Below are 52,252 nucleotides of genomic sequence, written 5' to 3' on the forward strand. Positions count from 1 at the left end.
ACATTTATTTATATCACACTTAAAGGTGTTGAGGCGATATCATATGCGCGTCAGAGCGAGGTAAATACATACGTACTTGTGAACGCCTGAAGCTTTTTGTATAGACAAATACATATATCTATGTAAGTATGTACATACGAGTATTTCGTATGTATATAAAATTTTATGTATGTATATATGTATTTCGTATGTATGTATATATTTCGTATGTATATAAAACTGTCGTTTATATATACATATGTACATTCATAGTCATTATTAAATATGTACGTACATACACTATAATATACATGTGTATAGTACCCCTTGCGTGCCTATTCTTTGCGGCGTACTCCGAATTAAATAAATAACATTGCTAATGCCAAAACTCAAATATGTGTTTTCGCTGGGTAAACTTCCCGACCGCCTATTACTTACGCTGGACCGGTTAATTTATCATTTAAAATTAGTGCTGTGTAATTTTCTTAACAGTCAAACACGTACGCATGCGTATAACGAGAATATTCGTTATATGCGAGAGATAAAGTGATCTTTTGCGCGTATTCATTCGATGATCATCCCACTGTGCAAATATGACGTTCAGTAATTCAATACTGAGGCGTTCGTACTATTACTATAGGCAATCTTAATTATATAAATATATATATATATATATATATATATATATATATATATATATATATATATATATATATATATACATATATGAATATACATATGTATATTCCCCTATTGAGTTCGCTTATAGCCTTCGGAACTATCAGTTAACGCGAACTGTTGATCTTGGTATACTATTTAGGATTGACTTCAAATTTTCAACTCATATTTCTGAAATGTGCTGTAGGGCTACCAAAATGCTTGGATTTGTTTTGTGCAATTCTCACTTCTTCCAAGATCCAAGTATAATGGAGTTACTTTATCGTTCGCTTATCCGAAGCATATTGGGTCTGTAATTTGGAGACCCACTGAAATTAAATTCTCTCTCTTGATAGAAAGAGTTCAAAAAAAATTTCTTAGATGCCCTTATATGAAGAAATATAAATATTACACCTATTTATTTCCCACTACCTTTTTACAAGGTATGCTAGGCTTCGCCTTACTATCTTTGAGAATAATTATTGCCATTTCCAAATATTTCTTTGAAGTATTAAAGGGAAAAGAATTGACAACCCTTCGATTTTATTGGAATTTAAATTTTCGGCGCCTGAATGCGGTAGAGCTTTGCGTCATCATTTACTTTTCCAACCTATTCCTGCGAAAACGTCTGCTTTCAATAACCCGTCTTTTGTAAAGGCTATCCGGTTCCTTAATGATATTGATGAACATTTGGACCTGTTCAATTGTCATGTTGATGAGCTGGTTAGTTTCTTAAGATTCAACACGAGACTATTTTAATAAGATGAATGATTGGAATTTTTATTTTGTTATTTTCTTTATTTTTTTTGTAAGACTGGTGTGACGCTTTGGGGCAACCTGTCAGGTCACACTGGTCATTTTATTATTATTATTATAAAATAATAAATTAAATTAAATAAATATGTATGTAAATATATGTTTATCGGGTCCATAGAGCAATAATTTATTATTGCGATTTTGCTCTTATTTTAATATTGCATAAGACTGAACACCAAAAATGATTTGAAATTGAGTTAATAAATGCTGTTTTTGATGTCCGTATGCATGATGTAAAAGCGAGATAAAGAATCATCCATCATCCATCGAAATTCCAAAATCATACATCGAATTTTCTAAGGCCAAATCACTGATAGAACTTGAAGATTCAAATCGTTAAACTAATTTGTAAGCCTCGTAAATCTAATTTTGGTCATAAACAGTATTTTTATTTTTTATCAAAATTTAAACTATTCCATATATACATACATATATGCAAAATTTTAAAACTATAACTTTCAAAATATGATCGACCACAAATGTAAGACACAGTGCTATATAACAGGTTACATTCTCTCCTGAACAAAATTGCAATTTTGGATCTGCGAACAAGCGGACAAGTTAGTACGAAAGACACACCATCTACTATAATACATCAGCATATTATTACAACAATATGTATTGTATTACGTAAACATACAAGTTACAAATTAATTATTAACAAAATAAAATTATTTTGATTATGTGCCGACTGATTTAATACACACAAATGTATATATATATACGTATGTACTATGTAGACATGACAAGACGTTAGAACGATCTACATAATCAGATAAAACTAAATAGATTATAGTATTTGTATGTATGTATATATGCATACATACACATACAATGTACATAGTTACATCCATTCTCACAAATAATAATAGTTTGTCTGAATTTGATTATATGGGTAGCTTGTTACCAACCCTTCTAAATTCCGTCACACGCGTAGACACGTTGTATTTACGTTGGATATGCGTATGTTTAATATTTTTTCCTCGACACGAAATTTGATGATGTGAGACCTAAAAAATATATGTATGTAAACACGCAACGAGGCCGCATGGGTTTGCGGCTTGCGGCCCTCAAAGCCCTGACTGACTGGCTTTGGGCTTCTTCTACGGTCCGTGAGGTCAGAGCTTTCTATAGTGGAAGACAAAAGCTCGGTCTTGCGGACAAGTAGGATTTATAAGGTTTCAATAATTAATGAAAGGCACCGAAAATTGGCCCAAATAATTTACTACGGGTTAGTTTGCCGTGCGTTCGTACGAACGAAAACCCAAGCGATCTTAACGCTAGTAAATCGTTACAATTTATCAATTATATTCGTTTTCAATTTTTTAACGTTATTATCATATGAATTGCGTCGTTCGTAATTCACGCGAATTCTAGCGTTAATTTTCGTTAATTGGATTACGAATTCCCGAATGGAGCTCTATTGACGCAACTGGTATTTTAAATCCGCTTTAAAATTCCTCCATTTCTGAATGAACGTGCATCTTTTCCAGCATGATAAAATACTCCTTTGATATTTTTTCTTTGTACTCAGGTATGTACAAAGTATTGATATATAAAGTATTATCTCCATGAAAAATTTCAAAAAATAAATGCTATTATAAAATTGCTATTATAAAATTATAATCCTAATACCTGTGTGTATATACATAATATATGAAGTCACTAAGTTAATGAATTAAATAGGAAAACTGCTAATGGAACTCTTAAAAGTACGAATTTCCACGAGTATACAAATTATGTATATTTATTCAATAGTTGGAAATCTTTTTCGAGCAAAATTTCAGATTGATTCAAATTAACTCAAAATTGACAAATTATTTTACTATATTAGCATATTATTTTGATTGCTTTATTCTCATATCATATGCTCATTGGTTTATTAAAGAAATATTACACATACCTACAGAGCCGTAGCGTGGGGTGGCAGGACAAGGGGGCAGATGACCCCAGGCGCAAGATTAAGAGGGGCACCAAAATGCGGTTAATAATATCGGGATTTTTTTTAATTTTGATTTTTATCTGAAATTCCACAGTTAATGTTTATTTAAAATGTAGACAAATACTCCAAGTAGGGGCGTCATTGCTTTACTTATTTACCAAAATGATAACATTCTCCATTCAATTAAATCTGTTATTTTGAATTTTAAATTATTTTGTTGCTCGTATTAAATGAGAAACCCTTAATTTTGATATTTTCCATTGGGACCTAAATTTCAAAATTGTGAATAAATAAATTATAGGAAGGGGGTCACTAGTAGCATAATCATAGCTATGGCTCTGAATACCTGTGTATTTATTTTTATTTTATTTTACAATTTTGTGACATTACAGAGTAGTTCCATGTCGTTACTATTGCTAAACTAAAAATGATACAATAATAAGAAAATCAACTATAATAAATAATAAAATAAAAATAAACAAATAAAATAACATAACACGTTACGATCTCATATTAAACATTCCGTCAACCAGATCAGCATATTTTAAATTAAACAAATCCGAGCTAACATTAATTTGGTTTGATGAGCTTAATTTAACCTATTTTCTCCTCCGAAACTAGACCAATTTTTAAAAAAATTTCATCATCGGTATGAGAAAGACATTTTCTGTTCAACTATGCGCGTATTTTTTTTTAAATCGACCGTTAAATAAGCACGCTGGACTCTTTTCGTGGGTGTAAAAAAGAGGCGATTTTATTGATGTTTGGCGTCTCCTAGCTCCTATAAAAAATAACTAATAAAAAAAATAAAACTATAGATGCAACCCAATAGTGGATATTCATAGCATATTAAAAAATAATTTCTCTATTGCCATAATTGAGGAAGGGAGAAGTCTAATATATTTGTATGGACAAGGCGCTGGTGTCCATTGGTTGACCATCAAATTAGTACGTGCCACAGGAGGAGAAAAAAAAGTACCGCATCTAATGTACATACCTGAGAACATTAAAGCGTAATTCAAGGATTACTCACTAAGCCGACTAGAAACTTAAAGAATATTTATGGACAGTCATAGCTGCATATTACATTTCGAAGAACAACAAAATATTGAAATGATGTATGTAAAAATTCTTAGATCACATTACAAAACCTATAAGTATATTCTGAAAAAAACTTATGTACATACATATATGTACTACTAACTGTCGTAAATAAAATAATAATATCAATTAAAACACTTTTTAAATGATATGGTGGAAAAGCTTAATTTTTCATATCGCGACTATTAGAAAAACATTATTTGTTCACCCACTATACGTGGTTCAAATGCTGAATGTTGATAAACAGATACCATTTTCCAACAACTTCTATCACTCTCGCTTATGATTCATCGACTTTGTTGATATTAATAAGTTTTTCATGTGTGTCAACTCTTATTTTGATAGAAAAATGTAATGTTATCAAAATATTGATTGTAAGAATCTTTCTCCATATATGAACAGCATTGTCGTACGCAAGTTATAATAATAAATTAAAATTATTATATCACGCATGCTTTCTAACTCTCATTTCGAGCGTGTAAAATACGAGTATCCATATATTATGTGTCACACATTACAGTGCTAAAATTGTCTCTTACATATACGAGTATAAATTTTGAAAAGTCATTTCGTGTTATTTGGGACGAATATACGCGTATTTCAATATGTGAAAAGTTTGCGAATAACCGTAGTGTGTATAATATGTTTGTCAACTTTGATGTTTTATTTATTTTCGGTGAAAATTTCCGCGTGCTCGCACCAAAACACCGGTGTGATATGAAAAATTTCCCTCGAATATTTTCAATGTTGAGTTTTAATTATGGCTGCCTCCGTCGTTGATTTTTCGCTCTTTTCAGCGTGCGCGTTCACTCACGCGTGGAAATATTCACTTTTATATTTGTACGCAAACGCAAAACATATACATATGTATGTACATACATATTTATAATATATAAATTTAGAGGATTTTCTGTAAAAAAAAATATTTCGTAATTCTCAGTAAACGTGAAAAACAATTTTTCCGCCTCTAGGAAAGGCGCTTTGTAAGGATTGAGATTAATGTTTTAGTACCAAATTGAACCGTTTCACTTGGGTACGAGACCATCGTCGACGACGAACGGCGACAAGCGGCCAACCGCCAAGATTTTTCTCATGAAAAGAAATGACGTTGATGCATTACTAAAGCCCCTACTATATAATCTTATAAAATAAAACATTTATGGAACGTGTCAAACCCTCACACGTTTACTTCGACAAACAATCAATTTAAAACATCAAAATTTCCATATGAATTTTTTTTATCCATATTTGTAATACATATGTATGTATATATGAATTTTCATTCATATCACTGTTCGACAAATGAGGACTTTTTTTTGTTCAGAGGCGAGATATGACTTTTAGATCTATGCCCAGTGAACACCAATCTGGTAATAAAAAACGTTGATTGGCTCGAGATTCGGAGATATGTATATGTGTTTTTTAAATCGCGCGATTTTTTGATGTTGTTCGGTCGATGTCTCAAAATCTGTCAATTTCCTGTTCAAAATGAATATTTGAATCTATAGTCCGGTATTTTATTTATTTTTTCCCACTGTTAATACTATTGTTGCGTAGGGGTGGGTGGAGGATCCAAGTAAAAAGTCGTTTCACAGCATTTATTGGTGATTAAGGAGATACACACACTGGCAGTGCTCCGTCCATAATGTCTTGATATGGTCTTAGAACCTCCTAATAAAGGGACAGGTCGCTCAGGGCATCCCCCATTTTTTTAGTCACGTACTCGGATATGCAGTCCCACGCTTTGGCGTTGTCAGTTCTAAGAACTCCACGGGAATGCGACCGCTAAGTGCATTCGGGGTTCGGGTTAGCCGACTTGCTCTTAAGCCTGGAGATAATCCTCGAAACCAATTATGGCAGCGGCTCCTTTTAGCCGATGCTACACTATTTTATATTGGGTATTTTCTATTGAAACATGTTTATTGGGATAATGTTCTGGCCTATTATTTTGTATATGCATCTTTGATAACTTCTTATTAAATTTTTCATTCATCGTCAAACACACAATTGTTTCATCTTCATCCGAATCTAAAAGAGTTTCTTCCATTGTGGAATCGTCAATACAAGAAAGGGTATATTCGCTTCATAATAGTTTCACCGTAGGATATACATACATTCGCTTTTATTACAACATTTAAAAAATGTTTTGTTCGGTATAAAATCGGAATTATTTAAAATTTGTGTTAAAAAAATCAGTTTTAGACTTCTTCTTTCTTCGATTTTAATATTTGAGAATATTTTATGATTCTTTGTGTATTTGATTTATTATTTCCCTTCGTGCAGTCGTGAAAATGTTGTATGTTTTCAAAATTTTTTCTAAATCCAATTCCCGGGATTAAAGATAAGAATTCCCGGGACACGGGACAACAAAAATTCCGTGAATTCCCGTTAATGTCTGTCCCGGGTCAGAAACCCTAATTGGAAGCCGTCTTTCACTCTTCTATAAAATATAACCCAGTCCACTCAGTTTAGTAAAATCTCAGAATGTTTTCAATTAAAACCAAAACCATTTATAACTTCAGTTTTAGAATATAATTTGCACATACGAATATTGGGAGTGTGATTGAATCGCTTGTAGAGTTAAATTCGACGTATGTAATTCGAGTGTGAGAGGCTATAATGGCCGTCGCAAATCAAAGAACATTACACAGAGGCCCTCCAATCGGGTACGTGTTTAATCTCCTAAGTGCAGGGATAATTTCTTGTTGACTTGCTAATTAGTTTCCTTTAATCAATCGTAAAACGAGGACCGTTTCGAGTAGCTTTGCAAGCTTTCAAGCGTCTATTTATGTACTGCCAAGCTGTAGACCGCCGCTCTTCTAAACATCCAAACAACTTTATAACAGAAAGAAAAATTTTTAAAGGTCAAAAATAGACTTTCTGAATTCAATATTAATTTTACGGTACACTCTCAATTATCTGGACATGGATAATTGGGAGGAAGGGCATGGATAATTGAAAAACACGGATAGTCTGAATCATCAAATTTCGACTTGGTTTTGAATATAATGTCATATTTACATCTTAATTACAGCTAATACTTCAACAAATTTTTGTGTCGTAATTTTAATACTCATGTATTATGAAAAACACTCATAGTTAGGCAGTTAAGTGGCCGATAGTAGTTAGTACTAGTGTTGTACCATTTTATGACTAATGTAACCACTATTATCTTCTTCACTTGTAGTGTCACTCTCATTTTCTTCCTCTTGAGAAAAAAACGATATCAATACAACATTTTAAATTTTCAAACCATTTTAAATTTTCCAATAATCCACATATTTCAGATATATTATTTGCTTCATTCTCTTCAGAATCCAATAAATCTGTTTCCATGTCAGAAATAATCTTTTTCCATGATCGAACAAGTTTTACTGGCTTTACTTTTGACTAGGATTATGTTATTCGGTGTATAGCATCCAATATCATCATTTTTTTCCAGAAATTGATGTTTCAAAAGACCTACAGAACTATCACAATCTCTAGCGAACGCCTCTAATTTATTTTTCGAATCTCTCTTGCGTTTTAGAATCTCTCAATTAACAAGTTTTATTTGGGTACAATTTTCTTTCGTTTATTTGTTACTCGTTCTTTCTCCATTTTTAAACGGTACAGGTATGTTAATCTGAAATATTTTCGAATTTACAGCAAAGAAAATAATTTCTCACAGCAATTAATTGAAAATAATTAAACATACGTATGTTACGAAAAAATGTGCTCTGAATACACTGAAAGAATTAACGCATAGTAAAAGACATTTAAAAAGGGAACGATAAACTTTTCTGTGTGACATCATTTGTTTCAAAAACAATTCATATTTTTCAAGCACGAATAATCGCAAACCGGATTATCCGCGGCCCCATAATCGAGAGTTTACTGTATTTAAACATACAATCTCCAATATTTGTTACACATTTAACGCTAAATATCTATTTCGTATTTTCTTTTCAATTGCTGTCTTCAAGTTTTATCCGAAACATATCAATTTTTCATTTCATTTATTTTTCTGCTTAGCAACCCTTAGCAATTATTACATTTACGAGAAATTGGATAAGTGTTCTGCTGATGCTACAATTTAAAACTTTCGTATTTCCGCTTAATTTTGTCTACATTTTCTTCGCAAATATTTGTTCGTTCCTTCACATTTTCAATAAAATTATGGCACTTGACTTTTTAGTCTGAATTTTATCAATTAAAGGAATTGTTTCTGCATTTTCTACTTCATCTATGCATGTATGTACATATGTACATACATACGTATTAACAATATGTAGATGAACTTTTGTGTTTCGAAAAATTCAAACTCGAGATTTTAACTGAATCGAACTCAGAATCGATCAATGATCACGTTTTCATGATTTAGAAAAAATGTGTGTGTGTGCCTGTGTGTCAGGGACGTCATTTCAGCTTTTTCTTAGGGGTGGCAGGAAAAAATTGTACATCAGACTGTGTCACTAAAAAACTATCAATTAGCTTAATTTCTACCGACTGTCTTTACTTTATCTATGTACATATTTTCGGAATAACAATAGATTAAGTTTTGAGATCATGCAAAAAATTCAAACTCAGAATCGATTACTAATCACGTTTTCATAATCTAAAAAATTGTGTGTCCAAGTGTTTGTTTGTGTGTGTTTCTGATTGTCTTTTTATTATTTTTATAATTTTATATATGTATGTATGTATAAAATTATTTTTATCTCAGCTGGAAGTAGTACTTTTACGTATTGAACTGATATTTCATATCTAGAATTATAAATTTAATACCAAGTTACGAGTATATATAAAATTTAACCGACAGTGGCAGTTTACCGGATTTTTCTTCCACTATTTTAATCGACCCTTCAAATATCTGTGCTCTTCTGCGTCCTTATAAAGTATAACAATTCGTTCCACAGATCGAACAATTTCTAAGAATTTTACCCAAGGAATACCATTTAACAAAACAAAATATAACCTTTTTTACATAGCTTTATTGCAGCGATTCTATTTCTGGCCTAGTCTATGCTACTCAAAAGTAAAATAACATAACAATCATATTATTTCATTAATCTTTAAATTCTTACTGTTTTCTAAATTCACACTATTCCAAAACTAAGGCATGGCAGCTGCCATGGCATGCCCCCCCCAAATGACGTCACTGCTGTGTGTCTGTGTATTTCGGGGATTGTTTGAACACCTATTGATTGATTGATTGTTTAAATTGACCGGAAATGGTACCTCCCCTTATGGGTGTCCCCTTTTTTTAAGTTTTTGAACCTAATTATCTCCCAAACTCCTAACTGAATCAGGCTGATATTTCGAATTCGAATTTTCGCATGATCACAAAACTTCAACTATTTTACTACGGACATAGTTGAAGTAATAACAAATTTGATTAACCGGAAATGTCCTCTTAGGAAAGGCAAAAATTTGGTGACCTCATGGTTTACTAACTTAGAGTTGATAAGGTTTTGGTTAAAATTTGTAGACCAGAAGTAGTAATTTTTTTTAAAACAATATTTAATTTTTTTTACCCTTTAAATTATTTCTATATTCTTGATATTTTATTATTATAATACTTATGGCGATATTAAGAAATAAAAAAAATTGAACAAAATCCGGCAACTGGAAGTAGTAATTTTGTCTTGTGTGAATTTCCCTATCTTAGCGCTTAAACGGGAAAATGCTCCCATAGCCGGTTTGTGTGTGTCACCATCAACTTTTGTTTTCTATACTTCGTATATTCCTCAAATACATAGATAAAGATATGGGTTGGTTACATCCAAATTTTATCATATACAAATACATATTATATAATAAATTGTGTAAATTTTCTTTCATGGACACTTACACGCGTATTTCTATTCCTGCAATCTCTTTGTGAAATACTTGTGCAAATATTGCTTTACGGGTCACATATGTACATGTTTAATTCATATGTGCTATACACGTTATATGATAAAACTCTTATAATTTAGATAATGTGTAATAGTACACGTGCTTCCGACCTTTTCACTATTTCCAAATTCACTTTGGGGACCAACCCGTCCGCAGAACTAATTAACGTACGAAAATATTCAACTTGAATTACAAAAACCCTTTCAATTTGGGTTTGATTAAATAATTGCGTTGTGAACCTTCTGATTCGCCAACTTGATATTTTAACGCGAAAACGATGTCCCAACGTTAGTATGTCCGACGACATGCAAACACTACCCAAATTATATTTCCATATAAACTGCTCAACGCAACAGTAAACCAATACCAATCAAATAATAGGACATAATCAATACAATGACGATATGTAATTTTAAAATTTTTACAGCGCAAACATTATCTATTTTTATATACTTAAGTAGAAATCTACAAACCGTAGATTTCCTATGGAAATTTTTTTTTCTGACCGTTTTTATCTGATCAAAATAATGACTACAGTTTATTTATGACGATGATCAAGGCATAATCTATTTTTTAAAAGAAAAGGATTACATATTGAACGGACGAACGATTTTGAAAGTACCCACAAACGATATGTTATTCAGCAAGTTTAAGGATATATTGTACTTATTTTTGTCGAACCTTTTAGTCCTTTGTCTTTGTGTTGAGATATTTGACGTAATAAAATTCGGAACCCATAATGGAAAAAGCAAAGGAAAAGTATTATTTTTTGTCGAACGCGAAAGGGATAAACGTAATGCAATCATTTTTTGAAATGAAATTCATGTCCATTACATTAATACATAGTAAATGAAATACATTTATAAAATATATCAGTTAGAACATTTATTTCATAAACGAAATATCTTCTTAAAATATAACTTCGAAAGAGACTTTATATGTAAGGTTTAAAATAAATATGTATGTAAGGCTTGGGTGGTAGAAAACGTGACGTTATCGAAAAAATCTCACTTTCTACGACGTCGATATCGATATCGATTTCGATTCCCCTTTCAATTTCGATTCAGCTTTCGATTTTGATTCCGATTTCGATTCCGATTCCAGTTCCGATTTCGATTCCGATTTCATTTCCGGATCCCAATCCCTTTTTCAGTTCCATTTTCAGATTTTTATTCAGTTCCTGTTTAGGATTCCTTTTTCATTTTTGGTTCCGGATTCCTGTCTCAATTCCGTATCCGGATTCCTTTTTTCAGTTCCGGGTCCCTATTCCTGTTCCCAATGGTTTTAAAAAAAAAACCATTCGTCGTGTATGTGTAAATCATTTCTGATTAGTTAATTTTTCTTTTTCGATTCAAATAAATTAAATAAAAAAATTCGGATGTGACCAACCTATGACTTTATCTATGAATTTGAGGAATATAAGGAGGTCACAAAACAAAATTCGATATTGAACCGTTCAGACACATTCACACATACCGGCAGCATTATGAAATACTAATAGCTATGACAGCATTTTCGATACAAATGGAGAGCAAATGTATGGAAACTTGCACAAGACAAAAGTTCTAATTCCGGTTGTCGGAATTTGTTAAAAAAAAATTATTACTTAAAATCATTATCAGTAATATACACAATAAATATCAAGAAGATTAAAATCATTTACATCATGTCGATAAGAATTTTAGGAACTGATACTAAGTTTCAGTTCGATAGGACTAAAGGTGTTCAAAAAATCCCCAAAATACACAGACACACACACACACATATTATATGATGAAAACGTGATCAGTAATCGATTCTGAGTTCGAGTCAGTCAAAATCTCGAGTTCGAATTTTCGCATGATCACAACACTTCATCTATTGTTACTACGTACATAGATAAAGTAAAAATCAAATGATTGTTTACTATCAAATTAGCCATGCTTAAACGGTTTATATTAAAAATACCAAGCGAAGCCAGGTAAAACCACTAGTTATCTATAAATTCAGAACATACGTTAGTACATACATACATACATATGTAGGCTAAAAATTTAATATTATATGTTCGTATTATCTGATGTGAGACTAGCATTCGATGAGTCGTGAATTGATATCCAGCCAAAACTATTCCCATGCAAAACTTCCACCTATTTCAGGAAATATCCTTGAACACCCACACTGCTTATACATACATACATTTATAAAATATATACATATAACTATATCCTTGACTGTGACAGAATATTGAATCGTTCAGAAGTTCTGCATCAGAACGACGTGAAATTTAAATTTGATTGTGTCGAAAATTCGCTGCATACTAACAGTCCAATTTCATCGTTGAATACCCATCATCACCATTCAATCCCAAATTTTAATGTCATGTATCCCAATCGGAACTTTATTTAGAAAATGCGAGGACAAGTAAAAGTATTTAACGTGGCCTCAATAATAAGTTTTCCTTTGTCGTCGAGATGACAGTATTTATTTTGTTGTAACACAATGGACTCTTCAAACTGGGTTACTCAGACGCTGTAAGACACAATCGGCGAGTAGATACTATTAGCTCGGCGACCTTGCAAAATGTAAAAGGAAACTTGGATAATTCGCTGTTGTATATTTTCAAAAGATCTGGAATCGATCAGCGCAGTTTCCTTTCTTCGATTAACTCTTGAGCCAGCGCGCACAAATTGCAAAACAAACTCTATATTAAGTTTCGCTCCACTTCCATTTCCTCCCCCTCCATTCTCATAAATTTGAGAGTCTACCTACCCTTTGGACTATTGGATTTTGAATTTTCAATTTGTAATATATTCGTATTTGATGCTTGGTGCTCGACGTATGTCCGATAAAAACTTCTCTGTTTGTTTATATTACTCGCAAGATGGGCAAATGCATCGTTAAAAATTGCAACAATGCATTCAAAAAAACACACAATGAACAACATGGGATACATTTTTATAAGGAAATTGATAATTTAAGTAACATATTATTCAATTAACATCGTAGTTTGACAGTTTTTAAAAGTGTCATGGCGATCGCCCGTATTCTGAATAAATTTCAGGGGTGGCACCGGAGAAATGTAAAAAATATTTTTAAATAAATGTTAAAACATTTCTCTTGGTGGGGCCAAATACTCAATTATATTAATAACCAATTATTTAAGTTTAATTAATATAAACAACGTTCATTTTATATTATGCATTTTTTGTTGAAACTATACATTACACGTTAATTTAAGAGTCAAATTAACGTGTAATGTATAATTTTTTGTATTTGTAGCCAAGACAAATACAAAAAAGTGGATAAAAATAATCCGCCAACTGAGAAAAGAAACGGATTGGCCACCAACGCCCAACACCACCATATACTCAAATTGTAAATAAATCTATATCAAAATAAAACTTTAATTTCTGTAGCGAATATGTGATGACCCTGATTATATTCCGTACGTTGTAGCGTAGTTATGGAGACGTACCGCGTATTTTTGACACAATTTATTTATTCGTAAAGGCACTTCTATTATTATAACATTTCTCTGCCGACAAGTTATTACTTGAACATAACTACGAAGTACGAAGACGAAAGACACTTCTCAATCTTGTAACAAATTAAAAAAAATCATATATCTCGGTTGCTAGGGCACCTCATAACTAGTCACCGGAGCCTGAGGGGGCCGTGTATTGTTCAAAGGTTGTAAATGCATTGTTAAAGGTTTGCCGAACAATGGATAACATTGGTGGCGCTGTGGCCGAAGGCCCCGGAGCGACGGACGCGCCGGATAGCACTGTGACTATCATAGCACTGTAACAATGGATAGCACTGTGACTATCCTACCTCTACTCATAACTAGAGGTAGGACCGGAAGCGCGCCGTCTATTGTTCCATTATTGTAAATGCTTTGTACAAAAGGTTCGGCAAACCTTTAACAATGCATTTACAACATGTGAACAATGAACAGCGCGCTCTGGGTCCGCTCTTTACTCATGACCTGGGTTCCGGGCTAGAGCCATGGCTGTCCCCCTGATGTCCTGGCTATGATATACATATATGTGTATGTATATTTTTTTATTTATATTTTCCCATGATGCCATTACGGCTTGCCTCTGAGTGACATATACATATGTTTGGTTTTAAACTAGTGCATATAATATAATTTATTGATTATAAATTTTGAAATCATATTCAAATAGTGGTGACATGGTGAGTAGGATGGTTTTTGCCAATTTGATGAGGAACCGTTTCAACAATGAAATCAGATAATTTCCAACGATCGACCCTAAGTCACGAATATAAAGTCTAATGGGCACCATTACACATAATATTCGCAGTAAATTCTTTTGAATCGAGGTCGAGGCAACCTCGGTGGTTAGCAATAACGCAACCACCAAGCAAGCTATAAATGGAGTATGCATATTTATATTTAAATATTTGAGTACACATATATAAGGATGAAAATGGTTAAGCATCACTTATTATTTTTAATCGATTCAAAATGTAAATATTAATGAATTTTTACAGTGCGAATAGTCCCGGTAGGGCTCGAGCAAAAGCGGGCAAATCACGGTAGACGAGATCTGCTAAATGAAAAATCTCTGCACTCGTTAATTGAGGTGGGATTATTATTTTTCGTAAAATCATGTTTGTTTTTTCTTTCAAAACGCTTAGACACAATTTCCTGGAGCCTCACCCTATTATATTATACTACAGTACGTTTACCATCATTGAGCAGCTATTTTTCCCCGTATATTCAACATTTTGCTAATCATATAAGATTAATTAATTTTTAAATTATATAACGCGGCATTTTATGAACACCCTTCAAACAGTGTAAAAAGATTATCCACAATTTGTTTGCAAAATTAATAAATCGTTAGGTGAGAGCAAAGTATAATTACATATGTAAATGTATTATATATAATATCGCTATTCTGTCTGTCTGTGTGTCTATCTGTCTGTCTGTCCGAGATAACGCTCACCTTAGTGAGCGTTATCTCGGAGTGAGTGTTGGTTATAATAGTCGTTTCGATTCCACATATACATATATGTACCGTAAAAGGTATTTGAAAAAGGTTCGACCACGTGCGGATCGAACCGACATATTTATTTTAATATTTTTTTATTTAATAACTTAATATGCCAACACTCATGCGATGATATTTCATCGGGCACAACACTATGTAGTGTGTCATAAAATACAACATAATATTAACGTGCATGCATTTTTTTTTGTCACAGAAAAATAAAAATAAAATACTATGTAAATCGTTTAGTATTATATTGATAATTTTTTACGATACATATTTTTAATAGTTTTCAGTGTAGTACTTTTGTACGCTATGAAACAATGAACAGAAGTTTTTAATTATGAAAAAAATGTTCATATTTAAGTTTAGTGCATATGTATTTTATGTATATGTATACATATGTATATTGATATAATGACTGATAGGGTGAAGTTTAATACTGCTACGCTAAATAATATGAACTATAAGATCGCCATTAACTGGAGACTGTACATACATACATATATCATGTTAATTTCAATATACCAAACAAATTATTTATTCTGTATGTACACGTTGTCTGTAATATCGGGTAGACACGATACGAGTAATCCCAGACTGATTCGCTCGAACGAGTCATTCGTAGCGTGGCAACATCCGAGTGACCATATTAGTGGTCTTAGTGCACTCGTGTTGTGCCAGCCGGGTATTATTGAATGCACCAGCTATATATAGTAAGCAGCGGCCCCTATTTTGAAATTATGTGTGTATTTTGTATCTACATATTTATCAGTTATAGTAACAAATTTCAAGCTTCACTAATACCCAACAGAATTAACTTCCGAGTTCAACTTCAGAGTCGAGACGGCTTTAGAAATTTCGCTGCACACGCTTCCTGCAATCGAAATGAATTAAGTTGAGACTTGAAACTTTACAAACTTTGGACTTTTTCAATTAAAATTAAATACAAATACGAAAAATTACATTATGAAGCACAATTCTCTCGATATGTGTGCTTTGTGTGCAGATCGATCGTTTTCGGCGACAAAAACCTAAATTTCGTGAAAAGCCTTCTCGTTGCATGCCCAACTACTAGGTATTACTATTGACGTCAAATTTCATAAGCCGGTAATAAATGATTTTTCCTACTACCGGTATACCGGTATTTACCGGTAACTGAAAAACAATCGTGAATTACATAACTACATATATATGTATGTATATGTGGCTACTTTTCCTAAAAACGTTAACCTGAATTGGATCGTAAATATTATAATTAAAAATAAATCCCAGGTGAATCGCGTAATATAAATACATTTACATAAGTAAATTCGTATTAATAAATAAACTTAATTTCTTTTTTTTATTTTTAAATAATCATATTTATTTATTTAAAGTTTAGATCATAATTTAAATAACCGTCTGTCTGATCATATTTATTTCAATTTGGTGTATCTGTGTTGCCAGTGAATTTATCAATTTGAAATTGCCACATTTAATACTAAAATAAACAAATTCCAGACAAACTAATCCACAATAAGTCATTTGCAATGTAATATTGTGCAATAATATGCCTGTATATGTACTTAATTCGCGATAAAATAGTTTTCCGGTAATTACCAATAAATTTTAAAATTTAACAATGTATACTGAAGGTGAATTTTTGACGCTTTACCGGTAAACCGGTATTGCAATCGCTAACAACTGCATAATATAGACAGGAAATCCTTACTTTCATAGATGTAATTTTTATAAACTTTTAGTCTAACTTTCTTAAAAATATTGCTGAATTTAACCTATTCGTATAGGAGGGGAGGGGACCCTGCATGTACATAGATACTCAAAAATAATTTAAAAATACCATATCACTAGGTTTGATAAGATAAGTAAAGGAACTTTTGCTTCATCTAGTATACCTACATATATTTATATACCTTTTGCTTCATCTAGTATAAATCAAGAGGATGAACCACCGCACCCTTCAAGCGTTTGATAATGAAATATACTCATATTCTATACAATATGAAAATCCACACTTTATATAGTCTTGGTTCTGAGTTACGACATAATGAAATATAAACAGTGCGGTGAATAGAAGCAAGCTTCGTGAACGGCTCGAAGTCCGCTCGTGTACGATCCCTACCGCTCAGATTAATTGTGATGAGTTGGCTGTATCCGTTTGGATGGTGCTCGGCTCACCTGAATACATTGTCTTGCTGAACCATCGCACAGACTAGTATTAGACCTTAAAACCGGGCCAAAAATATTGTTTTACCAGAAAATAGCTCTCTGTACTATTATTGACGATTAACAATATTAAAAATTTTTCGAAATTGCTCAAGTTTTGCAGGAGGGCACTTTGTAACAATTACTAGTTTTTTTTTTGCTTAATCTTTTAATTTGAATTTTTGATCCAAAAGCCTTGCGGTGCTTCCTTTTATTATATGATGCAGATGCTTTTAGGATATAAACATGACAGATCATCAGAAACTGGAATATAAATAAAGAAAAAAAACAGGAGCACCAAAATACGCTTTATTATTCTTTTAATGTGAAAAATCGGGCAAACTTTGTTTTAATAGAATGAAAGTAGAAATCCTAAAGTTTCATATGACACAAATTTGATTCGGCTAAAATAAGCACAATACGTTTAAAAACATCAATTTATACAAAAAAGTAAAGAAAACCTGTGTAAATAGTAGGGCTTTTTGACAGGTCAAAATATGTAAAATGAGATCTTAAAAGAAATGAAACTTAGTTTAATCTAGTATATATACCTTGTTCTTCAACGTCCATACTAAGTTTTTCCACCAAAAACACTTTCAACATGAAAATAATAACAAAGAAAATTTGTTCAACAAGAGAATGCCTCGAACAAAAACAAACGTATTAGAGGAATAGTAGGTTTTGACTGCGACTGTAACGTCACAGTCACATACATATGTATATGTATGTATATATATATATATATATATATATATATATATATATATATATATATATATATACATATATATATATATATATATATATATATATATATATATATATATATATATATATATATATATATGTATATACATATATATATATATATATATGTATATATGTATATATATATATATATATATATATATATATATATATATATATATATACTTTGTGAAGTTTTTCATTTTTTATTTATGGCCAGCTTTTCAGGCCAAATACCACTCTGTGCATCGTCTAAATTGAAGGTTTGCTTATTCTGTTACTAAAGACTCAATCCACATCACTCAGCTCGCCGAAGCTCCTATCTACGTCTATCACTATTGGAATTTCCCGCTTTGCGGCGAGAAAACGTCAAAGAGATACTCGAAGGAAGCATCTGCTAAATTGATTTTCATTGAGAATTTATTCCAAAGTTAAAATAAACGGTGGTTGTTGACTTCAAAGGACTCGCAGTTTATTATTTAGTATTTTTTTTCCAGAAAATCGTCAGTGTTTCATATTTCCATGGTTATTTTGCTTATCAAAGTTATTGAGAACTTCCGTGGGTTTCAATATTTATTTTAAAATACGAAAAAATATAATAAATTTATAAAATACTAGTGGTCCCACCCGGCTTCGCTCGGTATTTGTAATATAAACCGCTTAAACATGTCTAATCTAATAGTAAACATTCATTTGTTTTTTTTTTATTAAATTTATTTGAATCAAATTTATTTGAATATTTATCGAAAGACCAACAGAAACGAATTACACACATACAATAAACGGTTTTTGATTTATACATAACTAGTGGCCTTTGTGCACATACTTGTGTACTCCATTTGATCGGCCGACATAAACAAAAAAATAAATTAAAAATGGGATTTTTTTTCAGAAAAATTAATTAAATTTTAAATAAAATTATTATATGCCGCGTACATGACGAACATTCACGCGCAGCATGTGCGCACGCATCAGGCTATTATTATATACGATTATTTTTATTTTTTGCCTTCTAGGGCTTCGCCCTCGGCGCCCCCTGAGCCTTTGCCTTCTAGGGCTTCGCCCTTGGCGCCCCCCTGAGCCTTTGCCCTTTAAAAAATAAATCGATCTATGAACAGAAAATGACGAGAAGGCGCATTGGGGTTTACCTGTTAGGCATTTCTAGTATATACATAAATATATGCAGTGGCGGCTCGTCCATACGCACTGCGGTTCTGCAGCACCCCCAAGGAATTTGAGAACAATTTAATATTATTATATACATAAATGTATGTATATTATATGAAAATATCAATATTATTTAAGCGTGTCTTAAGCTCGCCCACACACCGATACACCCAATAATGATCAGACATCGCGGTAATAATATCAGAAAGTGAGGCATCGTTTATGATTTTGTGCAGTACGGTTTTCGATGGAATATGCCGAGTGGGCGAAGGAGGGGCGCGGGGGCAGCTAGAAGCTTGGTCCGTACTGCACTCCCAACAGTGCTATACACATTTCTTGTTGCGTTCGTGTGCGCGCCGCGCCGCGCGCTCGACACGCTCCTCACTTTTCCTCATTTCTTCTGAACCTTTTGCCTTTCCTTCTACACCTCTTACACTTTCTACATTTCTACACTTCCTTCCACACGTCACTTTAAGTATTTAAGATTGTATTAAAATCATGAGAAGCTGAGCGAATGTTTTCAAGAACTTAAATATTCTTCCGAAAATACTGATGAAACAATAACAGATTCTTCCAATTAACTGAATACAATTTTTTATTTTAGTCAGAACTTTTTCACAAGTTAATGTCGCATGTAGAAATTATTTATAACCAGATGCCATCTAGTAATATCGATGCATTTTCAATTAAAGAAAACTTAAATAGTTTTACTAATGTCATTATACAAATACGAGATTCTTATATATATATATATATATATATATATATATATATATATATATATATATATATATATATATATATATATATATATATATATATATATATATATATATATATATATATATATATATATATATATATATATATATATATATATATATATATATATATATATATATATATATATATATATATATATATATATATTATATGCAGATATTATCACACATATTATAGAATCCAAAAATATGTGCGATGCTATTATATTATTAAGGATATAAAAGCAAGATATACTTTTTCTAATGAATGAAAAGCTGTGATATTATTTAATAGAGAAAATTTTGAAAAGTACTGAAAGAAAATACCAATGGAAGATCTACTACTAACCGTTGAATCATATCCAATGTTAGATAAAGAAAAACTTCAAACTGAATTAGAAGTATTTTACTCAAGGAAAGAAATGCATAGTATTAATGATTTATTAATATTTTTAAAACTTATTATTGCAATCAATTTATCCAAAGTTTGTGTTGTAATAACAAAACTTATTCAAATTCTGCTTACAACTTCAACTACCTCTGAGCCAGAACGGTGTTTTTAATCAATAAATAGAATAAAGACATACGTATGTATATAATAAATACAATGGTTCAAGAAAGATTGACGGCTTTGTCTATGCTGTCAATTGAAAAAAAAATGATTATGAACAGTGAAAAATTTAACGAAAAGGTGATAGAGCTTTTTTCAAGGAAAAAAGACAGAAGAATCAATTTTTAAATGAAATAAAATACATATAATGTTTAATTGTGATAATTTTGATGTTAATAGTAAAATATAATCCAAATCAACATTTTTTTTTATTTTTAATCAACCGCAGCACCCCCAGATATCTTATCCACGAGCCGCCACTGCATATATGTGTAAAATAAATAAATAGGTATATAGAGAGTGTGTTTAATATATGCATATGTAAAAGTTTGTCCATAGGTGTCGCTTTGAGGCAACCTGTCATGGCACCTAAAAACATATGGATAGGACTGTACATACATATCAAAGTGAATTGAAATGTTGGAACCGACCTCATTGGCTACGTTTACACTACCGATATCTAGAATTTTTCCATAACCAGTTCCTAAATAGCAACCACAGGCTGCAATATGGGAACTGGATATGGAAAAATTCTTAAATATCGGGTGTTTCGGGTTTAGATATCGGTAGTGTAAACGTAGCCATTGTATCATATATGAATTTATCAACACCTCCGTAATCTACCCACGGTGAGAAAATTTCCAGTGTTATTCTTGCTATGCCAATATTTTCCAAATGCTATATTGTACGCGTAACCGCAACAAAATTCCTAGACAGATCGCGCGTTCGACCAAGTCGGTAATAAAAATAAAGTGAGGGCGTACATCATAATATTCCTGAAATTTTACTAAAATTGAATATAAGCCCCTCTGAGATATAGCAATCATCAATCATAGGAGTCGGACGAGTCTCGGCCGAAATCTCATCCTGGCGCATTCAGATTACTCCGCGAACTCGTTACTCTTCTGAGATATTCTTCACTCTTCAGATTTATGTTTCGGCAAATGAAAAAACATTTTTCAACACTTAATAAGCCGATAATTGACATATTTATCTACGACTCGAATTTATCTGATTCCAATATATTCAGTGGGCAACCGAAATACGAGCGAGCGCAAAATCACTAAACCCTGTAACGATTTTTGATAAAAAAAATCTTCTTATTCAAAAATCGGCAAAACCACGTTATTTTTTTTTTTTGAAAATGTCATACATTAAACCCACTTTCATTTAATAAATTCACTTATGACACTTTTTTTTAAGAATAACGACGAATGTAAGAGTCTTGGACACAAAGATACAGAACCTAGTGGGGTGCTCACACACCCAGAAACACGTTCACAAAAAATCCGAACATGAAACAAGTGTACACACAAAAATGCGTAGGGGAGAGTGGTGTACCTATGGACGAATGTGCCTGTGGACAATGACTATTTCGGTCGGGGAAAATATTTTTGCTACACAATGTTCTAGGAAATTATGAACATCGAATATTGGCAACATTCAATCCACCTTTTGGTGCCGCGCGCTGCCAGATTCGAGTTTTTTCGAGAATTTCGTTATTTGGGAACCAAAAGTAAATATTTACCAACGCACTGTTTGTTGTAATACTTATTGAAATTAATTATTACAAGAAAATATCGACAAACAGATTTCTTGTGGTCGATGACAAAATTTATAATATTTGTCAAGAGGAAATTTCTGGGAAATTGCCTCCTCCTCGAGTGGTAGGCCAGTCTGGGAGACTCAAATCACAGTTGGAATTTAATGTAGACCTTGAGAATTTCAACATTGGATGAAATAGTTTACTTTGTATAAATTATAATATCTGTCCAAAGGTACAACATACACTGTCCATAGGTTCAACATAGTGTTGAACCTTTGGACAATTTTTTTGTCTCTATTATTTTTGCAAAAAATAAAAAACTGTTATGCTATCATTAATTTTTCTTTTTTAATTTTAATCTTGAATATTCAACCTATCTAATGACATTAAAAAGTTTGCATAAAACAATAAAGTTACTGAGCTATGAGTGAAAAAGCGAAAATTGTCCACAGGTACACCACTCTCCCCTACATATAAAAACCAGAAAAAGACAATTACGTGCATATCTAATATATAATTTCACTACGAACTCCGAAACAACTGAAGTTCAAAACAACATAAATGAAACGAAATATTTCTGCTTATCCATAAAAATTGCATTCCTGCTTCTGACTGTATTTTCGTTTCCGTTTCAAATAAACGCTGCAATAAGTTCTCTTTCGTAAAATACATAAGTTCAATTTCTAAAGCGAAGAATTCTAATGTCAAGTTCCACGAATCCATTGCACTGAGGCGATAAAATATGTCCGATAATATACGACGACTACTACGTCCGAGTCGACGACTAATACACACAATACACTGTTGCGTTACACATTTCGAGTTAAAAATAAAATTGTATTATGTTAAAAAAATTCTAAATTTGTAAAATATTTTATTAAAATTTCATTAAAAAATGTCACGAATATTATTCGAATAATGGCTCAAATATTCGAATAACGAATAGCTCAAAATAGCCCAATTATAGTCGAATATCGAATATTCGAATATTCGGATTGCAAACTCTCGGCTTCGCTCAGTATTTGTAATAACAGCGTAACCATGGCGAATCTAATAGTAAATATTCATTTGTTTTTTTATTAAATTTATTTGAATCGAAAAAAAAAATCGACTCATCGTCATAGAAATTCTGACTTGTGGCGCCCCGGGGGCCTTCGCTCTCGGCGTCCCCCGTCCCCCATCCTCATGTCGTTATAGAAACTTTCCGAACAATTCCCAACCAACATTACATATTTACATACAAAGTCTCTTTCGAAATTATATACTAGATTACTTTATTTTATATTTTTTGGCTACTTGAATTTTAATGAAACATATGAAAGCCATGTAAAAAAAATAAGAGCTTGTGACATCATTGCATACTAGGGTTTCTGACCCGGGACAGACATTCCCGGGAATTCACGGAATTTTTGTTGCCCGCGTCCCGGGAATTCTTATATCGAATCCCGGAAATTGGATTTAAAAAATCTTGAAAATATACAACATTTTCACGACTGCACGAAGGGAAATAATAAATCAAATACACAAAGAATCGTAAAATATTCTCAAAGGTTTGTTGTTACGCAGTAAGTACAGCACATTCCCCGAACGTGGAGATTATATTTTATATTTTTGGAAAATCTCAATACCGATTTGACCTTACCAATGAATTATTCAAATAATTGAAAACTACAATCGAAGAAAGAAGAAGCCTAAAACTGATTTTTTTAACACAAATTTTAAATAATTCTAATTTTATACCGACCAAAACATTCTTTAAATGTTGTAATAAAAGCGAATGTATATTCTTCGGCGAAACTATTATGAAGCGAGTATATCCTTCTTGTATTGACGATTCCACAATGGAAGAAACTCGGATGAAGATTCGGATGAAGTTGAAACAATTGTGTGTTTGACGATGAATGAAGAATTAAATAAGGAGTTATCAAAGACAAATATACAAAATAACGTAAATAAAAATAACCTCGACTTTAAAAAAAAAATTAAAATATACATGCTGACAGGAGAAAAAACCGATAATTTAAAAAATTGTTTTCGTCCCTTTTAACAATAAAGCCAACATCGACCGAAACTGAAAGAGTTTTTTCCATTGCTGGAACTTTTGGACCAAATCTAGAAATAAGCTTTCGGATTCTCATTTAAATATTTTAGTATTCTTAAGAAGCTACTTTAAATAAGTTTACTTTTATAATTACATTTTTTCCAGTGAATAGATATATTATGTATTGTTTACTTTTTTTTTTATTTTGTACATAGATAAATATATTTTTTATTAATAAAAAATAAATTAAATTAAAAAAAATATTTTTTTTACATGTAACCCGGGAACGATCCCGGGCTCCGTCCCGTGTCCCGAGAATTGAAAAAGTCCGGGAAATCAGAAACCCAATTGCATACTCTTGCCGTCTATATTATAGTAGTATTTACCTTAGGATCTGCATACACGTGGTTTTTAATACAGATTTTTAAACAAGTTTCGTGGAATTTCTCCTTGAAATCCACATAATTTATAATTCCACACGCAACAATGAATTAATACTAGAACTCCAATAAAAAAACAATTATGGCAACTTCTATTTTATTTTACAATGGCAACTTTGTACTAAACTTCAAACATCGATTTCGTCGCTTGAAGTGTGTTTGTGTGTCAGCGCGTTATTTTGAGGTTAAATCAGCTATAGTACTACTAAAAATACTTCTACATCAATATTTATATCGTATTTGATTATCTTGTGTGAAATAACCATTATATTATTGTTTTCAGAATGGGCAAAATTAAAAAAGCTAATAAAAAAAATACTAGAAAGTATGAGACTAATAAAACGATAACGGACAACACTAGTATAGCAGATACAATTTTGTCAATACAATCTTCTGTAGCTAACCAGACACACAAAGACAGCGATTTAATGAGTGTGCGTTCCTTTAAATCGATAAAAAACAAATTCGGAATAAAAAAACAAATATCGAAAAGCGACAAATTGAAACTGAAAAAGGAAATATTGAAACAGAAAGTTGACTTTCTAACTGACAGCATAAATTCAAATAAACCGTCACACAAATCTCTCAAAACGAAAAAGAAGCAAGTCATTAGCAAGACAATTGCGTCGGGCGCTAAAATTGAAATTGTCAAAGATAATGAGGAAGAGTATGTCAAACTAGGAAATAAAAATAAAGGTGTAGCAAACCGCAAAAAAAGAAAACAACAAATGTTCAATGATGTTAACCTACTCAAAAATCTTATGTTCAAAGCTAAAAAATAAACAAATTATTTAACACATGCTCGTTTATGTATTCGTACCCTTCCAAAGATTTTCTCAATGTCACTTTTTCAGCTTTTTCTTTTTTACATACCTCTTCTTATTTCGCCTTACGATTACTATTAAGGAATAATTTTGCCTCTTATCCGATCGTTTCCATACTTTGCCATATTACTCATTTTGGTCATCAATATAAGTAAAAGTATCCGCCATTACGATGGTGAAAAAAAATCGTATCAGACACGTTTGAAAATACTCCCACGAAGACCAGTCTGATGTTAATCGCCCAAAATGTTCGGTCGCATTGTTAATTCTTGCTGTATTTTCGCCATCATCTAGGTCAGATTTTAATTGCTTCTTTTTCACTCTAATTTTGTTTGTATTATAATTAATCAAACATTGAATTCCCACTTAAAGCATTCCAGGTTTGATAACACTGAGCAACAAAAAAAAATACCAGAGCGGAGACTAGCCAATCTTTACTAAGTTTGGCCCACTGAATTCGAATATGATATTGATTTTTGTTGGTGGGTGATCGTTTACGAGATATGAGCGTTTAAAAAAATCCGCGATTTTTACAGTTTTTTGGCTTTTGCGGTCTTTAACTCAAAATTTAGGATTGTTACGCTCAATTGAGTATTGGAATCAATAGTCAGATATTTTTCCTATTAATTGTTATATTTCATTGGTTTAAAATACTTCTAATTAATTGTCTATAATCCACCTCACAGAGTACAGCGGTCGGACTACATGCCATCTCGCTTGCCCTAACATATTACGCGATACAACCATATATACAACGAAAGCATTTAAATTGCAATTACCGCTTTAGTTAGTACGTTTAGATAAAAAAAAATATTGAGATAGAAAACCAATCCTTATAAACGTGGTGAAATAAAAAATTTGCCAAATAAATGAAAAATAGCACCGAAAAGAATCCGTAAAAAAAACTATTTTTTTGACTTTTAAAATTTGCTAGACAATTAATTAGAAGTATTTTAAAGCAATGAAATATAAAAATTAATAGAAAAAATATCTGACTATTGATTCCAATACTCACTTTGAGCATAACAATCCTAAATTTTGAGTTAAAGACCGCAAAAGCCAAAAAACTAAAAATCGCGGATTTTTTTAAACGCTCATATCTCGTAAACGATCACCCACCAACAAAAATCAATATCATATTCGAATTCAGTGGGTCAAACTTAGTAAAGATTGGCTAGTCTCCGCACTGGTAACTCAAAAACGTGATTTTTTGTTGCTCAGTGTAATTAATTATTCATACCTTTATATTTATATCTTATAAAAACTGTTTTCAAAGGAGTGGATATATAATATGTATGTAGATATGTATATGTAACTAATCGTCCACACAAAAAATTTTAAGTCATTTTAACCATATTTTCACCAGTCCACACGTTGGTCGAAGACTACTGTTCTACATCAAGAAAAAAGGCAAATCAAAAGTCACAATTGAAATAAATGTATTTATTCCCACAATTCAATACAATATTGGAAATCTGAAAAAGCATTAAAAACTAACATAGTCAATTATCGCTATTATAATTCATTTTATTTTATTATATTATATTCAACTTTCCGAGACATCACAGCAAGCATATGTCACTTGTAGTAGAACAAGAATCACAATGTGTAACGGCAATTATGTACACGTCAGTGAAGCATTACCTATTTGTCTCGTCCAGTTACAAAAGACGAAAATAGTTTGTGACAACTATAAATAATTAATAAAATTCATTTGTGTAATAAAAATGTGGTAGTATATTTTTACCACAAAACTTATGGGCAAAAAAATTTAACTACCTAATTCTTTTTTCAAACACAAATGTGATATTACTTACATGCAAAGATAAAGCCTTACATACTAAATTAAATATTTGATTGGATAGCAAAGTTGTATTCTAATGATACCTTAATAGTCCAAAATACACTAAAAAAAGGTGAATCATTTATAAACCTAAGAAAATTTTAATCTCAAATAGTTTTTATCCATTTTGTGTACAATGCGAACGGATAATTAATTATATGTTTACAAAATACACAATTGTGATAAATATAATAATTAACTTATTTGTAATTTTTCGTAAACAAGAAATGACGATAATTTCAAAGCCAAAAGAAATATTGATGAAATATTTGGTTATCAATGAGAAATTATAATCAGATTGAAATTTATTATTATGGGTTTCAATGAACCGGCATAAATAGATCCAAGTAACAAAAAAAAAACACTAATAAATATTAATTTTTTATATTTTTTTTATTTCAACACTAATTTTCTTATAATCAAATTTGATTGGTAGTTATTCTAAATGCAATTCAAAAAACATGCAGATGATTTTTACATGTAATATTGTTTTAATGTAAGTTTTCAAATTGCAGTTACATAAATGTATGTAAATATTAAAGTTAAGTTGCTAGTTAGACAATGTCGCAAAATCTACTACACACAGTTCATACAAACAAAATTTACCTATGTCTATAAGTGACAACTGATACGATACTAAAATAAAATAAAACAATTTTATAAAAATAAAATACTTCTAAATCTAAAATGTTTAAAATAGGATTTGAAAAATTGTGATGATAAAATACACATTTACTGTGTTTGCATTGAGCCCAAAGATTATATCAGTCTTTTTGGTGCATGTAAAACATGGAACTCAAACATACGGCTGATAAGATAACATGACAACAACAATGTCACTCACTGTGGGCTCAATATTAACTAAACTATAAACGTATATGAACAATCATAAAATTATAGTTAAATTGAAACACCTCATAATCTCCATAGATATAATCAATCTTTAATTTGATTAAGCTCTTGAGCCACGTCTACCCCTATTTCCTCGACCACGTCCACGTCCCCTTACCACACGGGGCTTATCAACTTTTTCCACTTCAGCCACTGGTGGAAAAGTTGACTCGTCAGCAATGTCACTGGTATCCTGTAATGTATTATTTGTCGACATTGCATCTGTTTCATTAGACTCGTCTAGCTGGGAGTCGTTCAATACGCTTTCTTCGCATATGCTGCCCTCATTAACACTATCTGGAATTACATAATGATAATGTTAAAAAAATTTCTAATAAAACATAGCCAAGTAAGTGCATGAAAAATAAAATATTTTCACCATTTCCATTTAGAATTTCCTCATTGTCCGCAGTGTCATCATCTTCTTTCTCAACTTTAAGACGCTTCCAAGAACCACCCTCCTCGTTTGAACCATCAGCAGAATCTCTCTTAGTGCCGGTTTCCTAATAAAAATTTGGAAACTATAAAAAATCAGTAGAAAAATAGATATATGTATGTATATTTAAGTCACTGACTGATGTCACAATATTTAATATTTGGAAAAGTTAGAAATCGATTAAGTTATTTCCAAACAAAACTGCCATGTTAACAAATACTTATCAATCAATTACCCATCAATTATATTAAATGAATGTGACGAAATGTATAACTAATCATCTTATATACTGTATTCAATGTATATAAAGGTATTTCTTTTCTTACCTGATTGGCCTTAAAATTTCCTTTGGAATGAATCAATCGAATGTATGCTTGGAAATGTTTCCAAGTTCTCAGATGAACTTCAGCAGTTTCATCCGTATCAAAATATTTCTTACATAATGTGCACTGTTTGCACGTAAAGTCAGATATATAACTGATGCCAACAGACCGATCAGTTTGATACCGTGGCAGATTTTCTCTCGTCATATTGGTAAGATCATCTCCTTCTTTGTAATCTAGCAATAAAATCTTTTCCTCTTGAGATTCTGCCTCTTCATTTCCTTCCAATTTAGTCTCAGAGTCTTCTTTAACCTGATCTCCATTTTCTTCTTGTGTACCTTCTGCGCCACCTTCTGCGCCACCTTCTGCACCGCCTTCTGCGGCACCGTCTTCGTCTTTCTTCACACCTGCGGCTTTCTTTAATTTCATTTCATGCATTGGACGAACCTGAGCTAGTTCTTCTTGGAGAGTTGTAATCATCACGACTGTAGAAAAAAATCTCACTTAATTTCATTTGAATATAAATGAAGTGAAATAATTCTTAAAATTTTAAGACTTGATTTTATGTACATATGTAGACTTCTGAGGCCTATTGACCATACCCGATATACATACATATATAATATATAAAAATGTATACACCAATATACTAATACTTGCCTTCTGGTTTAGACCTGGCTTGAACATCTTTTTGTTTCTCTTGTAACAAACGCAGATGAGGAGCAGTGAGACGATGTTCATCAAGTTCGATCCTCGTGGGAAACTCCTTGCGACAAGTGTTACATGAAGGATGTAAGTATTTTTTAAGTTTTTGATGCCCAGGCGAACGTCTATGAGCAGCTGCGTAGAATACATACAAACCACACATTGCGCAGAACACCCTCTTTGCTCCAGGAACAAATCCACGTTTGCTTCGCTTCATCTCATGAATTTTCAACTCCTGGCGCATAGCATCAGCCGTCATTTGATAGCTTTGCTTAGTTTTATCCATCATAATGTTATGTACGCGACCTTTGATGTGATTATCAAAAGAGCGACCATCCCACATTCTTTTCTCACAAATATGACATTCAAGATATTTGGATGCAATATCATCAAATTCTGTTTTCACCCCATCTGTTTTCTTATTGGATTGATTTTCCCCTGATTTTTCGTCATTTTCATCATCCTTGACTGCTGTTTCCTGTTCATCACCTTTATCTTGTTTCCACTCTCGTTTTTCTTCTTTTACTGCAGCATCATCTACATTTGCACTGATACGAAGACAGAAAAAGAAGGATATTAAAAATATGTTGATACACTATTTGTTACCGTTGATTACCTTTTTAATCTCATTCAATTACAACATAAAATTAATTTTAAACTTATTATTCTCCAATTGATAAAAAATATTTAGTTTATGAAAATAAAAAAACAATGTGGTAATTAAAATAGTTTTTCAATAGTACAAAATACCTACCATTACTACAAATACCTACCACAATGTACAAATTCTTAAATATTAATAAACAAAATAATGTTTGATTTCATTGTCATGTTGTAAAAAAAAAATGAATACTTAATTGTATACATTTAGCATAACAAATATAATAGTAGAAAAGAGGCGACACTTGCAAATCAGAACTATATCTCTCGAATAAAAGATCATATATTGGAGCAACCACATTTCCAAACAGAAAAAAACTTAATACAATATTACTTTCTGAACATGGAATAATCATGTTATTAACAAAAAATAATTTCCACCCAGCAAGTCAAATTTTTTTGACCAGATAAAGCTCTCATTTGCCATGTTTTGCGTCCAAAGGCTGTTTTAGGGAAAAATAGCCCAAGACATAAATAAAAGCCTATAAAGCCAATTTGACACAGAAAATGCCGTATCGACACAATATATTTTGTAATAAAAGATGCAAATGAAATAGAAGTATGTGGAGATTATTTACATTTAGGTTGATATTGTGTGATACTCGTGAATAAGGAAAAACGCCTTTTGGATATCTGAATGGCTCTATGCATTCACCAATACACACAATACGTTGGTGGCAATTGCATCAGAGGAGGAAAGAATTTTAGAAGATTCTTTAGCTTACCTCTCTGTTACAGTTTCAGCTTTCAACTCTGATGTTTCCTTTGGGATCTCTTGAGTACTTTTCGGCACAGATTTTGCCTTGTTGGTGACGTTGGGTCGCATGGGGCGACGGATTTTATTCATCATGCGATCATTGCGACCACCTGACATAACACGCCTGTTCATTTGTCCCCCCATTTGCATGTTACGACCATAAATCTATGGGAAATTAATGACTCAAATAATATGGGCCAAACTTGGGATTTGAAAGGCCCACGACTTTCAAATTAATTTACTCAACAAATATAAAATGAATAGAAAGTACTCAGTAAAATAAACATGCCTTTAACAGGCAAATATATAAGATGTATAAATTGTTTTTTTTTTTCATTTGAAACACAAAACATGATAAAAAAAAACCACCATGTGTGAATTGCCGGTTTAAGCACACTACATAAGTAGATAAGACAAGAAGTACATATATCTACATTCAAAATGAGAAAACCCCCAGACTAAGCATTGGAGCCTTCGATTTCAAAGAGAAGTACTTTGAAAAATAAATGTATATGTATGTATAGCAGGCCCCGACACAACAAACCAAAAAATTTAATACAAATATCACTCCTGTGTACAAACTGTACAATAAAAGGAAGACAATTTGTTTCATATTCAAGAAGATATGTCAACGACATAAAATTAAGAATCTTGTAACGAAATTAGAATAGAATTATTATTATTCGACAATGTTTCAATTTGTTTTTTGACAAAAATCATGCAATAAACAAATAGTAATGGTAATGGTCAACAGAAACAAACAGGAACATTGTCATAATAAATTAAATGCAGATAAAATTAAAACGTTTCTCCGATTATTTACTTTGTTCGGGCCAAATCTCTCATCCCTCATGTAGTTAGGGCCAAAATCACGGCGCACATTAATATCCAACAACGATGGCATTGGATTTTGTCTGGACTGCAATAAATTATTAATAAGATTGCTAGCCAGAGCAATAGTAGCTTCAGTGCTCGGCGTGGGGCCACCGCCTCCAGAATTCGGCACCACTCCACCTTGCCAAGGGTTCACATTGTACCGAGGACGATCGAAGTTGTCCCGGTCGAAATTGTTGTAGCCCATGGTACGACGCGGTGGTCCCATGTTGTTGCTATTTTTGTTATTGTAACGGTTCGCCATCTTCCTATCTGTAAAACCAACGTCAATAACTCTTTATTTTTACACACTTAATGTATACAAAAATAGAATACACACTAAAATTATATTATTATAATATATAATAAAGAACTGTTCAATTTTACTATTCTACATAATTATGACAAATGAATACAGTTAAAGAAAAAAAATATACAATCGCATTAAATTTCCTTGAAAATTTACAGAAGAGTATACTTCCAATCATACAAAAAAATCAATATTTATTTTAACAGATAAGAATTGTGATATCATAAATTGGGGCTTGGCACTTTGAAATACATTAAGTTGAGAACGGCCGAACAAGGAATCCGTTTACTATATTTTGATTTATTGATGGCAATAAATCAAAACATTAGAAAAGATTAGAAGCACAGTAGAACTTCGATTATCTGGACTAATTGGGGACGAAGGTAGTCTGGATTATCGAAAAAAATTACAATTGAAATGGAAAGATGTGTACATTCAGTATCAATAATTTTTATTCGTCTACATTTACATACATTTATGATAACACGAAGATCAATATTAAATTATTCTTTATTGAGAAATTCAAGTATGGATTTTTACTTAAAGTTAGCTGTTCTTTTTAAAGCTGCCAAATCGCGAATACTTTTCATACAATAATGGACCAGATATTGGCTGTCCAGACGATCGTCTTTGAATGAACCACATAAAAATACACTCTTCGACTTCTTCATTTCCTGATTTGTTCATAATCTTACGCTCTAAGCCTTCATCTTCTGAAATATTTAAATCGCGACCACGTTTTCAAGAAACAAATGTTCTTTGAGTATTGAATTTTGAAGACAACTGACTCATTTTTCCTTCTTATTTTCAAATTTTTAAGTTATACATTTCACTAATATCTAGCCAAAACTTAATAACCTTATTTTTTTTAATTCAGCTTTTAAAATGCTATCACTTGAAAGTTCAATCGAGTTCTCCTTTTCATCCATTGATAATGAAATAGCTGTACGAAAATTTTCATTATCAAAGGGATTTGAAATCTGATTGTTTGCCTCTTCAGGTTTAGGAAAGTAGATAAGAAATTATGTAAGGTTTCAAATACTTTCTGATTTTCTAATCATACTTTCAATTTTATCCGATCGTCATCGAACTGTTCTGAGTTGTCGAATTCAAATTATTTAAACGCGGTAAATTTAAAATCCATGCCGGACCAGAGGAAAACGACATCGACTATGGTCGAGTATTGTATTTTGAAGACAACTGACTCATTTCTCTTTCTTATTTCCGAATTTTTATGCTATGCATTTCAAAGCAGCAAAATCATAAAATTTATGTTTATTTTTAACAATCCGGATAATCGAGGTTCTGCTGTATTCAGAATAATGGTAGGCTGCAATAGTTGTTCAGTGTAGTAGTTAATACTAATAATCTAAGGAATCAGGAACAAAATTTAGAGGGCTCGGATTCGGAAACCACCTCATCTGGGTCACCTTGGCTGAGCGAATCTTACGTCAGACTTTCGTATGCTTCTCAAATGGCACTACTCTTTCGAACTATCTTGTCTATCATCGATCGAGGGGAAAAACTAAAATGCTCAAACGGCAAGCCACGCCTTCCGTGTCAGGAAAACGTTAACTAACTGCATTACGTAGCCTCGAGAGTCGTCAGTTGAGTCGAACCTCGAGCGAAAAGTCAGTCGAGTCGAACGGTCAGCTGAGGAGACGTCGACAAGCCACGATCTACGGAGACCTGCGATCCGCAAAAAAGGGAAGCTAAGAGGCGGAAGCGGAAGCGGAAGCGGCGTGCGGCTATCGGCACCAATCGGCGAGCGGCTACTAGCAGCCAAGAACCAATAACGGCGATATCACTCACCCAAGAGCTGGCTATCAACGCTGCGTAGAGCAGAGTAGAGGTAGCAAAGACGGTCGACTCCACCGACACCGACACCGACACCGACACCTGACAGAAACCGGCGTCGCTTCACACTCCCACTCCCACTCCCACTCCCACTTCCACTTCCACTTGAGGCCGCAAAGCGCACAACATGGACGAACTTCCGGAAAGCCACGGCCTGAAGCTCCACATTTACGTCCATGAACCAACTGTTTTTAATTTACGTCTCTACGGATATTCCTTGACTTACAACGGAGATACATTCTTGTACCACAATCGCAAGTCAAAGTCGAATTTTATATAAAATATCAAAATGCTAAAAGGAAATAATCAATTTTATTCATCTCAAAATGCTTTACATTTCAATGCCGCCAAAGGCATCTATCCTATGCCAAAAAACCATTTAAACTATTGTTGTGTTTTTAACAAGCTGAGTGCATTTGTCCTAATTCTATTCAATTCGAGGGTTTTATGATACCATGTGGTTTTGAGTAAAAAGTTTCAATTTTGAGCAGTGGCGGATCCTGAAAATTTGCAGGGTGGGTGAGTATGTAGATAGAGTACTTATTTTCGAAAATGCATTTTAAACTTTTTGAAAAGTTGATTTTGCGCTGAATAGTCCGTGCATTGGATTATCTGCGCCGAAAAGTCAACACTGAGTTGTCGGGGTACCTGTAACGGCAGTTATCTCGAAAATCAACTTTATACAGTTTAAAGCGGAAATTCCCAGTGTAGGCGAAGGATCGTGGATCAGCGGATCAAAAAAGCGAAAATTTTTTTCCAAAAATCTTCACATGGTCAACAAAAATAGACTATCAAGCTGAGTCACTAAAAAACTATCAATTAACTTAATTTATACCGACAGTCTTTTCACTTAAAAACCAAAATGTACTTGCTTCGAAATAATAAAATCTTTTTTTTTCAAATCACATAGCAGCGATTATTTTATTAGTTACCCAAAAGTAACATACATAAGAAATAAACGTAGCATTCATAGATCCATAATATCTCATTAATCATTAAATTCATAATATTTTCTAGATTCACACTATTCCTTAATTTAGGGGGGTGAGTGCCCCCCTCAAATTACATTCCTGAAAAAAATGTATAATATTTTCAATTAATGTTAATCAAAAATCAGGACTTTGGGGAGGGGGCCCCCTATCCTATATTTCTATATATGTACATGGATGTGTCTAGATTAGCAATAGATTTTATATTCTGAAACTGTTTAAATTTGTGTATTTAAATCTTACTATATCGTCGAAGTATAATCAAATGTTATTTTGAAAGTATGAAGTAAATTTTAATCGCTGGTTGATTATGAATCGTCCCATCAAAATTGTTCTAAGCAATTCAGTTTTTATTATTCACGGAAATTTGTTTATTCCCATTTTTATTACAGTAGGAAGTTGTTACATAGGTATTGGTATATACATAATATTGAGGTTGGAAATGGGCCCGGCAAAAGAGCCCACGCAAATGTTGAAACTTATATTTCAAGCCTAATAAAAAAAGTTAACCGATCCTTGGGTTGTTAAAGCAGGTATTAGTTGTCTGTGTATATCGTAAGAAATTTCTTTTGTTGAAATACCTAAAGTGCAATATCCTATAAATTTTTACACACGTGAAATAGTTAAAAAGTTATTTAATTTTACTGAGGGCCCATATTTTCTAACAGATAGTGGGGCCCACATGCCATCGGGCATGTTCGCTTGTATGGCTAGTCCGGCACTGTGTATATGTATAATATTATGTAGTTCCTTTAGGGTAGTGGCCATTAGCTTCGTGCCACCACGATGGATCCGCCAGTGGTTTTGATCGGCATTTCTATGAACTTGTAAGAAACCTGTCACCATAGATATAGAAAGTAAGTTTTAATTCCTTATTTTTAAAAATAACCGACTTCTAATACAAGACGTTCACCTTTCACATAATTACAATTAATGTGATGTAATAGCTCATGTAATGCTTGACGAACAGGGTTACGTGGGAAAATGGGAAGAGGGCGGGAACTCCGCTCGACTTGGGGTGATTCTTTCTACTAGAACAGGGAGAACTGATCTCGACCGTGTCCGAGGGAAAACTCTTATGAAAAGATTCGCCTGGCTTCTTCTCGCGCGCACGGAAATCAACGTCTGTGAAGTAGGGGTTGGCAGCCTGATACCAACCTAACTATTGAAATTGCTGCCAACTGAAAGAACGACGAGGAAGACGTAGTGTTACAAAATATGTAATTATTTATTGTTCATTCATACTGATATAGGGGTGAAACGAATGAGACGACTGGCAGGTTGATACACGTGTTTTTATTATGGCAGTTGAAGACGGAGTGATGATACCACTCCAAACACAGCCGAGTTGGTCCTATAGGGGATGAACGAATGAGACGACTGGCATGTTAATGCACGTGTTTTATTTATGACAGCTGAAGGCAGAGTGAGGTAGCTAACTCTGAACACAATCGAGTTGGTCCCCACTCGCAGGAAGGTGACCAAACTCGACCATGTCGTATAGCGAGCCGCCACATCACTCCCTCCCCAGCATCAGCGATACAAAAATTACAAAAAAACAAATTTTACAAAAGGAAAAAAATTATTGTTACACAAAGTGAAAAAAATATTGAGTGGGGAGAAAAAAATTTGTTGACGTGGGTCATCCGCTGTGTAGGTGCACCGCCCTGAATGGTCGGTACATTCGAGGGCGGTGACGTCGCGAGCAGGACGGTGGGTCATCCGGTGGTCGCGGTGATGCAATGCTGCGCCGGCGCCGCTCGTCCGAGGCTGATGTCGGTTGGTGGGGTGGCGGGGGCGGCGGGGGCGGCAGGGGCATCGATGTGGTTGATGATACTCCGAGCTGGACCGTGAGTCGTTGTGGCACTGCCGCCCGTCCGGCGTGACGACGCTCGTGGGGACGAACGGGGCCTTGATGATGATGATGGTGCTGAGGTGGTGTATGTCTAGTGGTGCCGGATGACCGTTCTATGTGTACTGGATCGCGCATGACTCCACATCCAGCTGTCAAGATCGTCGTCTCATTCGCTCACCTATTTTTATTAAGCACCTGTCATCGACGTTGTGGCTGGACTCTAGTCGGTAGGTAGGTAGCCGTGTCTGCTCGTTTATTGTCACCCGCGGCGTGCTGTGTCGATGGCGGTGGGTATCTTTCCCGCCTGGCTCGGCGAGGCAGGGATGAGCATGCTGAATTAATCGAGGCTGCGTGGCTCGATGTCGGGGGTCACCAGTTATAGGGGATGAATGAATGAGACGACTGGCATGTTGAATGCACGTGTTTTATTTATGACAGCTGAAGGCAGAGTGAGGTAGCTAACTCCGAACACAATCGAGTTGGTCCCCACTCGCAGGAAGGTGACCAAACTCGACCATGTCGTATAGCGAGCCGCCACAGTATTATTATTGAATACTTTGTATGACCTCAACGCTCCCATTTACTATTAGGATAACAATATGTAACAAAGTAAATCAATTATATTTAATGTAATAAAACATATGGTTTTCAATTAAAAAAAAAAAACATAATTCTACTGACTATGACTTAATCTATTACTCAATCTTTATATTTGAAAAATATCAGGAATGTCAAACAGAGAGAGAGAATTAAATTACTGTGTCTACAAATAAAGTTGGTAGCTCTACGTGTTCGAGATGTTTCCCGAATGTTCAGCTGTCAGAAACAAACAGCTGATGCGCCGGTCGACATGTCGAGTGACGAGGAAGAACCTAAAGTTTGTGCTTTTACACGTTTATTCATTAAATTTAATTATTTATGGCTTATAATATTTACAAAAAATATAGAAATCTAATCCAAAATTTTAATAGCTTGTGCAATTACAACCTTGCGTCAAATAATTCGTTATTTTAGAATGTGCATTCGAGAAGTTCTTCGCCGGATGTGAAATCGAAAGCAGTGGTGAAATACACTTCTGTAAAATGTCCAATAGGTTTCTCAAAGCTACAATGTAATACTGACCTTAAAATGCCTCCTTCCAACTGGCTGAGTAGTGCTACAGATTCATATGGTTTAAGACATTCACTAAGTCACTCTGCCGGATTTTCAAGGTTATTTACAAATATTTATATCACTAAATTAAGTTTTTATATTTTATTTATATCTAATATGACTAATAAATAACTTCTTAACATAATTTTGAAATAATGACAGCTTCAAAATGGCCCACATGTTTCCTGATTGTGTTGGGGAAGTAGATGTTGTATCTGGAGCTGAATGTATTAAAAGTTTACTAAAGCTGCCTTATCATCCCACAGGTGTGGTATGTATCTGAAAATTATTCTAAAATTCTCTTCAAATTTTAATATTTTGGTCAAGTATAAATTTTCGTTTTTATTATATTTTTCATAGATCAGTATGATAGTACACAGAGTGGAAAATACTCTACTTTTAGATGATTTTGACATTTTTCAATATCTTATGAAATCGGAATGGTCTTGGATGAAGAAATTTTTTTATGAAACTTCTATCACTACTGAAGATAGAATAATGTATCTAAAAAACAAAAGTCGATTTGCTCTTCAACAGAAGAGTTTAAATTCAAAATTTTTGTATCACAGTTTGCCATCTTCAAAAGCCAATCATGATTATAAAGAAGATGAAAGCAATGAATTGCAATGTCCAACCCTACCTATAACTGGACCAAGTTTGCCAGAGCCAGATGTTCAGAAAACGGTTCCATATCCTAGTTCTTCTAATCACACATACAATAGAAATGTTATGTGGACATTTGAAGATATCCAAATGTTGATTGGCAGCGATATGCCGATATTTGGTGGTGTTGACCGTCCTTGCGTTAGTTTAAGACTTCGAGATGCCGGCGAACCTATTAATGTTTTAACTGGAATTGACTACTGGCTGGATAATTTAATGTGTAACGTGCCTGAAGTTATTATGTGCTATCATTTGGATGGAATTGTAAGTAAATATGAGCCAATCAAAACGGAAGATCTCCCAAACTTAAAAGATTCAAAATTTTCACCAAAAGTTATAAAAAATGTAGCTCAAAACATATTATCTTTTCTTAAATCAAATGCTACAAAAGCTGGACACACATATTGGCTTTTTAAAGGAACACATGATGACGTTGTCAAATTATATGATCTGACTACTCTCTGCGGAACTGTGGAAAATCCCACTGACCAAAATCCTTTTACTATACCTGTAGCCATGTTGTTGTATAGAGTAGCACGAAATATGAAAGTGCCTTGTCAAACTGGCCATATCAAATTACTCTTAGAAAACTGCATAAAACTTTTACCTAGCGAAAAATATCCACATATCGTTGCATCATCTCATTTTATGCTTGCTAATTTATATGTCCCTGCAAATATTGACCCAGGATCTCCTAATATGAAAAGTTTGTAAAGATTTATATACAATTTTCTCGTATTAATTTACATATTACCAATATTACTCAATTTATCATTACAAAATTCAGATTCAACTGGAGAGTGTGAATGTGGTGATCCTAAAACATGTCGACGTCAAGAAGGCTATGACGATGAAGAAACTTCAGAAAATCCTTTATATAACAATATCAACAGTGAAAAATTATTTGATGATTCAAATTTTACCAATTTCAACTTTGGAAAACCAAAATCAACAGAGTCTAATAATGCTGAAGTAAAAAATAAGAACACCAAGTTTAAAAATGATAATCAACTAACAAGTGGTGGAGTTGCGGTTCATAGTTTAACAGCACCCAGCACTTCATTTTCTGCATCTTCAACACCACCACCAATAATAGATGGTAAAATAGAAGATAGGTGTTTACTTTCTATAAAACACGTAAAAGAAGGATTGCAAGCATTGAAACACTTCATTAGTTTTTCAAAAAAGAATGACTCTCAAGATGAAAATTGTGTAAGTTCACAAACTCATATTTAACAAGATTTAATTACAAAAGTGATTATGACTATAAGACGACCTTGATTAAAAAAACGATCCTTTTTATTGAATCGTTTTTTGGAAAAAAAAAACATTAACCAGCTTATGAGATCGTTATTTAATTATATTTCTTTTTGATTTATTATTTTAATTCTTACAAATTTCTTGATTGAATTGATTTTTAGAACTCTTCGTATTTCACAGTCAGTCATGGAGCCGTGGTATTCTTGGCAAAGTTAATATATTTTTTTTATTTAAGCAACAGTCGGGATCGAAGTATATACATATCATAGGATAAGGCTTTCTTTTAGCCAACTCCATAGTCCTGATATTTCGTATAAGCACTCATCATAATATTTTCGAGAGTGTAAAATTTATATAAAACACCTTTGTATGTATGTACATATTTACATATGTTGAATTTATTGCTGTAGGTGGTAAATTTACAGTTCATTTAAACTTGAATATAACGCGACTCCCTCATTTTCGTGTCAAGTTATTTCTTTATTTTTTAATTCCTCGCCTCATTGTCAGGAAAATACGTTACATATTTTCAATCATTAAATATTAGAATATATTAGTGTATCTTATATAATCCACAAATAATTATATATATATATATATATATATATATATATATATATATATATATATATATATATATATATATATATATATATATATATATTTTTTTACAATTATTTTTTATATATAAAATATTTTTAGAATAAAAATACGTATCAATCTGAAAATTTACCCAACAATGAAGAAAACCCTAAAATGGCGAAATCGTTCGAGCCGATACCCATGGGCTACGAATCTCTACAAGCAAGTAAGGATTGCTGTAAAATGGCCCAACCCAATGTTCCAATACCGATGCCTTACAATAAAGAAGAAATTGAAAAAATTGAGGAGCTTGATAAAGAATCACCGAAATCCGACAAGGGTGGTAGACGACGTAAACGAGACACCAAAAACAAGAAGAAACAAGTTGCAGACAATCAAAATAAATTAGCCGCCCAAGATTTAGAGAGTGTGAGACACAAACTAGATGGTGTGCTACTACGTAAAGATAACACTATGCCCACTTGGCAAGAACCAAAAAGTAATGATGACGCGTCCTGGAAAGTTCATCTAAAAACATTGTTATATGAGAAAGCATGTTTATCATACGCAACGCTAGCAGAACGATATTATCTTGATGCGCAATATGGATGCTCTTATAAATATACAATACTGGCTCAAAAATGTCGCAGCATACTATCAGCAATGTTTAATAATATTAGCAAGGTCGACGAATGCTGTTTATTGGGTAGAGCTGGTGATAACTTGTTTCAATTCGCCAAACATTGGGATGCATTTGAATCAGTATATCTTGAAGAAATTAACTTACTATCGGAAGTTGATAGATTTATTGCAAATGAAATAACTGAAGATGTTGAAATCTTGAAAAAAACAGCTAAAATTTCAAACACCCTCATGATCGGTATGTAAATTGGTCTTTTTAAATATCGAAATATTCCTTATTTGAATTGTATATTATGACTATAATGAAATAGTGCTCTTATTAATGCTTTTTTACTTTAATCATTATAGATTTCAAACCACCAAAAGATTTGGAAAATTCTATAGTTGCCAGTGGAGACTTTTATAGTAAGGCATTAAAAATTGCTCCTGGAGATCGTAAAGAAGAATTGTCTAGAAGGATAGCTTCTGTAAAAAACGAGCTTGGTGTTAAATATATGTACAATGCACAAGGTGTTTTAATTTTTTTTTAATTGTTATATGAATCATACATATCCACATATGTATTTAATTTAAAAATTACTTTGTGTTTATTATAGAACAATATATGGCTTATTGCAACTCTCCAGAAACTGATTTAGATAAATCCAAAGAGCCTTTATACGAAACGCTTGCTAAAAAGTCGATACAATGTTTAACAGAGTCTGCTAAAATATTTGAACACGTGAATGATTTGCCAAATTTAGCACTATTACATTGCAATACCGGTCGATACATGCGTTTTATGGCACATTGCAATCAGGAAAATCACAGGTAAATTTTTAATCGATCGTGTATTTTATATTATTTAAGATTTTATCTAAATAAGTTTGTTATTTTGCATCTAGCTCAGAGCAAAGAAGATTGTATTCATTGGCTATTGATCATTATGGAAAAGCGTTAAGAATGTTGGCAGGAGAAAATTGCAGAAGTGTTCAAGATCTTGTACGGTGGGAATTGAGTAGTGCACTGTTTACACAAGCATGTCTTTTACAAGACTCGCCACCTAATTTGCCAGATGTGTGTCATCACTTTAATGACTGTCCTATGTAATTTTACAACAGTCGTTTGAATTCATTCGAATTTTATTTTCAGGCTGCAACCGAGGCGGCAGACGCACTGCGTTTAGCTTTGAGAAATTGTTCACTCGTTGATGGTCCCAGACAATGTTTGTACCAATTTCGTGCAGGAATATTACATCATAGACTAGCTTCGCTGTACCATAATCAATATAGGTACATTATTAATTAGTTACCAAGTATTGTTGCCCCAGATTTATGTACATTTACGTTATAAATAATATTCATTGTTTAAGAAATCAATCTGGAGATCCATCAAAATGGAAAGCAGCACAGGCACTAAGTAAACTTAACTATGAACAGGCGGTTAAATTATTTCTCCCTCTAGAAGATATAACAATGTTTTTAACTGTCCAAATGGAGCATGTGGCTTTGTTAGAATATCAAGCTAACAGTGAGTATTCAAAAGAATGTTTTTGAATTAAGTTAATTGTGTGATTGAAGATTTAAATAATGTAATATTGTTGCAGATAGCGCTGGTCTAAAATTGAAATCTTTACAAACGGCTTTGGAAATATTGCAACAGTGTGAACCTATACTAAAATTAATAATAGAAAAGGATGTACCGAATGATTCAGATGTATCATCGAACGATAATAAAATGAGCATTAAAAAATCATCAAAAATGAAGGACAATTCATCAAATCAATTAAATGACAACAAAGAAATTATAAATAGCGATATGGAATCTGAATTTAAATTATTAACTTTGTTTGAACAGAGATTGCAACACATACTAAAGAATTTAATCCAGATTTGTTTACAAAAACACAGTTATATGAAAAAAGATTGCGATAAAATGTTGTCTTTTTATAAAAGTGCTTATAGTTTAACACTAAAAAGTGAAAAATTTGAATGCAAAGAAGTAAGACTTTTTGCCAACCGTTTATATAATATTTTATTAAAAATAAAAGACTGTGCCAAAATTAATCAGGTATAGTTTTAAAGTGTGTTAGATTTTTGGGATATTTTTTTTTATAAATCTCAATGAGATTCAAATAAAACAATACATACATATATAAATGTACTCTTTTATTAAATTATAATTAATAAAACATGATTTTGTTTGATTAATAATTTTTAAATTGATTATTTTGACATTCATATACACATTATATGTATACTTGATCACTCATATCATTTTATTTAAAAGGTTAGCCTCATAATCAATACAATACTATTAACATCTTTCAAATACTTTGTAAAGATCAGGTAAATTTGCTATTTGAAGTATGGCACCGTTTTCACTAAATTCTTTTGGAGGCAAAAAATATTGTCTAATAGCAGCAAACACAACATGTTCTTGAGTCCAGTCTCTTGCTTTTACTACATTCTCATCATCACTATGTTGTTGCTGGGAGTAGAAAACTGCAGTCTCACGACAAAAAGTATCAAAACATTCTTTTTCTATCTCCCAATTAACATGGGTTGCCAAACGCAAAACGTACATAGGGAGAGCACCCATAAATGGTGTATAATTATCTAAAAATCAATGTTCCGTATATTTTCAACTTCTAAGTCACTACAATTTTTATGACTCAATTTTAAGAACAAACCTAAAAGTAATGGAAGCGACAAAAGATTTCCTGCTTTATCAATTTCCACAGAAAAATATTCCAATAACATAGAACGTTTACTAGTCAACAATATTTTAACTTGTTCAGCCAATTCAGTTTTCTCACCTGAAATTGAAAGAAATGAACTAATTTGTAATTTCACAATATAAACTACAAAGAAAACGCACCATCGTCTTCAGACCATCCACATTCTGGTAGATCAAGAGCAAGCATTGCCAAGTCGTATATAGATAGGGGTGAAGAAAACTTCAACAACCCAAAATTTTGAAAATCATACAGTAATATTTCGTAAAATAATTCCTCCCTGCAAATAAAATAAATTAAACAAATATATATGTACATACTTATGTAATTACAAAAAGGTCCATTTTCAAATAATATTAGTCACCTAAATTTAATTGCGTTACAAATATACATTTTTGTGGAATGTTGAATCAGTGTTTTCGTCTCATCTATACAACCGATAAAAACCAAATTTGCTAAAATTTCCCTTAAATTTGAACTACATTTTTCTTCTACAGATAATCTGAGATTTTTAATACTGGTCAACCGAGTTTCATTTCTTCGATCACACAATTGTCGTGTTTTAAATGAAAGTTTTGGGTTTATATATGATACATGAGATGGTGTATTTGTAATATTTGCATATGAAACATATGGTTTTGGTGATTTCACATTAGTATTTGAAATATTCGAACTTTCATTTTCAATTGTCCCATCAGTAGTTTCTTCCACAAATGATTCTGTTTCTTCCACAGAACTTTGCATATCGATAACTGTAGCATTAACATCTTCTATCAAACCAAAAAATTTATCAAGTTTTTGATCTGTTGCATCGGTACGAACTAGCATTTTTGGATCGATTGCTTTAGATGTATTTTTATTAGGTTTATCTTCATATTCAACCAAATCTGGAATTGTGGCACCTGGTAATCTGGACTAAAATTGGCATTTTATAAAAATCATCACTGAAATTTTAGAATAAGCTTAAATAAAAAATTACCTGAACATACAAAACACGTGAATTATTACAAGAGAGCAATTTAGCTTCAACGGTTGTTTTGATTTTATCAATAATTTGTTCTTCATAGAGGAAATGTACTTCATGTTTCGTCGGATGGATATTGACATCCACATTTTGGGGATCTATACAATCAAGTTATTTTTAAAATATCTAAATTACTAACATAAATAGTATAAAATAAAAATCATATACCTAATTCTAAACTTAAATACACAAAAGAATGTCCATTTTTTGGCAAATATGTGCTATATACTACATCTAAAGCTTTTTTGATACCTAAAAAAATCGAATAACGATTGTAATACTTACATATACATATATTTGGACGTAAATTAATGATAAAAACATAGTAAATGTCAACGAAAACCAAATACCATTCGATTCTACAAGACGATGATTGATAAATAACAGTAAAATGCCTTTTTTAGTTGAAAAATTTACATTAGTGATATAACCATGTAGTTTTAGTTTTACTGTTTCATCTTTTATTGAAATTTCCATAAGTTCTTTGGCAATGGTATTACCATAAATCTTGAAAAAAATAAAATAAAAAATTATCAAGTATCGAATAAATTATTAAACACAATACAATTACTACTCACAGTTCGTATATTATTAATATGTGTTGATTTTACAGGCGTTCGTAAATCAGTATTTTCACCAAATTTCTTCAACACGAAACCTACATTTGCATTATGTACTGAATAGCTTCCAACAACTTCAAATATTTTTTGGTATTCCTCACTTGGACTTTTTAACGCTTTTTTTCTAGTTATCACATTAAAAAACAAATCTTCTACCGTAATTTGAGTACCTTGATTTCCAGCACAAGGAATTACTGTGCCTTTTAATAAACCATCCTCATAAGTTGCTCTTAAACAAATAATTAATTTCAATACAAATAATATACAAAGTGTAGTTTTTAAATAATGCTAAATAAGGTTTGGAAAAATTACTTAAAAGCACATTTATCAAGAGCTGTTTTTGTTTGAATGGTGAGATGTGCTATATGACTGATGCTAGCAAGTGCTTCACCGCGAAAACCGTAAGTACTAATTTTAGAGAGATCCTCATAATTTTGAAGCTTTGATGTGGTAAAACGTTCACAGACAATTTCAAGATTATCACGACGTATGCCTGTACCATTATCTTGAATCTTAATACATATAATTAATTTGCAAATCAAAAAAAAATGTTATTTAGTAAATATTTTACATTGTATAAGGTTTCCATATTACCTGCATGTATTTTAAACCACCCGCTTTTACAATTATCTGAATGAGTGTCGACTTTGCATCCAAGCTGTAAAAAATACAATAATGTATCATGCATACATACATATAAATTTATGGATGTATTTACAAATTAAATTTATGAAAAACATTACAAATAAATTATTTTGTTTTTCATTTTTCATCAATAGTGAATTTAAGAGTTTTAAACACCATGTTTATTTTGGTTATCTATCATACTATCTGAATGCAAATCTGCGATATGTAGAAATAATGTAAATTCAAAAGTAATAGGAGGTTTTTAAGAAAATTAACCTTCCACGGTTGATCAAACTGTACCTCTATGTATTACTGTACATACGTGTTAAGAATCAACTTTTGTTCAATTGTATGAATGGATAATTTGCTTCAATTTCATAGAAACACATTTAGTATTCATGTAATTAATCTAAATGTATTCAATAGCACAGACCTATGTATATATGTATGTTTATTACCAGATTTATTCTTATATGTATTCACAAGAATCTCTACAAAAAGCTAATTCCTAGAATACCGGAAAAATGTAAAATCGAACTCTCGTCCTCTTAGTATTAAAATATTTGGACCTCATAAGAATTTAGGAGACACCTAATGTATAGCAATGAAATATTACCAATTTTCAATAAGTTCCTTGAGCGCATTGGCAGGGCGTTGAACAACCTCACCAGCTGCAATGCGGTTCACTACCAGCTCTGGAAGTCTTCGTACGCAACCAGCACCTCCATCCTCATTCTCCACCTCCATATCCATATTCAGTCAATAGTCAAGCAACTTGACGTTCCCAGTGACAGTTTGTAAATGTTGCGCCAACACACCCATTTTAGCCAACTGCAAAATTTGCACGACATACCACGTGGATTTGATTTGAAGTTTGTATAATTAGATAAAAATATCAAAACATTAAGCAGTAAAAGTAATACAGTTTGTCATACTTGACTGTGCATTATCGGCGAATATTATTTTTACATAGGCGAATATTATTATAAAAATCAAGGATTGGCTGGAGAATAAGAACGCGGCTTATTTTTTTATATCCTTAAAATATACATAACAAAAATGTGTCTTCAAAAATCTATTTTCACAAACATACTCAGACGTCTCCAAGCAAACATAACCAATGGTTCGGTGACTATTCCGCAAAAAGCGATCTCGCGCTAGTCATTGAAATCTCCATCACGGAACATCTTACTTGTTTTTTTGGGTTCGGTGATTACTGCTCACAAAGCGCTCGCCCAAAAATCACTAAAATCTCTATAATGCAACATCTGGCAGCCGAAAAGTACATCATATTAACGAGAACTTGAGTGCCAAATATTCCGGATTCGCGATTTTCATGGAAAAAATTATCTTTTAGGCGATCGCAATGTGCGTAATAATCCAATTACCACTTTTTTGTGTTTACTTGTTAAACGTATTTCTTAGGCCAAATATGTATATCCTAACCAAAAAAAAGTTAGTCGCCATCTGACGTTTGGTGCGGGGTTTTTGTATTTTATCGATTTTAAATATAATATATAAATTTAATTCAACGACATGTCATCCCTTATAAGAAATTTATCAAAACAGGTAAAATTAATATTTCATGATGTCTTCAGTAGATATTCATTAAATATTTTTTACGCACTTTTACAAATCCGTTATTGTTGCATAAGAACACAATTATTATAGAAAAAAATCATTCGTTGTGTAATCGATTATATCTGAGCAATATTATGTGCTATCGTGTACCCATTTATATTGCACAATATAAAATAAATGTACTTTATGTTTTTAGTTGCTAACTTCACGTAAATTGCAATTATTGACACCATTCAACTTTATCCACACTGGTAAGTAGATTTAATCTCAATATGGTGAACTGTAACAATACAAGTATTTTCCTCGTATGTAAGGATTCGATTTTACAGTTCATTTGCCCGAGAAAGATTCACTTGGCTATATTAAATAGTCTACATATTTAGAAGATTAAATACAATTTGATTTTTTTCTCTCCCAATGGATATTTAGATAATCAAATTTATTAAATATCATTCGTAATGCTACCATTCAGTGTCTGAATGTGTGGGTCTCTTTCAGTCAGCTGAACTATGCTATTTTCATATTATTTAATGTACATTATCTTTATCTCACAATAGCGTATTTTATCTCAAGATTCAAATACGCTATAATAAAATAATAAAAGAGGTGATTTTTCTCCCAAAAAGAATTACATTAATGCGCCCAATTTTCATTGTACATGTATTTGCTTCCTAAACATTTAATACCCACCTAATAGAATCCGTAAAATACGCCTTTGTGAAACGAAAACACTGTACATACGTTGGTAATTTTTTTTTTGCAAAATAAAATAAAAACACTGCTTTTTAATCTCCATTTCAGGTACTCGTTTGCTAGCCCCTCGTGTACAATTACCCGCACCTAATTTTAAAGGACCAGCTGTAATTAATGGAGATTTCAAAGATATTGCTCTAAAAGATTATTTGGGAAAATATGTAGTACTTGTATTTTATCCACTAGATTTGTATGTCAATTTTATATGATACACCAACACTATATATATTTTTTGTTTTTATATATTTTAATAATTGCAGCACCTTTGTTTGCCCAACTGAACTGGTAGCGTTCAGTGATAAAGCTGAAGATTTTAAAAAGATTGGATGTGAAGTTATTGGCGTTTCAACTGATTCTAAGTTTAGTCATTTAGCATGGACTCAAACATCTAGAAAGGTTATTTTTAAAATTATAACTGTTTATCGTTTGTTTGTTTAAATACTTGTCTAAAAGAAATAATTACTAGGATGGTGGTGTTGGTAAATTGAATATACCACTGTTGGCCGATTTTACCAAAGAAATATCCAAGGCCTATGATGTTTTAATTGAAGGAGAGGGCATTGCTTTAAGAGGTATTTACTTAACAAAATAACACATTGAGTCGTCTTATATTTTTTATGAATCCTACAAATTTTATTTTATAGGTCTTTTTATTATCGATAAAGACGGCATTCTTAGACAGATGACTGTAAATGATCTTCCAGTTGGGAGATCAGTTGATGAAACACTTCGTTTAGTTAAAGCGTTCCAATTTGCTGATAAACATGGGGAAGGTAAAATTTTCACTAATTTTTACAATGTTTTGGTCCAAAACTTTCGTGTATTTGGTGTGACCTTACCAAGAATGTTTTATAGACTGTCATCCATTTATAATACAATGTCTGGCAGTCCAAAATGGATCTTTACAAATATAATAAATAAAATAAGCATGTCATACAAATTTTTTCAGTTTGTCCAGCTAATTGGCACCCCGAGAAAAATTCTGCCACAATAAAACCTGATCCAGCGGGAAGCAAAGATTATTTTAAAAAAGCTAATAGTTAAATGATATAAATCTCATTTATCTATGTATAAGCAAATTAAGAATCTCTTGAAAATTTTAATAATGATTATTTCATAGTGGTAAGGGATACAATTATAATTTTATAGTGTGAGTATTTTCGTATACCAAAGGAATAGATAATTTTTTACTATTTTGCAATGCCATTTATTAGCCAATATTGATAATTTTATTGTATGTTGATATTGTATTTATTCATTGTGTTGAAAAGTAAATTAAAATAAATTGTCATTCATAATATTTTACTTTATTTACCTTCTCGTTAACTATTTAAGTAAATTGATTAAAATAAAACGATCACCAGAAAAAAAGGTCTATGAAATACATACATACATAGTTGAAATGTTTAATGGAGAAAATGTCGTTAACTACTTACATGTATATATTTATATGTACATATGTATGTGCGTATTCAAACAATGTACATATATATATAGCAATGCCAACTTCTTCACTGAGATAGATATGATGTTGGTTATTTCCATGAAGCAATAAAAATTGTGCAATGTAGCCTTCAATTAGAAAATACCAGAATTATCTGAATTACTTTATCTTCTTTTTTTCGTTTTTCACTGCAATTACACAAATGTTGCTTATATTTATGATGTAGAATTTGTCCTGCTCAATTGTAGATTTATTTATATTTTAGTTATTATTATTATTATATGGCTTGCATATACATATACAAAATTTATTTTTTCTGGTATTTAATTAAAAAATTCTTTGGGCGAGTATTATGTTCATGCAATGTACAAATTATTAAAACTTCATTTTAAACTGTTTGCAGGCTTTTTTATACTTTTTTAAATGCAAAATATGTATTTTATAGGCCAGTACATCCAAAGATGTCAAAATATTTTAAATATAAATTAACACTCTCTTAGCTATAAACATCATGCGATGGAGCCGTTCAAATTTGTTTGGTTACTCAATTCACAAAAACTGGTCCAAGTTTGTGTCGTTGCATAACTGGCAAACAATTGTGTGGTTGCATTTTTACAGATAGATAATGAGTAGCCATAAACACAGTTTTAAAATAGTTTTATGAATCGAGGTATTTTTATCTGCATACATACTTCAAATACAAATATACACATACATACAGTACATTAGCCTTGTTTACCTGCAGCCCGTGAACCTCTAGTAACTTTAAAAAATACATGTTTAAAAATAAAAATATGAAGCGAAAAGATATTTACAATAATTGATTGACAAATGATTTAAGCTCAAAATTATTACAGGGGATTTATAAACTTATGTATACATAAGTATATAAAGTATGTAAATGTATACTCGTGTGTACATTCGCATATGTCAGTACAAAAATATTTTAATTGCTCCATCTTTATTTTACTTCAGGACGAGTTTTAGGGCTAACCCTAAAATTTATTCTTTGTTACAAATTTTTGATAGAAAATTACATATACATATACCCAGGGCCGCCGAGAGGAATCCTGGGCTCTGGAAAAATAATTCCACATAAAACACAAAAAAAAAATCTTCTAGATATATTTTTAATATGCGAAAAATCTATCAGAACTATTAGGAAAATACCTATATGTTAAATGCTATGTTTTGAAATACTAGCATTTAGGGCCCTCAAGATCCCTAAAATTTATTTTGCGACTTGATGACCCAAAAAGGTTTAACAGACCTGTTAAGTACATAGAGCTATAAAAGTAGAACATAATAGTTTTATATTTGAATGGAAATTCTGAATTAATTATGTTTGAGATATACACTCATGTTCATAAAATATCTCAGGAAAATCACTTGTGATTTATAGTACATTTGTAATTTATATGAAATGCACCTTTTATTAATTTTTTTTTACGATACCATTTTAAGATCTCTGAAAATAAGTATATTATGAAAAGCTTTTATTTAGTTTTATATAATACATATATTATATTATTCCAGCAGTGATTCTTAGCCCTATCAAATCACCCCTTTTATTATTTCTAAATTATCTTATAAATTATAATTATTACTATATTATTAGAAATAATTTATCTATAAATTCTATTACATTATTTATTGCATTATCTTTTTTATTCATATTTATATCAATGAATTTCCTTGAAAGAATTAGGAAAACGATTAAAACATTACATACATATATTGCATTAATACATACATATGTACATTTGTATATCAGATATTTTTTAATACGGATATACAAGTTATTTTTCAATATAATATTATTTCAATAGCAACATGTCATAATAAGAGTTATTTCCCACATTTTCACAAAAAAGGAAATTATGTTCAAAACCCAAAATGTATTGTAATCAAATAAATTAAATTTTAATTTGGTTTCACAGTCACAATTTTATATTATAAGTTCATGC

The 52,252-nt window shown here is 32.0% G+C and overlaps 4 protein-coding genes across 4 annotated transcripts; 2 read left to right on the forward strand and 2 right to left on the reverse strand.

The window, feature by feature from the left end:
- Positions 1-27,139: 27,139 nt before the first annotated feature.
- Pep (Protein on ecdysone puffs) lies at positions 27,140-34,549 on the reverse strand. Its single transcript, XM_077427805.1, has 7 exons — positions 34,333-34,549; positions 32,161-32,483; positions 31,306-31,502; positions 29,876-30,468; positions 29,219-29,700; positions 28,836-28,959; positions 27,140-28,753 (listed from the first exon to the last, which is right to left on the reverse strand). Exons 2-7 carry the CDS (start codon positions 32,473-32,475, stop codon positions 28,518-28,520), a joined length of 1,947 nt encoding a protein of 648 aa, XP_077283931.1. The 5' UTR covers positions 32,476-32,483; positions 34,333-34,549; the 3' UTR covers positions 27,140-28,517.
- A 3,434-nt stretch (positions 34,550-37,983) lies between these two features.
- LOC143909701 (erythroid differentiation-related factor 1) lies at positions 37,984-43,707 on the forward strand. The gene is made up of 12 exons (XM_077427806.1): positions 37,984-38,098; positions 38,236-38,432; positions 38,536-38,644; positions 38,734-39,742; positions 39,824-40,248; positions 40,999-41,758; positions 41,869-42,030; positions 42,117-42,330; positions 42,405-42,576; positions 42,652-42,791; positions 42,872-43,029; positions 43,106-43,707. The coding sequence occupies exons 1-12, from the start codon at positions 38,030-38,032 to the stop codon at positions 43,573-43,575; spliced, it is 3,885 nt and encodes a 1,294-aa protein (XP_077283932.1). The 5' UTR covers positions 37,984-38,029; the 3' UTR covers positions 43,576-43,707.
- On the reverse strand, positions 43,648-47,312 carry Mlh1 (DNA mismatch repair ATPase Mlh1). Its single transcript, XM_077427807.1, has 11 exons — positions 47,124-47,312; positions 46,475-46,538; positions 46,193-46,392; positions 45,839-46,109; positions 45,611-45,767; positions 45,429-45,512; positions 45,216-45,358; positions 44,601-45,151; positions 44,380-44,516; positions 44,192-44,317; positions 43,648-44,117 (listed from the first exon to the last, which is right to left on the reverse strand). Exons 1-11 carry the CDS (start codon positions 47,258-47,260, stop codon positions 43,816-43,818), a joined length of 2,172 nt encoding a protein of 723 aa, XP_077283933.1. The 5' UTR covers positions 47,261-47,312; the 3' UTR covers positions 43,648-43,815.
- A 550-nt stretch (positions 47,313-47,862) lies between these two features.
- LOC143909703 (peroxiredoxin-2-like) lies at positions 47,863-50,683 on the forward strand. The gene is made up of 7 exons (XM_077427810.1): positions 47,863-48,076; positions 48,285-48,339; positions 48,890-49,031; positions 49,102-49,237; positions 49,308-49,413; positions 49,486-49,614; positions 49,791-50,683. Exons 1-7 carry the CDS (start codon positions 48,044-48,046, stop codon positions 49,883-49,885), a joined length of 696 nt encoding a protein of 231 aa, XP_077283936.1. The 5' UTR covers positions 47,863-48,043; the 3' UTR covers positions 49,886-50,683.
- Positions 50,684-52,252: the final 1,569 nt, after the last annotated feature.

Source organism: Arctopsyche grandis, chromosome 3 (genome assembly GCF_051622035.1).
Source record: "Arctopsyche grandis isolate Sample6627 chromosome 3, ASM5162203v2, whole genome shotgun sequence".
Classification (NCBI taxonomy): Eukaryota; Metazoa; Arthropoda; class Insecta; order Trichoptera; family Hydropsychidae; genus Arctopsyche; species Arctopsyche grandis.

Coding starts and splice junctions, on each gene's coding strand:
- LOC143909703 (XM_077427810.1), top strand. CDS start 48,044: ATGTCATCCCTTATAAGAAATTTATCAAAACAG. Junction 49,032..49,101: donor GTATTTTATCCACTAGATTT/GTATGTCAATTT, acceptor TAATAATTGCAG/CACCTTTGTTTGCCCAACTG. Junction 49,615..49,790: donor TGCTGATAAACATGGGGAAG/GTAAAATTTTCA, acceptor AAATTTTTTCAG/TTTGTCCAGCTAATTGGCAC.
- Pep (XM_077427805.1), bottom strand. CDS start 32,475: ATGGCGAACCGTTACAATAACAAAAATAGCAACAACATGGGACCACCG. Junction 30,469..31,305: donor GCTGAAACTGTAACAGAGAG/GTAAGCTAAAGA, acceptor TCTTCGTATCAG/TGCAAATGTAGATGATGCTG. Junction 29,701..29,875: donor AGCCAGGTCTAAACCAGAAG/GCAAGTATTAGT, acceptor TTTTTTCTACAG/TCGTGATGATTACAACTCTC.
- LOC143909701 (XM_077427806.1), top strand. CDS start 38,030: ATGTTCAGCTGTCAGAAACAAACAGCTGATGCGCCGGTCGACATGTCG. Junction 38,099..38,235: donor GTGACGAGGAAGAACCTAAA/GTTTGTGCTTTT, acceptor TCGTTATTTTAG/AATGTGCATTCGAGAAGTTC. Junction 42,331..42,404: donor TGCAATCAGGAAAATCACAG/GTAAATTTTTAA, acceptor TTTTGCATCTAG/CTCAGAGCAAAGAAGATTGT.
- Mlh1 (XM_077427807.1), bottom strand. CDS start 47,260: ATGGATATGGAGGTGGAGAATGAGGATGGAGGTGCTGGTTGCGTACGA. Junction 46,539..47,123: donor AAGGAACTTATTGAAAATTG/GTAATATTTCAT, acceptor TATTTTTTACAG/CTTGGATGCAAAGTCGACAC. Junction 44,517..44,600: donor TGTAACGCAATTAAATTTAG/GTGACTAATATT, acceptor TTTTATTTGCAG/GGAGGAATTATTTTACGAAA.